Source organism: Gopherus flavomarginatus, chromosome 12 (assembly GCF_025201925.1).
Source record: "Gopherus flavomarginatus isolate rGopFla2 chromosome 12, rGopFla2.mat.asm, whole genome shotgun sequence".
Classification (NCBI taxonomy): domain Eukaryota; kingdom Metazoa; phylum Chordata; order Testudines; family Testudinidae; genus Gopherus; species Gopherus flavomarginatus.
The window spans coordinates 3,377,462-3,447,623 of record NC_066628.1 but is presented as its reverse complement, the minus strand read 5'-3'; the positions used below and the strand labels follow the sequence as shown (position 1 = coordinate 3,447,623).

The 70,162-nt window shown below is 50.5% G+C and overlaps 3 protein-coding genes across 3 annotated transcripts; 1 reads left to right on the top strand and 2 right to left on the bottom strand.

Annotated features, from left to right (window-relative positions):
• The first annotated feature begins 30,944 nt into the window (after nucleotides 1–30,944).
• Nucleotides 30,945–45,532, top strand: LOC127033105 (killer cell lectin-like receptor subfamily B member 1B allele B). Its single transcript, XM_050920909.1, has 7 exons — nucleotides 30,945–31,089; nucleotides 32,978–33,073; nucleotides 38,983–39,129; nucleotides 40,030–40,184; nucleotides 40,806–40,918; nucleotides 41,542–41,670; nucleotides 42,079–45,532. The coding sequence occupies exons 1-7, from the start codon at nucleotides 30,945–30,947 to the stop codon at nucleotides 42,089–42,091; spliced, it is 798 nt and encodes a 265-aa protein (XP_050776866.1). The 3' UTR covers nucleotides 42,092–45,532.
• Nucleotides 45,441–47,499, bottom strand: LOC127033104 (uncharacterized). Its single transcript, XM_050920908.1, has 2 exons — nucleotides 47,461–47,499; nucleotides 45,441–46,748 (listed from the first exon to the last, which is right to left on the bottom strand). Exons 1-2 carry the CDS (start codon nucleotides 47,497–47,499, stop codon nucleotides 45,591–45,593), a joined length of 1,197 nt encoding a protein of 398 aa, XP_050776865.1. The 3' UTR covers nucleotides 45,441–45,590.
• A 3,091-nt stretch (nucleotides 47,500–50,590) lies between these two features.
• LOC127032724 (C-type lectin domain family 2 member D-like) lies at nucleotides 50,591–61,852 on the bottom strand. Its single transcript, XM_050920169.1, has 6 exons — nucleotides 61,651–61,852; nucleotides 56,886–57,436; nucleotides 56,072–56,176; nucleotides 53,405–53,589; nucleotides 52,475–52,578; nucleotides 50,591–52,222 (listed from the first exon to the last, which is right to left on the bottom strand). The coding sequence occupies exons 2-6, from the start codon at nucleotides 57,070–57,072 to the stop codon at nucleotides 52,093–52,095; spliced, it is 711 nt and encodes a 236-aa protein (XP_050776126.1). The 5' UTR covers nucleotides 57,073–57,436; nucleotides 61,651–61,852; the 3' UTR covers nucleotides 50,591–52,092.
• Nucleotides 61,853–70,162: the final 8,310 nt, after the last annotated feature.

Sequence of the window (70,162 nt, the reverse complement as noted above, 5' to 3'; positions counted from 1 at the left end):
CTGCTCTGCTCCATGAGCTGCTCTGCAAAACTGCTCGGCTCCGCTCACTCTGTGGGCCGCTCCACCCATCCCACAGCTACTCCGCTCTGCTGCCACCAGCTGTCCCGTGATCCGCTCCAGCTGTCCCCGCAACTGCTCCACTCCGCCAGCTGCTCTGTTCCACAGCATATCTTCAGGCTCCCCCACTAGTTAGCACAGTACTCAGTGCTCTCAGCTCAGTCATTTCAGCTCTTTTGTGATTTCAACTCTTAGTGATCTCAGCTCTTAGTAGGGGAGCCCCAGTGCTAGTGCACCATTAGCCCAAAGTGAGTTCAGCTCAGTAACCTGTATTTAGATTCTTGAGGGAATAAAAAAATCAACTCTGACATTCCACAGTGGAGAGAGGAGGGGGTACAACTGGTGCTTCTGGCTCCACAAGGAGACTGCACCACCAGGCACAAATACCTGTCCCCAGCCTCTCTACTTCACTGGGTTTTGGAACCCATGTCCCTTGTCTAGCAAGTACCACCCAACTGAGGGTGAGTCATTTGTCACCAAGCAGTCCCACCGCTCAGCAGTCTGGGATAGGGTAGGCGTGCCTATGCAAATACACTCTCTGACATTCTTTCCACCAGATGTCAGGGTAGAGCTTATCCTGACTCTGCTTACATCCTCCCCCCAGCCAAGAATTTGTCTTCCCGACAAATCACATTCCCTACTATACCAACTTATTGGTCCCCTCCAAAAGGCATTAGATAGCCCACTTTGGCTTTCACAAACCTGTGTGCTAAATGTATAGGCTCATCACTAATCACCCCAGGTGCATCGTAAGTTAACCGTTTCACTGGTCTTATTACCCTGTCTCGCCTATTGAGAATCTCTGTTGCTATGGTAGGGGGGACATGCTCTTGAGTGCCGGATGGGGAGGTTTCCTGTGAGTTCCCCTCGGGTACTGGCATAGGCTCCTGCATTTCTAGTTCTAACAGTGGAGGGTCGCAGGTGCTCTGGACATCCTCCATCTGTATGTCACCATTGTCCAATAGCCTGTGTAAGTCATTACACGGGGGTCCCACCAGTGGCTCAGGGATGTCAGGAATGGGCCTAAATACTTCTGCCATAGGGTTTAGGGCGGAAGAGGATGTGCTCTCTTCTGATTCAGCGGATCGAGACTGAAATCTTGTCTTCATCCCAGGATACACCATGGTTGTGTCTTCCTCCTCAGACTCACTGTCAGATGTGCCGAGTAGGGGTAGGTTAGCTGCAGGAGGCTGGCTGTCCACATTGGAAGGCGGCTTTGGTACAGCACCTTCGTTCTGCCCAGTTGCCCTGTTGTGGCCCATCTCATAAGGGCTGCCTACCAATTCTCCCACAGGGAGCAAAAGGTTTCTATGCACGGTTTTGGTCTGCCCTGGACCCTCTTCAGGTTTTATCTTGTAGACTGGCAGGTCTCCTAGCTTTTCCATCACTAAGTAAGGTATTGCCTTCCATCTGTCAGCTATCTTGTGTTTGCCAGCAATACCCAAATTTCGCAGCAGGACTCTGTCCCCTGGCTGGAGCTCTTGCAGACATACCCTAGCGTCATATCGATGTTTGTTGCGGCCTGCATTCTTCTGAGCTGCAGATGTAGCTAAGTGATAAGCATCCCGCAGCTTTTCTCGTAGACGGGATAGATATTGCTGGTGAGTTTCATAGCTATCTCCATCCTCGGATACACCAAAGCACAGGTCTATGGGTAATCTTGGTTCTCGCCCAAACATTAAAAGATATGGGGTGACTCCCGTAGCGTTGTTCTTTGTGGCGTTGTAGGCGTGCACTAGAAATGCGACATGTTGGCTCCAGGTTGCCTTCTGCTCTGGCCGCAAAGTCCCTAACATATCTAACAGGGTTCGGTTGAACCTCTCTGGCTGAGGGTCACCCTGTGGGTGATAAGGCGTTGTCCTTGACTTTTCAATTCCTGCTATCCTCAGCACCTCCTTCAGAAGGTGACTCTCAAAGTCTCGTCCCTGATCCGAGTGTATCCGGGCTGGGAATCCATAAACTGAGAAATATTTTTCCCACAGTACTCGAGCGACGGTAGTGGCCTTCTGATCACGTGTGGGATACGCCTGCGCATATCGCGTGTAATGGTCGGTCACTACTAGGATGTTCCCAATATTCCTCTTGTCCACTTCTAAAGACAAGAAATCAATGCAAACCAGCTCCAGAGGTTTGTTGCTGGTGATGTTCTTCAGATATGCAGCCCTCGTGGGCAGAGTTTTCCTTTGCACACATCGCGCGCAGGTCTCACATTTCCTGCGAACATCTTCAGCCATCCGAGGCCAATAGAATCTACTGCGGATAAGTTCCAGGGTCCTCTCCATCCCTAAATGTCCAAAGTCATCATGCAGGGCCCTCATGGCCAGGGCTCTGTACTCTTTTGGCAGCACTAGTTGATTCCGTTGCTTTTGTAGAGGGTCTGTGGTCATGCGGTGTAGCACTCCCTGAATCAGTTTTAGTTTGGTCCATTCTCTCAATAGTAGTTTGCCCTCTGGGGTAGGTGGGACAACCTCAGCTGGGCCTCGCCCCTCTCTTTTGGCAAGTAGTGTATCACGAATGTCAGCATCTTGTAGTTGGGCCTCTTGCCAGTCAGCCGTATTGAGCATGGGCAAGGGAGATTGGTCCAAAGCAATATAGTTCACTGAAGCAGAAGGCACGCATTCAGAGGGTAGGCCCAAAGCTTCAGCAACACATCCATGAAGGCTCTCAGGGGCCTCCGGCTCTCGGCAACTCACACTGCAGATAGCTCTCACGCCATCCGTGGGTATCACAGCAACGTCAGGTGCCTGCGGACGTCTGGACAAGGCATCTGCATCTACATTGCTCCTCCCTGATCGGTATTGAATGCTGAACTCATAGCTAGCCAAGGCGGCCACCCATCTCTGGCCTGTAGCATCCAATTTAGCACTTGTTAACACATAGGTCAGTGGGTTGTTGTCTGTCCACACCTGGAACTGAGCACCGTACAAGTAGTCTCGGAATTTCTCAGTGATGGCCCATTTCAAGGCCAAGAACTTCAGCTTGTGGATGGGGTAGCGAGTTTCACTGTCATACAGTCCTCGGCTGGCAAAGGCTACCGGTTTGCGTTTGCCTTCCACTTCCTGATACAGTACTGCTCCCAGACCCTCCAAACTGGCATCAGTATGCAGGATAAACGGTTTGCTTGGGTCAGCAAAGACTAGCACGGGAGCATGAGTTAAGCGAGTAATGATTTCCCGAAAAGCTCTCTCACATCTTTCATCCCACCGCGGCCCAAATGGTTCGAAGGGGCCATAGTGTCTCTGCAAAGGCGGCTTTGGAGGCCTCCGCTTATTCTGGGTCTTAGATTTGTTCTTGTTGGACTGGTATCCCCTGGTAAGGTCATTCAGAGGTTTTACAATCGTAGCATAGTTCTTCACAAATCTGCGGTAGTAGCCACTAAATCCAAGAAACGTCTTGAGTTCTCTATAGTTACTGGGACGTGGCCAGGTAGTGAGTGCTTCTATTTTATCGGGGTCAGTACTCACACCCTCTTGGGACACGATGTGACCTACATACTTCACTGAGGTTTGGCAGAACTGGCATTTATCAATTGAAAGCTTCAAACCATATGCCTCCAACCTGTCGAGCACTTTAAGAAGTCTTTCTTCATGTTCCTCCAGGGTTCTTCCAAACACAATCAGGTCATCCAAGTAAACTAACACCTGCAGTAAATTCATGTCTCCCACGACTTTTTCCATAAGACGTTGAAATGTGGCAGGTGCTCCAGAAATCCCTTGGGGCATGCGTTCGAACTGATAAAACCCTAATGGGCAGATGAAGGCTGTCTTCTCCTTATCTTCTTCACCCAGAGGGATCTGGTAGTATCCACTCCGAAGATCCAGCACAGAGAACCACTGACTACCCAGCAAACAGTCCAAGGCATCTTGTACTCGAGGCATGGTGTACTGATCAACTATAGTGCGCCTGTTTAGGGTGCGGTAGTCAATACACATCCGGATTTTTCCACTCTTCTTACGAACGACCACAATGGGTGAGGCATAGGGGCTTCGTGACTCTGTGATGATACCATTTGCGATCAGCTCTTGAAGATGATGGCGCACGTCTTCCATCTCAGAGAGGGCAATCCTCCTAGACCTCTCCCTGAAGGGTCGGGGATCTTGTAGCCTGATATGGTGTTCCACTCCCTTTGCACATCCCACGTCCCACTCATGTAGTGAGAACACCTTGGATCGCTAGCAAAGCTTCTTCCTCAGGCGATCCTTCCACTCCTCAGACAGCGGTGAGTCCCCGAAGTTAAACTTCGCAGGATCTATCATTGGAACTTCAGCTTCACACTGGGGTCTCACAACGCTTTCAGGCTCAAAAATGTCTGCAATCTTCTGCCCTGGTTTTACAAACACATCACGGCGTGTTTCATTAGCAACCAGTATCGTCACCTCCTCCTGGGCTTCAGCAGGTAGGGTTATGACTCCGCTGAGAACCAGCACTCCTTCTGGGAGCCCTCCCTTGGTTGGCTGCTCTACCACAGCTAATGTTCCCTTACTGCCTTTTAGGCAGGTACTTCTGACAATCACCTCCTTTTCTGACATGGCAGGCACCACTAAAGGGACTGGGCCTGCATACCTCAGTGCTCCGACTGGCAAATCAGGCATCACTTTTCTCGTGTCCTCAATTTTTCTGTAAGCCTCGGCACAGTGTGTGTGTATCACCAAGGTATTCAGATATTGATCTCCTGCTTGCTGTCTGCAGTAATTGGCCAGTATCCTAAAGAGGCTGGAGTTGGTCCCTATTAGCACAGACACATCAGAGGCTCCTTTGGGGTCAGGGCATATTAAAGCAGCAGTGTCCACCTCCTGTCTTACCCCAGCAATCTCTTCGGGGAATTCCAGCTGTACTATGCCATAGCCCTGATAAGGGTATTCATCCATGCTGAGGCCACACAGACCAATGCCAGTCAGTGGCTGTATGGGCAGGTGCCTAAGCATCTGTTGGTAGAATGACTGAAATATAATAGTCACTTGAGATCCAGTGTCAAGCACGGCTTTACACTCCGCCCCTTCAATCCTCACCATGACCTCTGCTCGAGGCCCTATCAGTCCTGCAGGGATCCCAGCTGGTTGGTCTCTTCTGGGGGAATCTTCAAATCCTCTAGGCCTAGGTGGTCTCCGTCCCCGGACCTTCTGGCAGCTACTGGATCTCTCCCAACTGATCCTCAGCTTTTCATACACTAGGGAGGGGTTCTCTTCCTTATGGCAGTTAGCAGCACTGTGCCCATCCTGACCACACCGGTAGCAAAAGAATTGTCCTTTCCCCATTCGGCGAGGTGGGACGGTGACTCTAGATACTGACTTCTCTATCGTCACAATCTGAGGGTCCTTATTCCTGGAAGTCTTAGCTCGGTCAATGATGCTCTGCAGCTCAGCTATCCGTTCTGTCAGGACCTGCATTTGTTGGGCAAGTTCCTCTGTGGTGCTCACCATCAGTACACTGGCCACTGGCTGTGGCGTCGTACTGGCTGGTTCCAATGTTTGGGCTTCCCAACACTCGCTGGCTGCCTGCCTTTCTTCTTCTTCCCTGACCTCCTTTATCAGCTGGGAGTAACTTGGGGGATGTTCCTGCCGTTCTCTTAGTCGGAGATGAAGTAGGATTGGGTTCCGATACTGAGTCCCTCTTACAACTTGAGCCAGTCTGGTCTGATCCATCTGCTCAGCAGTCACTGCTCCCCTCATAACAGCTCTCTGAAGTAGTCTCTCTAGCCTCTGTATATAGGCTGAAATTTTCTCACCCCTTTGCTGTCGGGAATTAATGAATTTACAGTAACTGTCCTCAGGGCCCTCTACGCTCCCAAAGGTATTATCAAGGGCCTCTAGGCAGTCCTTCACACTGACCTCAGGGTCAATGAGCTTCAGGGTGCGAATTACATCTAATGCTGGGCCACTAAGGCTCTCTATTAGACATCGTCGCTTTTCTACATCGGGTATGGCCCACTCCCGCAGCATTTCAGTAGTATGCTCCGACCAAAGTTCAAACTCCTCTTCCCCATCAAATAACCTTAACTTACGACAAGAGTTTGACGTAGCATAGGCCAACACAATCTTTTCCAATATATGCCCCAGTGCTTTTGCCCAATCATAGGCTGAGTCTGCCGCCCCTGAGCTAGAGGCTGCAGGACTGGGGCCCAACAAACCCGACATATTAGCCATTATACAAACAGTAGTTTCCTCAAAATATAAACATAATTATTTCCCAATACAGTGGAACACTCAACAAGTGCTTGCGAGGGGTACTGACCCAGGGATCCCGGACGAGCCCCCAAAAATGTAACCCTTCTGCCCCTCTAGTTGGCAGCAACAAGGGCCGGGTTCAGTATCCAGGGGTTCCGTTTCAGTAACACAATGCATAACCGGCTCGAGCCCCCACCCAGTGACCTGGGACACTCACATACCACACCCCCCTGGGCGCCTCTAGGAGGCAATACTTCCCCTCTCGCAAGCACGGAGTCTGAGTGTAGCAAAATCTTTTTTAATAAAGGAAGGAATCAATGCGGCATCCCATTGGAGAAACACCACAAACAGGGTTATAACACAAACCATAAACAAAAACCCACCTCCAAGTACGTTTGGCACTGTCCTTTTTTCCTCTTAGGGTTTTAAGTCCAATCACCCCAAAGTCCAACAACCCAAAAGTCTCTGGTCAATGCCACCCCAGAGTTCGAGAGTCTATCTGTAGAGGTCCCTCCCCCCAGCATGGATAGAAAGGGGCAACTTACGTGGTCCGGGGCCAACTGCCCTGCCTCTCCGTGGGTTCTGCTTCCGCCTTCTCCACGAACTGCTCCGCTTTACCAGCCGCTCCACTCTGCGCCTCCAGCCGTCCTCAGGAACTGCTCCGCTCCACCAGCTGCTCTGCTCCATGAGCTGCTCTGCAAAACTGCTCGGCTCCGCTCACTCTGTGTGCCGCTCCACCCGTCCCACAGCTACTCCGCTCTGCCAGCCGCTCTGCTGCCACCAGCTGTCCCGTGATCCGCTCCAGCTGTCCCCGCAACTGCTCCACTCCGCCCGCTGCTCTGTTCCACAGCATATCTTCAGGCTCCCCCACTAGCTAGCACAATGCTCAGTGCTCTCAGCTCAGTCATTTCAGCTCTTTTGTGATTTCAACTCTTAGTGATTCCAGCTCATAGTAGGGGAGCCCCAGCACTAGTGCACTATTAGCCCAAAGTGAGTTCAGCTCAGGAACCTGTATTTAGATTCTTGAGGGAATAAAAAAATCAACTCTGACATTGCACAGTGGAGAGAGGAGGGGGTGGAACTGGTGCTTCTGGCTCCACAAGGAGCCTGCACCACCAGGCACAGATACCTGTCCCCAGCCTCTCTCAATTCACTGGGTTTTGGAACCCATGTCCCTTGTCTAGCAAGTACCACCCAACTGAGGGTGAGTCATTTGTCACCAAGCAGTCCCACCGCTCAGCAGTCTGGGATAGGGTAGGCGTGTCTATGCAAATAAACTCTCTGACATTCTTTCCACCAGATCTCAGGGTAGAGCTTATCCTGACTCTGCTTACATAAATAATGTAAAAATGTGAGAGCTGTGGGGTGGGTCTGGTGATGAGGGGTTTTGGGTGTGCGAGGGGCTTAGGGCTGGGGCAGAGGGTTAAGGTGCAGGGGGTGATGGGTCTGGCTGGGGGTGTGGGCTCTGGGAGGGGGCAGGGCCGGGGCTGAGGAGTGTGAAGTGGAGGCAGGCTGCGCCAGGATTGGGGCCAGAGAGGAGGACTCCCCCCCGAGCCCTCTCCCCAGCAGCACACTCACCTCGCACCACTGTCACTGCACATGCTCCTAGGGCCCCTCTCAGATCCAGGAAGCCCCCGCGCCTCCCCTGTGGTGGGTGCTGGGGGGGCTGCCATGACATGTGCCCCTCACTGTAGCCTCACTGGGGGTGGGGAGTGGGGCTGCCCCTTGCCCAGCACAGGGCATGAGCAGTGACCGTGGGCAGGGGGCCCCCATGTGCTGGTGGAGGGTCCCGTTGGAAGAGGGAAGGGTCTGAGGCACGGCAGGGTCAGCTGGCCCTGGCACTAGTGGTGGGGGACACTAGGACGCTGGGGTGGCAGTTGATGCTGGGAGCCGGCAGAGTGGTGTGCAGCCCAGAGCTGCAGGAGGCAGCCACTGGCTCGAGGCAGGGACATGCCTGGTCCCAGGGCAGGTGCACGGGGGCACCAAGTGGGGGCTGAGGGACACTCAGGGGAGGCGCGCAAGGGTGGTAGGTGGGGCCAGGAGAGAGACTCGACCCCAAACATCGGTGGAGCCGGGCCCCCAGGCCCTTAATATTGCTGGAGCCCGGGCACCAGGTCCCATATAACTCACCCCTAGTCCCTTTCCACCCCCAAGTCCCCACTCCTGCCCCGCCTCCTCTGCTTCATGCGCCACATCCGCCCCCTCCTCCTGGAAAGTCCTAAGCACCACTAAGCAGCTGTTTGGCGGCGGGAAGCACTGGGAGGTTGGCGGAGGATCTGGGATGTGGCGTGCTCGGGGGGTGGGAGGTGAGGTGGGACGGGGGGTTTGGGGAGCTTAACTGCCAGTGGTGCAGAGCACCCACTAATTTTTCGCTGTGGGTGCTTGTTTAAGCAAATTGTTTGACAGATAAAATCAGCATGTTTTGCATAGTCAGTTACAGTCTCAGCTTCCTCCAGCCCTGCCCTCACCAGTTGGCCACAGTCTGTGGATGTTAGAGCAGAGCTGAATTGAAAGGATGGCATTGTAGGGACTTTCTGGGTTTTTGCTGGGGACTTTTTTATACCTTGATGAGGGGGGAGCCTGGGTATCAAGGGCAGAGAAATGGCCATGTCCCTGGTTTGATAAAATTGCCGGTCTGCTAGGAAGTGAGGGGCTAAAGGGTGATGAACTGTGACAGGGACTAAGCAGAAAATTGCTTTGCCAGCCTTCAGTCACTCCAGCTCCAATGAAGGGGGGTGAATGGAGCTGGGTAAACCTCCTGGCCCTGATTGGGGAAGTTTGAACAGCTGCTGCCTTCTCAGGCTGGCTGGATAAGAGCCCAGGAGAAGGAAGCCAGGGGGAAGCTGGAAAGAGGAAAGCTGCAGTAGAAGAAGGGCAGTGAGGGGAGGCAGAGAGATAACTTGCCCCCTCTCTCCTGCTGGGGGACTGTGAGAAGGGGACGACGTGTATGGTGAAAGGTGGTGGGAGCACAGCCTGTAGGTAAAAGCACCAGGTGGGCTCTGCACCTAAAGGTCTCTGGGTGACTTTCTCAGCCCAGTGGGGGCAGGAGCCAGGAGGGCCCTGCAATGAGGCTGTTACACAAACCGTAAAGGCATCGAGGCTTGTGTCTAATGCTGTGGAGGAGTGTGCGAGACCAGTGAGGCATCTAAGTTGGCAGGGTAACAAACTCTAAGGGTAACATCACTGGAGGTTTTTAAGAGCAGGTTAGACAAATGCCTGTCAGCCTGGTTTAGGTTTACTTGCGCCTGCCACAGCGGAAGGGGATGGACTTGAGCTCGTGAAGTCCTGTCCAGCCCGACATCGCTGTGACTCTCCTGTTCTCTGCAGCCACGTTGTGAATGACATGAAGGGGGGAGCTCTGTTGTGTGTGTCCGTGTGTGAGAGCGGAGGGAGGGAGTGGGGTCAGTGGAGGAGGGAGAGAGAATTCCTTTTCTTTACCTTAAAGCGAGTATAGAGAAAATTGGCATCAATATGAAAGACGCTTTATGCTGCCCGAGTAAACATTTATATTTAGTACCCAGACCAGTGTGTGCACTAAAAACAAAACGCTCCCCAGCGCGCCCTTTCTGTTCTCCTTCAGGGACGGGATGAGAGGGAACGAATCCCGGGTCACCGACAGGTGCTCATGTCATGCAGCAATGAGGAGAATAGAATGTATATGGCAGCGGCTGGAGACTTGTTGGGATCAGAGCCCCTTTGCCCTGGGAGTTTTACAGACCGAGTTAAGTCCCTTCCCCAAGGAGCTTGCAGTCTGAATAGACATGAAACAGACCAGCAGCTGGGGCTGTGGCAAGAACATGCAAGTGAAAATAGTGAAGAATGGAAGAGGCTTTTAGTGATGTGGTTGGTTGAGATTGGCTGCAGTCTCACACCTGTGTGTTATTTGTCTGTAAGCAGAGTCAGGATAAGCTCTACCCTGACATCTGGTGGAAAGAATGTCAGAGAGTTTATTTGCATAGACACGCCTACCCTATCCCAGACTGCTGAGCGGTGGGACTGCTTGGTGACAAATGACTCACCCTCAGTTGGGTGGTACTTGCTAGACAAGGGACATGGGTTCCAAAACCCAGTGAATTGAGAGAGGCTGGGGACAGGTATTTGTGCCTGGTGGTGCAGTCGCCTTGTGGAGCCAGAAGCACCAGTTCCACCCCCTCCTCTCTCCACTGTGGAATGTCAGAGTTGATTTTTTTATTCTCTCAAGAATCTAGATACAGGTGACTGAGCTGAACTCACTTTGGGCTAATGGTGCACTAGCACTGGGGCTCCCCTACTATGAGCTGGAATCACTAAGAGCTGAAATCACAAAAGAGCTGAAATGACTGAGCTGAGAGCACTGAGCATTGTGCTAGCTAGTGGGGGAGCCTGAAGATATGCTGTGGAACAGAGCAGCTGGCGGAGTGGAGCAGTTGCGGGGACGGCTGGAGCGGATCACGGGACAGCTGGTGGCAGCAGAGCGGCTGGCAGAGCGGAGTAGCTGTGGGACGGGTGGAGCGGCCCACAGAGCGAGCGGAGCCGAGCAGTTTTGCAGAGCAGCTCATGGAGCAGAGCAGCTGGTGGAGCGGAGCAGTTTCTGAGGACGGCTGGAGGAGCAGCGTGGAGCGGCTGGTAAAGCGGAGCAGTTCGTGGAGAAGGCGGAAGCAGAACCCACGGAGAGGCAGGGCAGTTGGCCCCAGACCATGTAAGGTGCCCCTTTCTATCCAGGCTGGGGGGAGGGACCTCTACAGATAGACTCTCGAACTCTGGGGTGGCATTGACCAGAGACTTTTGTGTTGTTGGACTTTGGGGTGATTGGACTTAAAACCCTAAGCGGAAAAAGGACAGTGCCAAACGTACTTGGAGGTGGGTTTTTGTTTATGGTTTGTGTTATAACCCTGTTTGTGGTGTTTCTCCAATGGGATGCCGCATTGATTCCTTCCTTTATTAAAAAAGATTTTGCTACACTCAGACTCCGTGCTTGCGAGAGGGGAAGTATTGCCTCCTAGAGGCGCCCAGGGGGGTGTGGTATGTGAGTGTCCCAGGTCACTGGGTGGGGGCTCGAGCCGGTTATGCATTGTGTTACTGAAACGGAACCCCTGGATACTGAACCCGGCCCTTGTTGCTGCCAACTAGAGGGGCAGAAGGGTTACATGTCTAATTAAGTTTAATGCCGCAGCTGCTCTCTGGTCTGTTTCTGGACTGAAAACGAAAGGGCTTATGACTCTGAAAATTGGGTTTCAATCCCTGTCTCAGCCCCCTCCCTGCTGCGTGACCTTGGGCCCATCTCTTCCCCTCCCCCTGTCTTGTCTATTTGGATAATAAACTCCCCTGGGCAGGGACTATGCTGTGTCTTTTGCTCTTTGCACAACAAAATAGTGTGTAGCATCCACACAGGCACAGGGGAGTTCCCAGTCACTGTGTTTACTGACTACACACCCACACGCCAGGCTCAGTTACACACACGGTACCTCTCCGGCTGCCTCTGGCTCAGGACAAAGCCCTGAGCACCCATTAACTGGGTCAGTCCAAGCCCTGGCTTTTTAGGTCACAGAAAAACCCACCCTCAAAAGGTAACAAAAGTTTCTCCCCTGCTCAATAGTTTTTATACCAGCCCTGCACAGAGATCACTGTCCCACAGCTCCCTCAGCTGGCAGAGTCTGAGAGCAGCTGATTTACAGCTTCCTATCCCAGAGCAGCTGTATGTCCCTCAGCCATGATTTAAATCATTCCCTCTCCACAGGTCACTGAGAGCCACAGGACAACAAACACCAGATCCTGTCTGGGATGGAGGTGTGGCCACCCACTTGGAGATCTGGCCCCATTGACTCCAAGTGGGTGGCCACACCTCCATCCCAGACAGGGCCGGCTTCAGGGTTTTTGCTGCCCCAAGCGATAGGGGGAAAAGAAAAAGCAATTGGCGGCACTTCGGCGGCAGCTCCACTGCGCCGCTTTCTTCTTCGGTGACTCTTTGGCGACAGGCTCTTCCTTCTGAGAGGGACCGAGGGACTCACTGCCGAATTGCTGCCGAAGAGCTGGACGTGTCGCCCCTTCCCCTTGGCCACCCCAAACACCTGCTTTGTTCGCTGGTGCCTGGAGCTGGCCCTGATCCCAGACACCCAGCTGGTCTGAAGGAGAACTTAACCAGTTTTCCTCTGTCCAGGCTAGATTACGTGACTGCAGTGCATCTAGGCTGAGTTACTTGTAATTTTACATAATTAGACTGTGGAACTCATTGCCACAGGAAGATGTCAGGGCTAAGAACTTTGCAACTTCAAAAAGGATTGGACCCTTTTATGGATAAAAAGAGCCCCCTGAGTTACAACAGTTAATGCTAACAAATTGTGGCAGGGAACCTCCAGGTTCAGGGCGTACATAGCTCAGTCTAACTATTAGAGACCAAGGTATGCCCTATTATGGGGGGCAGATTAACCCACATCTCCTGTTGCACTTACATTTGCCTTTGAAGCATCCGTTACTGGCCAGAGGCAAGGCCCTGGGTTAGATGGATCTTGAATCTGATCTGATCCAGTCCAGCAATTCCTATAGGAACTGCCCCAAGTATAACGGGTGCTGTGACTGCTGTCTGAGTCTGCAGACAGCCTGAAACAATCGCTCTGAGATATGAACTATTCTCCACTAAGTGAGATGATGCCTTAAATGCTAACGTTGTGAGTTATGTCACTGCTCGTTAATGCCTGGGAACAAGGAGAGGGACAATTAATGTTATGAAAATCCACACTGGCAATTCTTCTAGTGAGGAATGATGGACTAGCTGGAGGAGGGACAGGCACAGAGCGTGTCTCAATTAAGATGCGGAGGCTTTTAACGCCACTTGCTTTGGTTACAAAAGGGAAACAATTCGTTTCATTTCCCTGACTGGGAACACGGGGAGTCGGGCTGGGTTTTGAACCTTTAAAAATGCACCTTTTGTGAAACCAGTACAACCTGATCCCAGAACAAAGCCAAAGTCTCTGGATGTGTTGAGCAGTTTTGGCAGGGGCAGCCATGTTGTGAAGAAGGCTGACTCGGCACTCGAGCCGTTGCCACGGTACCTGGAAAATTTAGATTTAATTCCTGACTCCACCACACACTCCTGGTGTGACCTTGGCCAAGTCATAAAGTCTCTACAGCTCAGGTCACCTGATTCTACAGGGCAGGGAGAATTGTCTCTTCCTGTGTCTGTGCTGCACCCAGAAAAACGTGGCCCTGATCTCAGTTGTGGTCTCTCTCCAGGTGCTACAGCTGTTAGTAACTGTTCACCCCAGCAAGGTGTGCCTCGTGGGGAGCTCAGTACAGCACAGGGCCAGCTCCCAGCAGTGCAGAGACGTCCCCAGCTCCAGCCCTGGGGGGTCTCCATGAACCCCACCCATTCCCAGTAAGTGATGGATGAATCCATACTGTGGCTGGCAGAGATGGGGGGAGCCAATGCTCTGAGCACCCGGACAGCAGCTTATAACAAATCATCAGCGCAGCCGTTGCTAACCCAGCCCCCCAAGGCAAGCGGTTTGAGGGGAAAAAGGAACTGTTCCCATGGGCATCTCTGTCCCAGTGCCATGTCCCTCCAGGGTCCCTTCTCCCAGGGACAATCCAGCAGCGCCTGGCCGATCTGCCAGACAGAGCTCTGATTTGCATCTGTGGTCTCACTAGGGCCTTTCTGTACCGTCCTCCTTCCACCCCACATGCATTTGCCTCACTCTGCCCACACCATGTCACTGCCCCCCCCCACACCCATCCACAGCGTTCCCCATCTCCTTGTGCAGCTAAATCCTGTCCCTCCAGCTCGGAGGTGTCAAATCCATTCAGAGGAGAGGGCTGGGTTCACAGAACCATAGGGTCAGGGCCGTCCTTAGGATTTATGGGGCCCTACGCAGTATTATCAAACTGGTGCCCCTATGCCGGATGGCAGCCCAAGCTCACAGCCTGGTGGGGGAGGGGGAGGAGGGACTTGACAGCAAAGGATAATGAGATGCCCAGCCTGCCTCACGGTGGCGGAGAGTCACTGTTCCCTGCAGAGACTTCCATGCACTCTCCCTCATGCAGAATGGACATGAAGAAAGTACCTAATTAAAAGCACTAAAATTTGGGAATAAAAAATGTCAAGTCACAGGTTTTTTGATATGCCCTGAAGTTTGTCAGAGATTTATTTGCAAAAACTTCGTAGTAAGGGTGAGTCAGCTGTCCTGCTGAACACAACATTACATATAATGGAATACATGATGCAGCTCTTCTCTGTTTTACACTTTCTTCATCAGTATTTCTAAGCTGAATTTATATTTTAAATGTACTCAAATCTTAAGCCAGCATTCCAGATTACTACATATTTAACTCACTGAAACAAAGACATTCTTTTAAATTAATCAGAGAGGTTTAGTGTGTTCATAACAATGTTCGTTGCTTTTAGAAAAAGGGAACAGTAATTTACTTTGTGTGATCTCCATAACAAGAGACATGGTTATGAAATTTCACCAACTTTAAAAAAATATGTTTCCAAAGATTTTAGGTATAACAAGGATTTTGTCTTACTAAGGTACTGATTTTGCTGGAGGGTTCTTTTAAAACTAGTTTGTCGGATAGTCAGAAGTAAAGAAAGGGAACTCTTTGTCCAGCTATCTGGAAGGGAAGGACTGTTGTCCCTTTAAGGGCTCTCTTCAATGGGGAGTGGGGGGAGAGGTGGTGAAGGGATGGACAGAAAGGACAGGAAGACTTGGAAGCACTTTTTTTTTTAACTATAGTAATTAAAATGTGTATTTTAGATAAGGGAGGTCTTTTGAAGGATTTATTTAGAAAACTATGTCTGAAGATCCACACATTTAAGGCTAAAGATGATTGTGCATCTAAAACTCTATGCAAGCATTTTTTAGAAATGGGATTTCATAATCTTCACCAGCTCACTAATGAAATATTTTTAAAGCAAATTTTAAACTAAGGTCCTGTAGACTGACATGTTCTGTGTAAATATTACATTAATGCACAACTGTTTTTGTCAGTAAAGTCAGAAACTGACAGTATAAAAATTTATTTGGGCATAAGCTTTCGTGGACATCTGATGAAATGGGTTCTAGTCCACAAAAGCTTATGCCCAAATAATTTGTTAGTCTTTGAGGTGACACAAGGACTCGTCCTTGTTTTTGCTGATACAGACTAACAGGACTACCACTCTGAAACCTGTCAGTATATACCTTGGGGTTGGCAAATGCCTGTTAAATGGCTTTATTACCCCTTGAATGTCTCTTTAACAGTTTCAATGTTGTGCTAATAGGTCTGGTAGGCTGGAGGTTTTTTCACTTTTAACTACTAGATTCCCTCCCAAGGAAGACTCACCAGGCTAGAGCAGCCATCTGTGGGAGCCTGCAGGAAGGGTCAGAACAGGGATAGGAAAACAAGCGGTGGACACTAAGACCCAGTGGTGCCCCAAATTTTCAGGTGCCCTACGCAGCTGCCTATGTTGCCTATGCCTAAGGACGGCCCTGCATAGGGTTAGACAGGACCACAAGGGTCACCCACTCTAACCCTCTGCCAAGATGCAGGATTTGTTATGTCTAAACCATCCAGGACAGATGGCTCCAGCCTCCTTTCGAAAACCTCCAGCGAAGGAGCTTCCACCACCTCCCGAGGTGTCTGTTCCACTGCCCTGCTGTTCTTCCAGTTAGGTAGTTTTTCCTGAGATTTAAACTAGACCTGCCGTGCTGCTGTTTGAACCCATTGCCTCTTGTTCTGCCTCTGTGGCAAGACAGAGCAACTTTTCTCTGTCTGTTATGTCAAAGGCTCCCTTCTATCTTCTTTTCCAAACTAAACATACCCAGTTCCGTCAGCCTTTGCTCACAGGGTTTGTGTTCCATCCCTTGGGTCATCTTTGTCCCTTGCCTGTGGATCCCTTCCAATTTCTCTACATCCTTTCTACACATTGGTGACCAAAAACTGGACACAGTTCTCTGGCTGCCACTTCGCTGTCTTGGCCTGACCCCTTTTCCCCACCCCTCTTCTAACGGGACTTCCCACTGTGTGGACCTACGCTCCGACACCCCTGAGCATGGCCCTGAAGACACACACAGAGATTCTCTTACCTCAGTGCCCACTGAATCTTCCTCCCGGGCATCCCATCAGTGGGAGGCTTTTAAAACCTGATCTCAACCTCTGACACTTCCCAAAGGCCTTTGGCCTCTGAGCCCATCACTCTCTGTCCTGCTTCCACTGGTGACACTGCAAATCATTCTAGCAATCGGCTGAGACTCCATCCTGCAATCTTCCTCCCACAGGAAATGAATAGAATGCACTGAGTCAGGGAGGTAGCTAATTGCACCGAGATGAATGTAGGGACAGCCCCGTTCAATGCACATGTTCTATAGGATCCAGTTGGGTCCCTGATACATGCAGCTCCTCCTCTTTTCTGCTCAGACCTCCTGCTCCTCCCCAGACAAACACCTCATACAGACTGTTGTTTGCCCACAATGAGCTGCTGTAGCTGGGAAGTAACTGAGGTTGAAGAGGGAGCTGCTACAGCATAGAATCATAGGGTTGGAAAGGACCTCAAGAGGTCATCTAGTCCAACCCCCTGCTCAAAGCAGGACCAATCCCTAGATTTTTACCCTGGTTCCCCAAACGGCCCCCTCAAGGATTGAACTCACAACCTGGGGCTTAGCAAACCAATGCTCAAACCACTGAGCTATCCCTCCCCCCAGTATAGATGGGGTGGAATCATTTCCCTGCTAATTAACTTGCTTTCCCCAGCTCAGCCTGGCAGGATGTCCTGCAATCTGCTCACTGCAGCCCTAGGGCAGGTGGCCTTCTTACCACTAGAATTTTCTGATGGAAATTTAGATTTTCAGTGAAACGAAGGATGTTTTTTAATGGAAATTTTCTGGTTTCCCTGAAAAGTTTTGACTTTTCACTGAAGAGCAAATTTGGGCCAAAATCTGAACATGCTTCAGATTTCAGCTGATATTTTTTCATTTGGTTTACAGCAGTTTTTCAAGGGGGAAAAAATCAATATCAGATAAAAATCAGTTTTCTGTTGCCGACCCGAAAACAAAACATGGTGGTTTTTTCCTTTTTTTCAAAAAACATCAATTTTGTTCCCCTTGAAAAATTTGACAAAAATTATTTTTCCCTCCCTCAGGAGAGGAAAGATTTCCGGCTAGCCCTAGCTGCAAGACAAAGTTTTGTGTGTGTAAGAATTAAATCATTGTCAGTGTTGCCAACTCTCACAATTCTATCACAAGCTTCACAATATTTGGCGCTTTTCTTAAAGCACCAGCTCCCGGACTCATGTGATTACATAAGAATCTAAGCATTTGTTTTATAACGCAAATTTGTTGCCTGTTTGGTTGAAAACATGATCAGAGTGAGCCCTAAATGCTCAGAAATCATAAGTCAAATAAAAATACCCTCTAAATTTTATTTTTTTAAAACCTTCAAAATTTTGAAGCCAATTTCATTATTTGGGGACCCGATCCATGACTTTTAAACACTTGGGGTTGACAATACTGATTACGGGCTGCATCAATATGTGGTCTGGTTACCTTCAATCTGTACTATAGCAGTGCAATCAATCTGAGCATGAAGCCAGCTCCCACAGGACAATATAACGAGATTTTAAAGCCCGACATCATGTTTCCTTAGCAAAAGGGATTCCCATCCTCCGCTCTCTGCACTGGCTCCCTAGCGAATATGACATCAAGCCTAAGATCTCCCAACGCACTTCACAAATTGGGCTCAGGGCAGCGAAAAGCTCAACTCCACATCTCTGCCACAATAGAACCATCTGAAACACAGGTTCCATAGATACAGCTGGGTGAAATTTTTCACACAAACCATTTTTCCCCTGAGGTAAATGCAGATCCAGTGACACCAGAATATTTGGCAAATTCATCTCAGTTTTGCCAAGTTATCTCAGTACAAATAACAAATCAAAACTAACTCCAAAAAAGCCAAAATGTTTCATTTTTTGACCTTTTTTCAACAAAATGTTTGGATTCTTTTGGTTCAAAGTGACTTGTAGTTTCAAAAACTTCCTTTCGTTTTAATGAGCAAATGCTTAAAATGCTCAGAAGAAAAAACACCATGGTTCATTTTGGATCCAACAAAATGTTTAATTCGACCCCAAATTATTATTTTTTTCAATGTTTTGATTCATTAAAACTTTCAAAGAGTTTCATTTCTCCATGCATCCGAAGGAGTGAGCTGTAGCTCACGAAAGCTTACGCTGAAATAAATTTGTTAGTCTCTAAGGTGCCATCAGTTCTCCTGTTCTTTTTTCATTTTTCAGTTCAACCCAAAATAAATGTTGTTTTCAGAATGCACAGACATGGTTCAGACTGTACCAAAACAAATCCATTATTTGCCCAGCTTTATCTGCATCTCACTGTGCAGAAGACAGAGGTTTCTTGGGATACATCTGCAGTGCAAAAAACCCCGCAAAACCTGCAGCCATGAGCTCTCCCAATTTTATAGGGACAGTCTCAATTTTGGTCTTTTTCTTACATAGACTCCTATTACACCCCACCTCTGTCCCAATTTTTCACACTCGCTGTCTGGTCACCCTTCACAAGTCTCAAACCCTGGGTCTACAGACTCAGGTTTGTGGGCCTTGTGCAACAGGGCTAAAAAATAGCCACATAGATATTCCCGCTCAAGCTCTGAAACCCAGCTCGGGGCAGCTCTCAGACCCTGAGCTCCAGCCCAAGCAGGAATGTCTGCACAGCTATTTTTAGCCCTGTAGTGTGAGCTGGAAACTTGCTACCGCACATTTGGGTTTTTGCAGTGTAGACGCACCCTTGGGGGCTGGACAGGCTGTGGAATGAAGTCCAGCAGGCTCTACGAGCTGCCTCAGGCCACGTCTACACTACAGCATAAAATTGAAATTATTAAAACCGGTTTTATAAAATCGATTTTACGCGTCCACACTAGGGCACATTAATTCGGTGGTGTGCGTCCATTGTCCTAGGCTACCATCGATTTCCGGAGCGGTGCACTCTGGGTAGCTCAGTAAAAGAATGAGACCAATAACTTCGATTTCCGTCCACACTAACCCTAAATCGATATAGTAATATCGATTTTAGGGTTACTCCTCTCGTTGGGGAGGAGTACAGAAATCGATTTTAAGAGCCCTTAAAATCGATTTAAAGTGCCTTCTAGTGTGGACGGGTACAGCGTTAAATCGATTTAACGCTGTTTAAATCGATTTAACGCTGTAGTGTGGACCAGGCCTCAGACTCAGCACTGGGAGGGACTTCGACTTGCCTTCACTAATGCAAACGGAAGCCCGGCTGGTAGAAATCAACCTGGAAAGTTCCCCTCTCCCGTCAGTAGGGGGCAGCGTGCGTCCATGCGGTGCCCGTTCACACCCCTAAAAGCGATGCAGAGGGTGCTGAGCGTTGGCAATAGCTGGACTCTCTTAACTCCCTGACGTGCCCCACGAGCTCAGAGAGAACTTTCCCCAAAGGCAGATGATCCGATAGCTGCAGGGTTACGGCCCCTTCCTCGGAAGCAGCTGGCGCTGGCCACCAACAGATACAGGATACCAGGGCTGCCCAGAGGATTCAGGGGGCCTGGGGCAAAGTGGGTGAACTGCGGCACTTGTACTCACCCGGCAGCGGTCCGGGTCTTTGACGGCATTTCGGCAGTGGGGGTCCCTTCAGTTGCTCCACCCCTTCGACAGCACTGAAGAGCACCCCAATGTCACCGAGCCAGGGCTCATGGGGCCCCAGGCAAATTGCCCCACTTGCCCCCCGGGTGGCCCTGCAGGATACTGGACCAGGAGACGACAGAGCCTGGCAGTCCCTGGGAACAGGGCCGCCCAAGGGTGCGGGGGGAGCAAGTGAGGCAATTTGCCCCAGGCCCCCACAAGAATATAGTATTCTATAGTATTGTGACTTTTTTTTATGGAAGGGGCCCCTCCGAAACTGCTTTGCCCCAGGCCCCCTGAATCCTCTGGGCAGCCCTGCCTGGAAAGCCAGAGGTTACCTGCCACTAAGTGATTTGTGTTCTCTGGCTGAATCTCCTCTGCCTCGACCCCCACTCCCAGCCCCCCAACGGCAAGAGTTACAGGCTGTGCTGGAGTGAGTGAGAAGCTGAGACACAGGGTCATTCTACAGGGCCTGGGGGATTTCCCGTGTCTGAACGAGCTCTCCCCTGACATCCAGCAATGAGCTGGGGGGAGAAGATCTCAGCATCGGACGGTATTTGCATAGACACACCCACTAGCGCAGGTTGTCAGCAGACACAGTTGGGTCGCTAAAGTGATCGATTCCCGCTGGTGCTGGGTTACAAACCCCTTTAGTCTGTTCTTTGACCCATCAACCTTTTATCCCAAATAGAGAATACTGCAGATTATGTATTCCTTATGCCACCCAATCTGAAACCAAACTTTGCACCCTCGATAATCTGTACATTATTCCCTGATAACCAGAAACTTCTATGCTTAAACTCTGTATCGTTCAGGTTTTTTTTTTAACATCATCTTAATAAAATATTTAAACTTGAGTGCAGGGATAATGAAAGTGGTTTTCCTGCTTGTGTGAGTAAAGGGCAGCAGAACTGCACTTAGCCTGCCTCGAGCGAGGTCACCCTCAGCTAGACTTTACTCACTAAACCAGGGATAGGAACGGTAAACCCTTGTGAAAAAAAAGAGGGGGGGGGATGAGTGCTTCTAATTGGCAGTGTGGGGTTTGCTTGATGGGCTTGTGTTTACACATAGTGGTGCAGCGGTAACGCTTTAATGAAAATGCTCCTATGCTAATGGGAGGAGAGAGTTCTCAAATCAGTGTTAACTTAACTGTTCCAGAGGAGGCACCTATGTTGGAAGAGATAAATTCTCCTTTTGACCTAGCACTGCCTACTCGGACAGGGGGAGTATGTCAGAATTACTATGTTGCTTGCAGAGAAGAATTTTTTTTTTTACACCCCTTAGGCCTGGTCTACACTGGGGGCCGGGGGTCGACGTAAGCACACAACTTCAGCTACGGGAATAGCATAGCTGAAGTCGATGTATCTTATTTTGACTTACCTCCCGTCCTCACGGTGCAGGATCAACGGCTGCAGCTCCCCCCGTCGACTCCACTACCACCGCTCGCACTGGTGAAGTACCAGAGTCGACGGGAGCATGTTCGGGGATCGATATGTCGCAATATATCGATCCCAGATAAATCGATCACTACCCACCGATCTGGCAGGTAGTCTCGACGTACCCTGATATACACAGGCACCAGCTCCTAATTTTTCCCAGGGGGGCTCAACTCCTGTTCAGCCCCAAGCCCTGCCCCCTCCCCACCCGCAACACCCACCCCCACTCCACCCCTTCTCCTAAGGCTCCATCTTTGCCCCTCCCCAAGAGTGCCCCATCCCTGCTCCTCCCCTCCCTCCTCGTGGGGCCTTCACACCAGAACAGCTGTTCTGTGGCATGCAGGAGGCGTGGGGAGGGAGGGGGAGAAGTTGACAGGCGGGCAAGAGTGTGGAGTGCAGGGAGAGAGGGGAGCTTGGCTGTCGGTGGGTGCTAATCACCTGCTGATTTTTCCCCATGGTTCTCCCTGGCTGAAGCACCCATGGAGCTGGCGCCTGTGCCGATGTAGGTCTGCAGTGTAGACCTGGCCTAAAAGTCCTTGATGTCCTTTGACCTGCCCACTCTCCACCGTGTAAGGACAGCGCGGGTAAGAGTCAATGGAGTCTTTAGTTGCGTTCAATGCTCCCTCGACTGAAATCACCAATAACCAGGTCGAGGTGCTACGCTTTAGACCCGCTGTGGGGCCGTGAAAGGCATGACCCAGCTGGCACAATGGTGAGGTGCCCGGCTAACCGCTGAGATCACCGAGAGCCAGGTGAAGCAGTGGGACCTCAGGACATAGCATCACAGAGAGAGCCGTAGAGCGGCGGGCGGCAGCAGAGAAAGCCACAGCCCCGGGGTCAATGATGTCACAGCGGCCAGGGGCGGCGGAGTGAACAGCGGACTGGCAGCGGGCAGCTAATGCAGAGTGAACAGGGCAACTGTGAGCCCGGTTGCAGCGGCGGGGGGTGGGAGAGGGAGGTGGCCCCGTCTGAACTCTGGGCCTTCCCTGGCCAAGGCCAGTGACTGTGAGCGGGATGTAATGGAGGGAGAGGGGGGCGACGCGTTAAAGGATCCTCTGTGAGTCAGGCTCTCACACTGCCCGGTGAGCCACTGAGGCGAAGGCCACTGCCCAGCGTCCTTTGGAGTGGGCGGTTTGCTTATGGTGGCAGGGCTTGGCATGCGGCTGCCCTAAACTAACACTCGGTTCCCTTTTCATAAACGTTCTCATTTCGTATACGCAGGCTCTGAGCTTGCGAAAGAGGAAATTCTGCCTTGTAGAGATGCCTGGGGGCGTGGAACGTTTTCGCAGAATACTGGGTGGGGGCTGGAGCTGGTTCTGTTTTGTAGGGTTACGAGGAACCGCTAGATATTGAGCCCAGCCCTTGTTGCTGCGAACTTCCCCAGGCAGAAGGGTGACACTGGTAGATCCTCACACACGACAGGGTGTTGAGACCTCACTCCTTCCTTGCAGGAGAAAACACACCAGGCAGCTCTGCGTGTCCAACCCTGCCGAGCTCCATCCATCCACCCAGCCTGACCCCACATGGATCCATCCACCCAGCTCCACAGATGTCTCTGTTTCCGTCCTTCCATTCAGCCACCATCGCAGAAGTCTTTCTAGTCACCCCTGTGGGATCTTTCTCTCCATCCCTTTATTCTCCCATCCCTGAAGATATTCTCTCCCTCTATCTCCACAGATTTCTGCTTCCATCCAGTCATCTCTGCAGATTTAAAATTTCCTTCTTTGACAGGGTCTACCCTAAGAAGTTTATCTGGCAAAGCTTTCCTTCTGTTGGCCCAGCCTGTGTCCACACTTAATTTTGTGTTCTGCCAAAGAAAACCTTCCACTTTTGTCCACTTAAATAATCCCCTTCACCAAGCAACACCTGGAATAACAGCATCATGGAACAAAAAACAGTAGATTACGAGCTAGACAAGGTGCGGGAGGTATTATATTTTACTGGACCAACTTCTGCAGGTGAAAGAGACAAGCTTTCAAGCTCCACAGAGCTCTTCTTCGATTATGGGATGGAACCAAGGGAGTTGTGAGAATTTCAGCCCAAATCCTCACAATTCCCTGAGAGGAAGAAGAGTATCCCACAACGCACAGCAGCCAACCCACAATACACAGCAAAAACGTCCCACAAGGTGATGCGCTGAACGGAGGTGCCAAGGACTCTGGGATGCCTACCCAGAGTTCAACACATCTTCTGCCAACACAGCCCAATGCCACGTGGACACAATGCACCAGTGAAGGCAGCCAAGTGTGAACATGCTTGGCCAAGAGAGCTTTGTCAGAAGCAAAACTCTGTGCGTATAGAACTTTGCAACACACAGGGCTTAGATTGCCACCTGTTGAGAGCTGCCTGAGTAACAGGTGTTTTGGTTCACTGGCAATTAAAAAAAAATCATTTCCAGCCAAACTAAAAATGAATTTTTTCTAAATTTTCTGCAGATACAGAAGTAAAAAAAAGTCATTTGTGGGCAAACAAAATGGTTTGATGTTGACCATTTCTCAGATGTTTTAAAAATCAAATTAAAGGAAATTTTCAAACAAAAATCATTTTGAACATTGTGCCAGGCGCTGCACAAACACACAGCAAGAGACAGTCCCTGCCCCTGCTGAGATGAGGGCCCCGTTGTGCCAGGCACTGCACAGACACACAGGGAGAGACAGTCCCAGCCCCAGCTGAGGTCAGAGCCCCGTTGTGCAGTGCGCTACACTCACACACACAGCCTTAGACCCCCAGTAGGGCAGTGAAAGGCACGGCCCAGCTGACACAAATGGTGAGGTGCCTGGCTAACCGCTGAGATCACCGAGAGCCAGGTGAAGCAGTGGAACCTCAGGACATGGCATCGCACAGTGCCGTAGAGCGGCAGGCGGCAGCAGAGAAAGCCACGGCCCCGGGGTCGATGATGTCATAGCAGCCAGGGGTGGCGGAGTGAACAGTGGCCTGGCAGCGGGCAGTTAATGCAGAGTGAACAGGGCAACTGTGAGCCCGGTTGCAGCAGCGGGGGGTGGGAGAGGGAGGTGGGCCCGTCTGAACTCTGGGCCTTCCCTGGCCAAGGCCAGCGACTGTGAGCGGGATGTAATGGAGGGAGAGGGGGGTGACGCATTAAAGGATCATCTGTGAGTCGGGCTCTCACACTGCCCGGTGAGCCACTGAGGCGAAGGCCACTGCCTAGCGTACTCTGGGGTGGGCGGTTTGCTTATGGTGGCAGGGCTTGGCATGCGGCTGCCCTAAACTAACACTCAGTTCCCTTTTCATAAACGTTCTCATTTCGTATACGCAGGCTCTGGGCTTGCGAAAGGGAAAATTCTGCCTTGTAGAGACACCTGGGGGTGTGGAACATTTTTGCAGAATACTGGGTGGGGGCTGGAGCTGGTTCTGTTTTGCAGGGTTACGAGGAACCGCTAGATATTGAGCCCAGCCCTTGTTGCTACCAACTTCCCCAGGCAGAAGGCTGACACTGGTAGATCCTCACACACGACAGGGTGTTGAGACCTCACTCCTTCCTTGTAGGAGAAAACACACCACGCAGCTCTGCATGTCCAACCCTGCCGAGCTCCATCCATCCACCCAGCCTGACCCCACATGGATCCATCCAACCCATCTCTGCAGATGTACTTGTTTCCGTCCTTCCATTCAGCCACCTTCGCAGACGTCTTTCTAATCACCCCTGTGGGATTTTTCTCTCCGTCCCTTTATTCTCCTGTCCCTGCAGATATTCTCTTCCTCTGTCTCTGCAGATTTTTGCTTCCATCCAGTCATCTCTGCAGATTAAAATTTCCTTCTTTGACATGGTCTACCCTAAAAAGTTTATCTGGCAAAGCTTTCCTTCTATTGGCACAGCCTGTGTCAACACTTAATTTTGTGTCCAGCCAAAGAAAACCTTCCACTTTTGTCTACTTAAATAATTCCCTTCACACATAGTGAGAGACAATCCCTGCCCCAGCTGGGATCAGGGCCCCGTTGTGCCGGGCGCTGCACAGACACACAGCGGGAGACAGTCCCTGCCCCAGCTGAGATCATGGCCCCATTGTGCCGGGTGCTGCACAGACACACAGGGAGAGACAGTCACTGTTCCAGGTGAGATCAGAGCCTTGTTGTGCCGGGTGCTGCACAGACACACAGGGAGAGACAGTCGCTGTTCCAAGTGAGATCAGGGCCTTGTTGTGCCGGGTGGTGCAGACACACAGGGAGAGACAGTCCCTGTCCCAGCTGAGATCAGGGCCCCGTTGTGCCAGGCGCTGCAGAAGCAGAGTCCAGACTCACCCAGCTATAAATGCAGCCATGGTGCTGAGATGGGACTCCATTGTGTACAAATGACCACTTGCAAGTCTCCTTCTTTCATCAAGAGTCAAAATGGGAGGCTTTAGCCTTCTTACAGCCCAGACACGCTTAGATGTTATGACACTCAGCACTGCAGTGCCAAAGTCCCTCTGTGAACCAGGGCTCTGCGTGGTTTGAAAATGCCACTAGGGGCCCTATCTGCAGTTGTGGGTGCTTAAATAGCTTTAAAAATCTGGCCCTTCATTTCGGTCTTTGTTCCCCAGCTATAAAACGGGAAGAATAGCACTTCCCTGCCTCTCAGTGGTGTTGCGAGGGTAAGTGCGGCACAGGCTAGAAGTGACATTACAGTAACGTGAGTCAACAAAAGGGTACAACACGCTGAGTGTCATTAGAGGGTTCACAAACTATTTAAAGAGATACTAACTCATTCCTAAACACGACACACACCTGTAGTTAGCATCAATGGGCCACTGATATCTGACTGTCTCACCCTTAAAGGGCTCTACATCACCCAGTGGCCTTCCCATTAAATTGTGTCCTCCCACCGCAGAGCCTCTGCCTGGGTTATTTCTCGCCTCGCTGAGTTTTCCGCTGCGTCGATTCGTGTCTCCGAGGGATCGAAGGGCTAGATGGAGAACGGACTGTTCAAATCTGCACACCCCTTTTCCTGTCCCCTCACACCCCCTTTATACCACACACACCAAAGGGTGGCGTGAAACCATGAGAAAGAGTCATGTCAAGTAAGAGGACATGCTTCCCTCAGGGATGTGGTTAGCAGCAGGTAGCAACCAAGTCTTCTCTGAAGTGTCACAGGCCAAACCCTCAGCTAGTGGAATCCAGCAAGCCCTGGGGAGCTCAGATACACAGTGGGGGTCTGGCCCCATTGGCTTCAATGGAGCTACAGCCAATTTACATAGGAAATGCCATATTGGGTCAGACCAATGGTCCATCTAGCTGAGTATCCTGTCTCCGACACCGGCCAGCACCAGAGCTTCAGAAGGAGTGTTCCAAATACGACAGTTTTGGAGAGAGTCACCCTACCCGCATCTCCTGGCTTCTGGCAGTCAGACGTTCAGGGTCACTTCAAGCATGGGGTTGCATCCCTGACAACTTTGGCTAATAGCCATTGATCGACCTGTCCTCCAGGGACTTACCCAGTTCTTTTTTGGAACCCAGTTACACTTTTGGCCGTCGCAATATCCCCTGGCAATGAGTTCTGCAGGTTCACTGTGAGCTGCATGAAAAAGTATTTCCTCTTGTTTGTATTAAAACTGCAGCCTATTAATTTCACCAGGTGAGCCATGGTTTGTGTGTGGTAGGAGAGGGTAAATAACACTTCTCTATTCATTTTTTCCACATCATCCATGGTTTTAGAGACCTCAGTCATATCCTCCCTCTCTTTTCTAAGCCAAGCAGCCCTAATCTTTTTAGTCTCTCTTGTACAGAAGCTGGTCCATGCCCTTGATCATCTTTGATGCCCTTCTCTGAACAGTTTCCAGTTCCACTATCTTCTTCTTGAGATGGGGCGATCAGAACTTCACACAGCATTCAAGGTGTGGGCGCTCCACGGATGTATACAGGGGCATTATGATATTTTCTGTCTTATTTTCTATCCCTTTCCTAACATACTGTTACCCTTTCATGGCTGCTGCACATTGAGTGGACGTTTTCCGAGAACAAGCCATGGTGACTCCAAGTTCTCCTGCTTGGGTGGCAACAGGCAATTTAGACTCCATCACTGTGTCAGCGTAGTTGAGATTAGTTTTCCCAATGCGCGTGACTTTGCACATTGTAAAAAATGACTTTGCACTGGCGGGGGCTCTCTGGCCCTGTTGACTCCAACGGAAATAGGGTGAATTCACAGCAGGCGGGGATCCGGCCTGAGAGCCCTGCTAATACTTGTTAACCACTGTCAGCTGTCTCGGCTGGCTGGTTGTGGTATGAGAGTAATATTTTCCGATGCGTGCTCTGGCCACACTTGCAAAATACATCGGCCAAGATGTCAGTCAGTCAATGACTAGTCTGACTAGTTTGTACTTCCATTAGACCCTCTGCTGAATGCTTTCAACCATGCTAGTGATATTGATCCATTCTAAAGCTACATCACAGAAAACCTTTCACCAGCACAATGCCAGGCACACCAGCGGCACTGGGTAAATCATTCCCAGGCTGAACCAATGTCCTCACGTGGTGTTAAAAGAGAAGTGAAGATGTCTCCTGGTTAATGCACTGGACTGGGACCCAGGAGATCTGGGTTACAAAGTTCTGCCACTAACTCAGTGTGTAACCTTGAAAGGTCACTTAGGAGCAGACCTTCAGAGGTATTTAAGCACCTAGTTTCAATGGGAGTTGATCCCCAGCTGAGATCAGGGGCCCGCTGTGCCGGGCACTGCACAGACAGACAGGGAGTCCATGCTGCAAAGAGTTCACAATCGAAATAAAAAGCAGGAGGGGAAACTGAAGCACAGGGGGAAAGAATTGACCTGTGCACATTCCCACAGCAGGTCAGAAGCCAGGAGTTTAATTTCCAGCCCAATGTGCCTGGACCCTACAACAGCTATGGTGTATCCGAAATCCCTGGCCCCAAGACTGCGCCAGTCTCTACATTTCAAGGCCAGTTGCATTGGTTTAAGGCTGCAGGACCTACTCAGCCCTGGCTGTGACAGGACCCTTCGCAGTCACACGTGAGAGGAGTGGAATTCAGCTTTCAGAGGCGGCACTTCCTGACGTTGGATTGAGGTCAATTTCATGCATATACCGAGCACATCAGGCTGCCCCAAACACAGCCAGGTGCTCTTATCAGCTGCTCGCATCATGGCTGGGGAGACAGTCTATGCCGATCTGAACCTCTCCCCTGCCTTTCCTGGCTCCAGGACACCCCTTTCAGCTCAGCCCCTCAGTAAGTGACTTTTATTTCCCCCGAAGGGTGGGGTGGTCATTGTAAACCCACAGATGGATTTTGCTGGGGAGCCCCTTGCTTTCAGTGACTGCCCCAGAGCAGGTCTGTGCCAGGGGGATTTTTGGCTTTTGGGGAGCTGGCTGCAACACTTTTGATCAGCTCTCTGTAGCAGCTCACTTCTGTGTGCAGGGCTCTCGGTGCAGAAGCCTGGGGTGGAAAGGGGAAGTCCATGCACCCACTCGCCAGTCCGGATGCTGCATCAGACGGCACTTCTCCAATTACGACCCACCAAGCTCTAGCTGGGGGCTCGTGGTTCTCTATATGGTTGCATGATGGACTCAGGCTACCAGAGCATTGGCAAGAATAATCTGAACTGCTCAGACACCTCCCTGGAGTGGGGATGAGGTGTAGGCACGACATTAACTCTACGTGCTACATGCTTCTGCAGCCCCCAGCGCAAGGGGGCCCTGATCTCACACAGCATCTTAGGGTGCTACTGTAATTGACTCTTCCTTCCGAGGAAAGCCGGTACACGCAGCGGTAATGCTGCAGCCGGGCATCCTCTGTAATGGTCCACGGAGCTGCTACTCTAAAGCTGGCCAGCACTGGCTGGGAGGGGAAGGCTGGTGTTCGGGGTAAGCCTCTGCGCTGGGAATCTGGACATGGTGGGTCCTTATTTAGGTCAAGTGCTCAGCCCCCCACAGTAGGAGCCAGTTTTCGGTACACACCTCAGGACTCAGCCTGCCTCGGCCCCTATACTCTCCACTGTCAGCAAACGGGGGCAGGATTTTGCTGCAAGTGGCCAGAGGAGAATTTCACGCAATGCAGGTACAGCACAGAGCAGCCATAAGCTACACTGCCTCCCCCCTGCCCTGACTCCCCCTCCAAAAAACCCTAGTGCAGGATGGTTTCCAGCATGGGTGGGTCTGGGAGCAGTAAGGAGAATTTCTGCTGCTCCAGATAATCTGAGTTGCTCTGGACTGTCCATAAGTTAGAGCAATCCCAGGGCTGCTGTAATTGACACCAGAGGCTGTTTTGGAGAAGCCCAGAATCACAAGCCCCGGGGTTGCACTTCCCCTGCTGCACAGAATCTCTGCAATGCACGGCATTAACATGCTTCTTAATAAACCCTTCAAGCCTATGGTTCTAACCTCACTCTGGGCAGCCCTGACTTCACAGCCACTACATTTAAGCTATTGTTTCCTCTCCCTGCCTCCCAACCTCTGTGGGGGAAATTCACAACTCTGCAGAGGGCTCAGCACAAAGGCCAATACCCTTTGGCAGTCTGCAAAATAGGACTAGAGTGGTGTCTAGCTTTGTGTTCATTCTTTACATAGGGGTGAATTTCATCCCGTGAACCCAGCGTCTTCAGGGTAGGGCATGTCTCTTGCTAGGTATCTGTGATTCAAACACGTTGCATGTCTGTAAGTATCGTTCTGATCGTCAAGTCTGACCCCCTGCATAACCCAGGCCAGAGAGTTTCACCTACAGACGCCGGCTTTGATTAGAATGATTTTTCCTTACGATGTAAGGCCTCCATTCAGCAAAGAACTTAACACACGTGCCTCTCTTTAACCACTTCCTTGAGCCCCATTACGGTCGATGGGACCGGAGCACACTCTTAAAGTTAAACCCACGTCCAAGTTCTTTGCTGGATAAGGATGTTTTGCTGAAATGGGCCCTAATGGACATGATTGAGTCCATCAGGAACAAAGCATGCAGGCCACACTTACAGGATGGGGCACTCTGTCCTGGGAAGCAGGGACTCTGAAAGAGATTCGAGTGTTATGGGGGATAATCAGCTGTACATGAGCTCCCGGAGCGACGTTGTGGCCTGACGGGCTAATGCGACCCTGGGATGTATAAACAGGGGAATCTCGAGTAGGAGCCGAGAGGTTATTTTAGCTCTGGATTTGGCCCTGGTGTGACCACTGCTGGAAACCCATGTCCAGTTCTGGTGTCCAGAATTCAGGAAGGATGTTGCTAAATTGCAGAGGGGGTTAGAGAAGAGCCACAGGATGATTAAAGGATCAGAAAAGCTGCCTTGTAGTGATAGATGGAGCTCTTGGAGTCTATTTAACAAACAGAGGGTTAAGGGGTGACTTGATGAGTCTATAAGTATCTACGTGAGGAAGGAATATTGAATAACAAGCTCTTCAACCGAGCAGAGAGGTTCTAACATGATCCAACGACTGAAAGTTGCAGCCAGACAAATTCGGACTCAAAATAAGCTGTAAATTTTTTAACAGTGAGAGTAATTACTCACTGGAACAATTTACCAAGGGTCATGGTGGATTCACCATCACTGACAAGATTTAAATCAACCCTGGGTGTTTTTCTATAAGATCTGCTCTCGGAATTATTGTGAGGAAGCTCTCTGGCCTGTGTAATACAGGAGGTCAGGCAAAACGACCAGAATGGTGCCTTCCAGCCTTGGAATCTCTGAGTAGCTCAAAAAACATCAAAAATGTTTTGATTTCAAGACAGAAATGTTTCAAAGAGGTTTAGAAAACATGACGGATGAGGAGAGGTTGAAAGAACTGGACATGTTCAGTCTAGAGGAGAGATGGCTGATGGGGGACATGAGACCAGTCTTCCAGTATGAAAAAGGTTGTTATAAAGAGGGTGTTGATCAGTTGCTCTCCACGGCCACTGAAGGTACGATAATCAGCGATCAGCTTAATTTGCAGCAGGGGAGATTTAGGTTAGATTTTAGGAAAAACTTTTTAACTCTAAGAGTAGTTAAGCACTGAACCAGGTTAGTTAGGGACAGGGGCGGCTCCAGGCACCAGTGCAGCAAGTGCGTGCGTGGGGCAGCAAGCCGCAGCGGGTGACCTGCCAGCTGCTGTGGGGGTGGCAGTCAGGGAGCCTTCAGCAGCATGCCTGCAGGAGGTCCGCCGGCCTCGCGGCTCTGGCGGGAATTCGGTGGCAGGTACACCAAAGCTGCAGGACCGACAGACCTCCCGCAGGTATGCCACCAAAAGCCGCCTGTTGTGGAAACTCAGGCATTGGAGGTTTTTAAGAATAGGTTAAACAAACACCAGAAAAGGATGGTCTAGAGGTAAATACGGTCTTAGCTCAGTGTGGGGTGAGGGAGGGGGGAGGTGAACTACATGACCCCTTGAGGTCCCTTCCAGCCCTACAGTTCTGTGATTCTGTGTCTTCAAGATTGAAAGATGTTCAGTCTGAAACAATAACGTCACGTGACCGAGCTGACCAATGAAGCTCAGCCATGGGACATAGTAATTAAACCTTGAAAGTGGAAAGGGAAAGCACCGAACCAAAGATTTCAGAGCGGTCGCCGTGTTAGTCTGTATCAGCAAAAACAATGAGGAGTCCTTGTGCCACCTTAGAGACTAACTTTGTTCGAACCAAAGATGTTTACAAATGGGAAAAAGTTTCAAGCCAAAAATGTTGCAAATGGGAACCTTTGAGAAAATCAAATCTGGGAAAGCAAAATAATAATAGTGATGCTGAATTCTGCCCGGGCCATTGTAGGTTGCTCAGGGCACGAGCCAGGCTCCACCATCCCTGGCTATCCTGGGCTGCTCTTTGCACGTCTTCTGTTCTGTTATGTTCTGTAAGTTCTCTCTCTCTGGGGACTGCTCGATGGAGGGAGTCTTTGCTAGGCCTTTTTGCATGTTCTTCCAGCTGCCCAGTGGCCGATGCTCCACTTCATTCTTAACATAAGAACGGCCACAAAGGGTCAGACCAATGGTCTGTCTAGCCTGGTACCCTGTCTTCCAACAGTGGCCAAAGAAAACGCATCCCAGATCTTTCCAACTTCCGTTCTGGATAACTTTAGAGATCAGGGGTTGTTGGACTCTCTGATGGGATCTTGGCATTTGTAATTAATTCATTCCATTTAATGTCTAGTAATGTTCTAAGACATTTGTCTTCCAAGGTATTTAGACATCTGGCTATGCCTTTGGTGGATTTCCAGATTTCACATCAATACATTAGGGTGGAAATAACAGTTGAGTTGAACATTCATAGTTTGGTCTTTAAACTGTAGATTTGCAATGACCAAATCTTGTTTGAGCTGGTCCCTGCGGCTGCTGCCTTGCCAATTTGTGACAGTATTTTCTCCCGGACTTTCTATTGTTACAGCCAAGGTATGGAAATTGACAACATACATAATGAACACAATAGACAATTAAGAACAATGCAATCAAACAGAAAAAGTACCCAAAAAACAACAAACCAATATGGTGAAGAATTTAAAAAAAAGGGGGGGGTTCATTTAAAAATGTAGGAAATGTAAAATATTGAGAAAATATCGATATTTTCATAAAAATTTCCATTTTCAAGAAAATGGCCAAAATTTCACCCCACTGCCTTTACATAAAAAGTCAGGCAGCTCTCAAGTCATCCCAGACTGGCCTACAGCAGAAAACAAGTGAGTGTATAGGCCCCAATCCTGTAATAAACTCCATGCGGGCATAGGATTCTACCCACACTGTAAGATCGGGAATGTATTTTTCTTTGAAACGGTCTTCCATACACCAGATTCCGACTGTTTTTCACCAGACGTTGGCTCTTACAGGTCCCCAGAGTCCCCGGTGGCATCGGACAGCGCTGTGGGTCGGATGGATTGGGAATATTGTCCTGGTGATTGCTGTGATAGTGCTGGGGATTTGGGGTAAGTAGCTGACAGCTCTGTGTTTATTCGCGCTGGTCCATCAGTGTATAGCATGGATTGTCCCGTCCCTCCAGAATTCCATTGTGGGTCCCTCCCACTAGCTGGTAAATTTCTTTGATGCTCCAAAGAGCCTGACTGTAAAGAGAGAAAATTAAACAGATAGGGAGATGGGTGTGCATGGGGATGGATGGATAACTAGATAGATCCAGGCATACACTAGAACTGGTTAAAAATAAGGGGAAAATTTTACTGATATATTTTTAAAAAAAACTTCTCGCTCTTTTCAAAATTCAGAAGACCCCCTAAATTTTGAAAGTTGAAAATTTGAAAAGCTCTGCAAGTTGGCTTAAAAATGGGAGAGTGTGTGGAAAATTATGTGACAGTTTCATCAACACTTTTCCTCATTTTTTGTTTCAAATTTCAAAATTACATCGACATTTTAAAATTAGAACAAAATTTCAGCCAACTCTGATACTAGCACTGACTGAGAATTTCTCATCCAAATGTGTTTTTTAAAAAGGAAAATTAGGATTTTGCTATATATGTAGCACTCCAATCCCCCCAGTTACCTTCTTTAGCACCAATCCCCTGATGGGTTTGAGGGACGAACCTGGGTTCTTCTGGATCCTGCTTTCCGCTCCCCAGGGTATAACATTTTTATTTTCTTCCCATATGAATTTATTTGCTGGTGCCTCCAACCTCCCTTGCTCCTTTCTGGTAGGGCCACCAGGGCAGCTTGGCAGGAAAATTCTAACCACAGGGTAAACCCCCAGCTTACTTGCCAGATAGCTGGAGACTCCCAAGAAATAACCCAGACACATACAATATATTCCACACAGTAATTATATTAAACAGGAGATACATATAACAAAACAGGATAAAACACTATCCAAGGGTCACCTGTGCCCATGCTGATAATACTCATGAATTTCTCCAGTTATGTGACCTGATCTAGCAAAGATAAAATTAGTGTCCCATTGGTGCACGTATTCGTGGAGGCCCTTGATGATCTGTGACCACGATATCATCTGTGCCTCAGTTAGCAGCTCGGCTGACTGGGCTCAGTGAGCCCAAAGGACTCACGCGTGGGATGAGGCCGTCAGTCCTGCCACAGCTTTAATAGGTAGCAGGTTATAAAATCCCCAAGCCCAGACCCACTGGCTTGAGGGTCCCGTTCCAGGAGTAGGGGGGTGTCTCCCGAACCATCTGCCTGACTAGCTAAGGGAAGGATGGTGACTCACAACTCCACGCCGGATCCTCACGTTCAGAGATGGCGCTGGACAGCAGAAAGGCTGTTGATCACTGCTGGCAGGTGTCCTCGTCATGCAGGGTCAGGCTGCTGCTGTTCCTAGGATTTCTCCTCCCCACCAAGGGGTGTAGGGCTCAGGGGGCAGGTTACTAAACTAACCTATGTCAAAGTTAGAATCAAGACTCACAATTTGTCAGACCACTCTGTTCATTAGCGCAGCGCTTCGCCAATAACATTCAGAATATGTGAGTGGCCATGCAAGGCCAAAACAGTCTTATTTATACAGATAAAAGAGCGGGAATTAGACAAAGGAACAAAGAAAGCAAAACTGTAAAATTCACCTGGGGCACAGCATGCATATCCTACTTCCTTACTAACTTTTTATGGATCTGAGGCTAATACTTTACCAATTGCCCTTAAATGGTGCAATTGTTTTATGTGAATGTCTGTATTCCTGACACCTGGATTGCAGCATTCCAACAGTTTTTTTTAAAGGTACAGACAGCATTTTTTTAATCCTTTTTATTTTTACAATATAATTTATTTTACTTTTACGCCTATAAATCCTAAGTTTAGTCTCCCACCCCAGCACCCAAACACACTCCGAGCAGGCAGCAGCCCTGGGCTAGCAGCCTGAGCAGTAACGCCCTGGGATGGCTGATTTTCCCTAGGGAGATGGGGGCGGGGGTAAATTCAGCCAGGTTGTAGGGGGAGTTTTCCCAACAAAGGTCTCTAACCTGGGAGTCACCCAGGACAGCGCTTCTCCCTGGGCTACCAGCACACAAAGCCCCTAGGGAAGCACCTTGGGGGTTGCACACACATATATATATCTGCTCTGGCAGTGTCATGGCAGTGCATCTTGGGAGTCCCGAGTCTGTGGTGCATCATGGGAGATGTAGTCCAGCCAGGGAGCCTAGCCTATAAGAAGGAATCGCAGCATGAGAAACCAAACTACAACTCCCAGCAGCTCAGACATGTCAGTATTGAACCCGCCTTAAGTGAAACATTTCATCCTTCCAAATCAGGTTGATTCTGAATTTTTCCTCCCACAAACAAGTTTTTGATACTTTGACTTTTCGTCCCAATTCAGGGCAAAAACGAATGCTGAAATATTAGAATTGCCCGTGGCACCTAAATTTGGATTTTTTTTACCTATGCTATCTAATACATACACACCCCAAGAGATAGTCGCAGCAATGGAGATACAGTGAGAGAACCAGACCTGTCAGACGAGGATATTGTCTTTAACCGATGTGGGTTCTATTCCCCCATCTGCTGGGTGACCTTGCACAAGGCACTTTGCCTTTGTTTTTCTCTTCCCTCCCCAGCCTGTGATTTGCCTTGTCTATTTATTGGGAGATTTTCAGAAGCCCGTAAGGAATTTAGGGCACCAACTTCATACTGACATTAAATATCCTCCATTTGGTTGCAAGCCACACTCAGCTCTATCATCAATTCCTGGCTCTACCATAGACTCCCTGTGTGACTGTGGGAAAACCTGTCATATGAAAGGAGACTCAAAGAGCTTGGCTTGTTTAGTCTAGCCAAAAGAAGGCTGAGGGGGGATATGATTGCTCTTTATAAATATATCAGAGGGATTAATATTAGGGAGGGAGAGGAATTATTTAAGATTAGTACCAATGTAGACACAAGAACAAATGGGTATAAACTGGACACTAGAAAGTTTAGCCTAGAAATTAGACGAAGGTTTCTAACCATTAGAGGAGTGAAGTTCTGGAACAGCCTTCCAAGGGGAGTAGTTGGGGCAAAAGACATATCTGGCTTTAAGACTAAGCTTGATAACTTTATGGAGGGGATGGTATGATGGGATAGCTTAATTTTGACAATTGATCTTTGATTATCAGCAGATAAGTATGCCAAGTGGTCAGTGATGGGATGTTGGATGGGATGGGATCTGAATTACTACACAGAATTCTTTCCTGAGTGCTGGCTGGTGAGTCTTGCCCACATGCTCAGGGTTTAGCTGATCGCCATATTTGGGGTCAGGAAGGAATTTTCCTCCAGGGCAGATTGGCAGAGGCCCTGGAGGTTTTTCGCCTTCCCCTGCAGCGTGGGGCACGGGCCACTTGCCGGTGGATTCTCTGCAGCTTGAGGTCCTCAACCACAATTTGAGGACTTCAATAACTCGGACATAGGTTAGGGGTTTGTTATAGAAGTGGATGGGTAGGGTTCTGTGGCCTGCTCTGTGCAGGAGGTCAGACTAGATGATCACATTGGTCCCTTCTGACCTTAAAGTCTATGAGTCTATGAATCTCAGGCCTCAGTTTCCCCATCTATAAAATGGAGATCGTGCCTCCCTTGTCTAAATAGATTGCAAGTGCTTTGAGGCAGGGACTGTCTCTCGTTGTGTGTCTGTGCAGCGCCCGGCACAACGGGCCCTGATCTCAGCTGGGGCAGGGACTGTCTTTCACTGTGTGTCTGTGCAGCACTCGGCACAACAGGGCCCCAATCTCAGCTGGGGCAGGGACTGTCTCTTGCTGTGTGTCTGTGCAGCGCCTGGCACAATGGGGCCTGATCTCAGCTGGGGCAGGGACTGTCTCTCATTGTGCGTCTGGGCACAGCTGGACCTCTAGGCTCCACAGCACTAGATATAATAACAATAACAGAGGCTGGTCCAAGGGCCATGGCCCACGTGCAGCCTGGAATGTGTCTGTGCTGGGCTGTAAGGAGCCAGCTGGGCTCTGGACAGAAGATGCCATTTGCTGCCCTGTCCCTGTTTGTAACCTTGTTTACGTGTGCGGCCGGGAAGACACAGATGGTTTCTCTTTGTGGTGTAGGAGGGGAAATGAAATGAGGACAGGAGCTGTGTCTGGGCAGCGAGGGGGCGATTCAACTTCAAAGGGCAGCTAAGTCAATGGAAAGTTTTATTAACCCTGCACTAGTAGCTAGATGCCCATCTGAGATCAGGACCCCTTCGGTCTGGGCTCTGCACAGACACACAGGGAGAGACAGGCCCTATCCCAGCTGAGATCAGGGCCCCGTTGTGCCGGGCGCTGCACAGACACACAGAGACAGGCCCTGCCCCTCCATGAGCTCAGAAGCTCAGTAGACAAGACAGTCAAAGGAAATGAGTTGAAATTACTTGGCCAAGGTCAGACAGCAGAGCTGAGTCTTGAATCCCGATTTCCTCCTCACGACGCCTTTCCACTAATCACGCTGGGCACTAGCCAGTACCACCGGCTGGGGAGTTGCAAAGGGATTGTTGTAATTTCAAAATCTGAAATATTTCCACTTGAGAATCTGGGGCGGGGGAAATGTCCTAGTGTCCCCCCAGCTTTTCATCTGCCTTGAGGGTTTAAGTACAACTGTCCTCTACACGAAATAGAGAGGAAATGTAGCTGGTGGATAAATGGAGAAAGGACGTCCCCAAAACATGGCTGGAATGTTCCCCCCGAATGGGGAGTTCCCATCGCTGGGCTGACATGCCAGACAGAGCTGGCTGTTCGCAGCGGGATGGTGGGACTGGGTGGGACCTCACAGGCATCCTGAGAGGAAATCTGGCCCACTGGTTTTGGTGCTAATCTGGGACTCTGGGACCAGTTCCTGGTTCTGCCACTGATTCCCCATGTGACCCTGGGCTGGTCCCTTAAGCTGGGATTCCACAGGGGTTTAGGTACCTAACAATGCATCTAGGCACCTAAAACCAACACACTACGTGACTAATGCCTATCGAAGTCAATGGGAACTGGGCTCCTAGGGCCCAGGTTCTCAAATGTATTTAGGTGCCCAGCACCCAAAGGAGTTAGGTACTTAAATCCTGTTGAGGATCTTGGCCTAGGTGCTTCTGAGAACCCCACTTGGAGCCTGTCTGCTGCTTTAGGTGCCTAAATCCCTTGAATAATCTGTCCCCATGACCCTCCCCTGCGTCACAGGGAATGTGGGTGAGAGACAGAGACAGCAAGTGACGGGGGCCAGATAAACTTCACAACAGACAGTCTGTGCCCCTCAGGGTGGCTGCATTGGTGAGGGAGGCACCTAGGAGCCCTGTTTTGACTGAGCCAACGTCCACAGCAGCAGAAAGCCCCTGAGACCGGATGCTGTGACCACCACCCTGACGCCACACGGCTGCAGCCCAGCATCTCAGCTTCCTGTGCGATCTCATATCTCCGCCCACGCAGCTCCCAGCCCCTCCTCTCGCCAGGACAGGATGTACAGCAACGGGGGCTACACTGTATTGAACTTGATACCCCAGAGGGGCAGCTCAGGTGGCCTGTCCTGGCCCAGAACCCAGGCTAGTCCTCGCCTCCATGAGGAGCTCTGTGTCTCAGTTTCCCCACCTGTACAATGGGGATGACATCCCTGTGCCCAGCCTCACAGAGTGGGGTTGGGAGGCGAAATCTAGCAAAGATTCTGAGCTGTTCTGATACTGCTTTGATGGGGGCTGGATAACTTTGATGCAAAGATGAGCTGGGTTTGCAAAGAGGCCCAAGGGTTTTAGGCACCCAGCTCCCACTGATTTTCAATCCCAAACTGCTCTTTTGGACTGTGGCCCTTTACGGCTCTTCTGAAGCCCATGGGAGTCAGTGGAGATGGGCTGAATGGGCTTTGGGCCAGGCCCTCTGTCTCTGCCGGTGCTTTTACCCAGCAACTCCCCATCACATTAACCTGTCACCTCACTCCCACCGTCGCTGCTTTGCAGTTTCCCACTTGCTGTCCGAGAAGGGACAGACCCTGGCAGCCTCTAAGACCGCAGACCCCAGCACAGCAGAATGCAGCGCCCGCCTGGAGCATTTCCGATCCCAGCTGACCCAAAAACTGTGCCACCCGGCCCAGCCCAGCCCAGCAGGTAACCCCAGCGCGTGTGTCTCTGAGCCGCCCTCCGCCCCGGGCACGGCCAGTGGGAACCCAGCTGCCGTCCCAGCCCCTGGGGATCCTGCAGGGCAGGGACACGCCGCCCCTTGCTGGCTGCACCGATCTGCCACCAGCCCCGCTCGATGCCAGACCATGAATGTACCTGCCTCAGATGGAACCGGGTGTGGGGGCTCTGCTGAGACTGTGGGGGAGGGGGGAGCAACATCTAGTGGCCATGCATGATACTGCTCAAGGGGGGGTCTTAAAATAATCTAATACCAGGTTGGCCAAATGTTTTCAGATCAGGGATGGATCCCAGCAGAGAGATGGTCTCATGGATTTACCCCCCGCTGGTTCCCAGCCAGCCCTGGGGTCCCACCTCCTCTCCCGTTCTCCCCTGTTACCATTTCCCCTCCCATATCCTATTAGATTTCCACTAACCAGCCCCCAACACATCTTCAGCTGTCCTAAGCCCCTTCTAGGCCACTCTGGCAGAATAATGTAGCCTTAAAATGGATGCAAATAGCCCCATGAGATCCCCTCTGCCCTGGAGACCTCCCTACCTAGTGTGGAGCTGGAGTAAGGGCTCCTCACCACCCTGTTCCCAACCCCCAAAGTAGGGAGCAGATTGGTAGTGTGGCTAGAGTGCAGTGCGCTATGGGTGTTCTCTGCTGCCCAGGGCCCATATGGGAGTGCTGGATAAGGCAGAGCAGCCCCGAGGCTGCTCTAACTGATGCCAGGAGCCAGGCAGGGCCCGGCCCAGCCCCAGATTTCAGGGAGCACAAAGGAGACTCAGTCCCATTTGAACCCCGTTCCTGCCCCAGTCACAGGAAGGGAGTAGCCAGGAATGAGGCCCAGAGGGCCCAGAGCATTAATGACACCTGTCTGTCTGCAGGGGGCTCCGGGTGCAAACTCTGCCCCACGGACTGGCATCTGCGCGGGGACAAGTGCTACTGGGTTGGCAGAGGAAGTAAAACGTGGAGCGAGAGCTATGCCGACTGCTCAGCGAGGGGCTCTCAGCTGCTGGTGATCCGGGACCGGAAGGAGCTGGTAAAGGGGTGATAACTTCCTGCTGGAGCTGCCCCTGCAGGGCTGGGCCCTGGGTGCAGAGTCTGAGGACTCGTATAGGCTACATGGTAGGTCTAGGATTGTCAATGCTGCCTAAAGGACTTGGACACCCCATTCCCATTAATGGTTAATAACAGAGTGTCCAAATCCCCTAGGCAGCTGACAAATCCCAGCGTAAATCACTAGCCCTGAGATCAGGGACACACAATGGTGCTTAAAGCTACCAGTACCCTCCCCCTTCTGGGATGTGCCCAGCACAATTCAGCTGGAAAGAGGGGCTGTGTGTGTGTGTGTGTGTGTGTGTGTGTGTGTCTGTGTGTGTGTGTGTGTGTGTGTGTGTGTGTGTGTGTGACAGAGAGAGAGTTATGAGGACTGAGGGCTACAGAGAGGGGGAGTAGGTGTGGGGATGGGTGGACAGAAGATCATCCATGGGGAATAGTTGGAGAGATAGACAGGTATGCGTTGGGATGGATAGGTGTATATAGAGATATCTGGACAGCCGGCCAGTAGTTCTGCTGCTAAAGTTGTTGAGAACTTGGATTTGCAAGAAAAGAACCGACAGCAGGTTCTGGTCCCCAGCTGCCTGTCCCACACTCCCTGCAGGAGTCCCTACAGGACCTGACAGGAGGCACGTCTCAGTTCTGGGTTGGACTGTCCCTCCACTCCCCGGAGAAGGCCTGGACCTGGCTGAACAGCTCCCGGCTGGATCAGACCCAGTGAGTGATTCCTTGAGTCGAATCCTTTCCCTCCTCTCTCTGGGCAGCAGGGGCCAGTGACAGAGATGGGGGGAGGGGATATTTGGGGGAAGGTCGGGGGCTTTGGGGAATCATTTTCAGTGTAAGGTGATGACAAAGACACCCTCTCCTCCCCGCCCCTCCCCTGCCCAGAGGAGGTGAAGCTGGAGCCCTGGGGGTGGGGGAGGTGGCTCAGAGACGGGATGTGGAGGGTGAAGAGCAAAGGGGCCAGGCCAGAGCCCTGGGGATCCCCCAGGCAATGGGGCAGGGGGGAGGGGGAGACACAGAGCAGCCAGAGACCGGAGGGGAACAGGAGGGGGCAGCGTCGGCCCAGCCCGGTGGGGAGGAGACGCGGAGCAGGGGAGGGAGCTGGACAGGGTCTAGCCCGGCAGGGCGGAGGAGGCTGGAGCAGGTCCCTGGGGTCTGGGCAGGGAGAGGCTGTTCGAGACCCTGGCCAGGGCCCTGACCGTGGGGAGAGGGGGCAGCTCCCAGGGCAGAGCTGGAGGAGACGACGGCTGCGGATCCTGTTGGAACGTTGAACAGGGAACTGACTGCGTGTGATGGACCCACACGCACTGACAGGGCCCCTCTCCTTCGTCCCGCAGGTTTCCGGTGTCAGGCCCGGCTGAGGGGAACAGCTGTGGCGCGCTGGCAGGGAAACAGCTTAATTCTGACACCTGCAGCTCTGCATTTCAGTGGATTTGCCAGCGAGACGCCGTCCCGCTCCAAACAGGGTACGGGGGAGACCTCAGAGCACGGCTCCATATCCCACATCTCACACATGGGGAAACCAACACACAGACACTGAGGCCTGGTCTACACTACACGTTTAAACCGAATTTAGCAGAGTTAAACCGATTTAACCCTGCACTCGTCCATACAACGAGGCCCTTTATGTCCATATAAAGGGCTCTTTAAAAAGGTTTCTGTACTCCTCCCCGACGAGAGGAGTAGCACTGAAATCGGTATTGCCATGTTGGATTAGGGTTAGTGTGGCCGCAAATCGATGGTATTGGCCTCCAGGCGGTATCCCACAGTGCACCATTGTGGCCGCTCTGAAAAGCAATCTGAACTTGGATGCACTGGCCTGGTAAACAGGAGAAGCCCCGCGAATTTTTGAATTTCATTTTCTGTTTTCCCAGCATGGAGCTCTGATCAGCACGGGTGGCGATGCAGTCCCAAATCCAGAAAGAGCTCCAGCATGGGCCGTACGGGAGATACTGGATCTGATCGCTGATGGGGAGACAAATCTCTTCTATCAGAGCTCCGTTACAGAAGACGAAATGACAAAGCATTTGAAAAAATCTCCAGGCTATGATAGACAGAGGCCACAGCACAGTGCTGTGTGACAAGCGTAACGGAAAGCCAAAGAATCAAATGGGCGCTCATGGAGGGAGGGAGGGAGGACTGAGGACTCCAACTATCCCACAGTCCCCAGCAGTCTCCAAAAAGCATTTGCATTCTTGGCTGAGCTCCCAATGCCTGTAGGGTCAAACACGTTGTCCGGGGTGGTTCAGGGTATATCTCGTCAATTTACCCTCCCTCCCCCTCCGTGAAAGAAAAGGGAAAAAAAAATCATTTCTTGACTTTTTTCAATGTCACTGTATGTCTACTGCATGCTGCTGGTAGACGCGGTGCTGCGGCAATGAACAGCAGCATCCTCTCCTTTCCTCTCCTCTCCGGTGGTACAGTGCAAAAGGACTGATAGCCATCCTTGTCATCATCCCATGAGTGCTCCTGGCTGGCCTCAGGTGAGGTCGGCTGGGGTTGCCTGGGTAAAAACAGGAATGACTCCCGGGTCATTCCCAGCAGATGGTACAGAACGGCTGGTAACCATCTTCATCATAGCAACTGGGGGCTGAGCTCCATCAGCCCCTGTCCCCCCTTTCATGTTTAAAGAAAAGATTCTGTACAGCCTGGACTATCATAGCAGCGGGATGCTGGGCTCCTCTCCCCCCCCACCGTTGAATGTCCTGCCTGGACTATCATAGCAGCTGGAGGCTGCCTCCCCCTCATTTTATCTCACTAAAAAGTCAGTGTTTCTTATTCCTGCATTCTTTATTACTTCATCACACAAATGGGGGAACACTGCAATGGTAGCCCAGGAGGGTTAGGGGAGGAGGGAAGCAATGGGTGGGGTTGTTGCAGGGGCACCCCCTAGAATAGCATGCAACTCATCATTTATGTGGGATCTGACATGGAGCAGCTGTGCTCTCTGGTTCTCTAGTACACTTGCCCCATATTCTAGGCAGGACTGACTCTATTTTTAGATAAAACATAAAGGAGGGAATGACCCGGGGAGTTATTCCCATTTTGGTCTTTGCGCCCCCGGCCGACCTCAGCGAGGCCAGCCAGGAGCACCCATGACAGCAGCAGATGGTACAGAACGACTGATAACCGTCATCTCATTGCCAACTTACAATGGCATGGCAGACGGTGTAATAGGGCTGGTAACCATCTCTGCTACCTTTCAAAGGCAAATGAACGCTGCTGTGTAGCACTGCAGTACTGCGTCTGTCAGCAGCATCCAGTACACATACGGTGACGGTGACAAAAGGCAAAACGGGCTCCATGGTTGCGGTGCTATGGCGTCTGCCAGGGCAATCCAGGGGAAAAGAGCGCGAAATGATTGTCTGCCATTGCTTTCATGGAGGAAGGCTTGACTGACGACATTTACCCAGAATCACCCGTGACACTGTTCTTGCACCACCATGCGTTGGGATCTCAACCCAGAATTCCAATAGGTGGAGGAGACTGCGGGAACTATGGGATAGCTACGGGATAGCTACACACAGTGCAATGCTCTGGAAATCAACGCTAGCCTCAGTACATGGACGCACACCGCCGAATTAATGTGCTTAGTGTGGCCGCGTGCACTCGACTTTATACAATCTGTTTTAAAAAACTGGTTTCTGTAAAATCGGAATAACCCCGTAGTGTAGACATACCCTGACCTGCCCACATTACACCGAGAATTGGAGGCAATGGCAAAATGGGAAATGGAACCCAGCAGTCCTGACTCCCAATGGTACCTCAGTCTAGAGATGAGCGATTCCAAGCTCTGGCTTCACATATTCCAGCAGGGGCTGGAGAGCGCTGCAGGGGCCGGGCTTGGGCTGTAGGTATCAGGCTCTGCACAGCCCTGGGGCAATTTATCCCTCACTCCGGCAGGACTGGGAGTAAAGAGTCTGCCCCAGGTCACGTAAATCAGCACAGATTTGGTGTCTAATGGAGCAGAACTGATTGACGCCAGGTGGGGATCTGGGCTTTCCCCTGTATTTCACCCCTGATTAATTTCCTTTCACCTCTCTGACAGATTCCGCTCTCAGCCCCCTTCCCCGGCTTGTCCACTGCTCCTGTCCAGTCCAGCCTGTGACCTGACATACCTCTGCCCATCCTGCCCTAACAGATCGTTGACTCCTGTCACTAATGATGGGGTCTCAGGTTCAGAGGTGTCTGTGCAGATGTGCTGTCCACCTGCTACCTCCTTAGAGCACCTTTAAGGAGATCAGTGCCCCCGACCCCTACCCCAAAGGGAACCTTTCCCTGTGCATTATTCGACACTCTCTGGTGTCACTGTCTCTGTCGGAGAAGCCGGGTTGGGGTGCTCCGTGGCAGTGATGGGGGCACTATGGAGAGGGCTGGGGGCTAGCGAATGCCCTATTACCCTGTGACCCGGCAGCCCAGGAGGAGATGGACTGGCAAAGCTGGAGGGCAGGCGGCTGGCCAGGCTGAAAGGTGACCTTCCAAACAGACCCAAGTGTCTTTAGGAGCAGCCCCCAAGACAACTGGGCTTGTGAATGCAACAGGACAGAGCATGTTCTATCTGCGGGAGAGTCAGGGCTGGCGAGCGCTGGCCTGCTCATGGGTTTGGTCATGGGGCTGGACGAATGTAACATGCTGAAGGTGCTGTCACAAGGGGGACCTCAACCAGAGCCCCAGCATCTACACCACAGTGAAACAGCTCCTTGGCTCGAGCCTCAGTTAGGTGGCATAAGCCAGGCACAGGTGTCTAACTGCAGTGTAAACATAGCCTTTGTGCATCACTTTCCCCATCTGTGAAATGAGGATGTAGATATAGACTTTCCTGTCATAGGCGCCAACTTTCTCCGGCGCCGGTGGGTGCCCGCGCCCTCCACCTCAGCCCCACCCCAACTCCACCCTGTCATAAACAGATAGCTAAGAGTTAATGTCTCTTTCACCTGAAGCACCTGACCAGAGGACCAATCAGGAAACCGGATTTTTTTTTTTTCACAGAAAGATTGGAAGTTTCTCTTAAAAAATACAGCTCTGGAGAGAGATTGTTGCATATCACATCTAAGAGGGGAAATGGCGCACAGGAGGAGCTGGCTTCTTATTCCCTCTGCCCATGGGGCTGCTCTGATTGCCTCCTTTCGTTTGGTTACAGTGCAATGGCTGCGGGCTTCCGGGAGAACAATATACACTCATGTCCAGTCCCAGCCAGGCAGTGGCTGAGGCAGCAAAGTACAATGCTTGGCTCTAAAGGTCACAGTGAAAAGAAGAAGTTATAAATTAAGATTTAGAAGTTTAAAGTATTTTCTTTTTCTTTAAAAAAAATAGAAGAGTTTTAATTCACTTCCTTCCACCCCTACGTCATTCATTGGTTGTCGGCCGTGCGAGGGAGGTGCTCTTCTCACAAGGATCCCTCGAGCTCAGCAGCTTTCTTCTTCTTCTCCTTGCTGCCAGCTGCTCTCTCCCCTTTGCTTTTCTTCTTTTTGGGAGTCTCGAGGCCACTTTTCAGCTTCTCCGGCTTGGGCTCCGCGGGGCTGGCATCCCCTGCCGCCAGCTTCCTTTTCACGGAGGATTTCTGCTTCTTGTTCTCTTTGTCCCCAAGCTTTGGTGCTTTCGTTGCTTTCAGAGCCTTGGCTGATGCTGAGGGGGTGTTCTTTCCCCCCTCCAGCTCCCCTGGCGCTTGCCCGCCCGGAGCCTTGGCAGCAGTGGTAACCCTGTCTTCGCTGTCGCTCGCGGAGCTCTCCCTCTCCGACTGAGCGATGGACAGCAGAGCATATGGCGACGGCGTCCCTGGAGAGCCCTTAGGACCACCAGCATTCTGAGTCACCACCAGGGCTTTCTTTGCCCGTGAGGCTTTGAGACTGGCGCCTCTTTCGCCCGCTTTCCCTGCTGCAGTCTCTTGGCTAGAGGCCACTTTTGTGGTGACCGCTACCTCCCCAGAAGAGGACGACTTGCTCTCTGCCGTCTGTTTGGCTGACGTCTTCTCAGCATCCGTATCGGAGTCACTGCTGTCACTCTCCGAGACGTCAGGCAGGGCTGCTTTCCCGGGTTTGGTGAGGGTGCTGGCAGCAGCTGCTGCTTTTCTACGTCCTGGTTTGGGTGAGGTCAGGGAAGCAGCTGTTTGCACTTGGGGTGCTGCTGGAGCTTTAGAAAGACCTAGATAACCTATTAGAAGGGACTGCGAAAGCTGCTGCTCTTCCTTGTTGGACTCCGATGAGGTGCTGTCAGCCTCCTTCGTCGCTCCCTGTTTCTGGGGTGGCCCTGCAGGCCTCGAGGACTGCTTGGCCATGTCCTCCTCCTCGCTATCGGAGGAACTGCTGCTGTCCGGGCTCTCCTGCCCTTTGCCAGGTGCTGGGGGCACAGCCTGGCTCTGGGTGGCTCTGCCTGCAGCACGAAGTCCTGCTTTTCCCGCGGCTGCGACGGGACCTTTGCCCTTGGCAGAAGGGCTCAGCAACACAGGGGCATTTGCTTGCGCACCCTCCCCTGCAGGGGCGACGGCTTTACCTGAGGCAGCCCGGTTCTTCAAGCAGGATGGAGGACACACACCCTTTCCCTGCCTCTGGCTCCACCCTCATTCCAACCCCGTCCCCAAAGTGCCCACCCCCAACTCTGCCCCCTCCCTGCCCCTATTGGATCCCTTCCCCGACCCCGCCTCTTCTCCCAGCGTGCCGCTTTCACCCTCCTTCCCCTCCCTCCCTGCCCTGCAAATCAGTTGTTTCGCAGTGCAAGAGCTGAGAGGGAGGAGAAGCAGGACGCGGTGGTGCACTCGTGGAGGAGGCAGAGGTAAGCTGGAGTGGGGGGGGGCGGGGAGCTGCCAGTGGGTGCTGAGCACCCACCAATTTTTTTCCATGCTGGAGCACCCCCAGAGTCAGCACCTATGCTCCCTGTATGAAGCACTGCGAGATCTACAGATGCAAAGCTCGAGGTCGGAACTAGGGATCATCACGATCATAGGGACGTTAACGGTTTCTGTTAAACCATGTGAAAGCTGAGTGTCTTTCTTGATAGGTCACAGAGCGGATAGCAGGGCTGGCTCCAGGCACCGGTGCAGGGAGCAGGTGCTTAAGGCTGCCAATGGAAAGGGGCGGCACGTTTGGGTCTTCAGTGGCAATTCGACAGTGGGTCCCTCAGTCCCTCTCGGAGGGAAGGACCTGACGCCAAATTGCCACCAAATCATGAAGCGGTGCGGCAGAGCTGCCACCGAAGTGCTGCTGATCGCGGATTTACCTTTTTTTTTTTTTGTGGCTTTGCTGCTTGAGGCAGCAAAATACCTGGGGCCGGCCTTGGTGGATAGACTCTGGCTTTGACATGTTATGTGACTTTAGACAGGTTACTTGCCCAATCTGTGCCTCAGTTTCCTCTCCCACCTTTTGTCTGTCCTGTCTGTTCAGATAGTGAAGGGACAACAATATAGTCCTGATCTCAGCTGGGACAGGGACTGTCTCTAGCTGTGTGTCTGTGCAGCGCCCGGCACAACAGGGTCCTGATCTCAGCTGGGACAGGGACTGTCTCTCGCTGTGTGTCTGTGCAGAGCCCAGCACAACGGGGCCCTGATCTCAGCTGGGGCAGGGACTGTCTCTCCCTGTGTGTCTCTGCAGCGCCCGGCACAATGGGGCCCTGATCTCAGTTGGAGCCTCTAACCGCTGATGTCATACCTGATGCTTAGCATGGTGGGGAGGGTACGTGTGTAACTGTTTCAAGTTTGTGTATCCGTAATCAAGGCTGTCTTCAGCATTTATGGGTCCCTAAGCAGTAGTATTAAACTGGTGCCCCTATGCCCGACGGCAGCCCAGGGACGCAGGGAGGGACGAGGTAGCAAAGGATAGTGAGATGCCCGGCCCGTCTCATGGTGGCACAGAATCACAGTTCCCTGCAGAGACCCCTATACACTCTCCCTCATGCAGAATGGACATGCAGAAGGTACCTAATTAAAAGCACTAAACTTGGGAATAAAAAATGTCAGTCACAGGTTTTTGATCTGCCCTGAAGTTTTACAGAGATTTATTTGCAAAAACTTTGTAGTAAAGGTGAGTCAGCTGTCTTGCTGAATACAACATTAAATATTATTTAATACATGATGCAGCTCTTCTCTGTTTTACATTTTCTTAATCAGTGTTTCTAAGCTGATTTTATATTTTAAATGTACTCTTAAGCCTTCATAAAGTAATCATTCCAGATTACTACATATTTAACTCACTGAAACAAAGACATTATTTTAATTTAATCAGTCACAGAGGTTTAGTGTGTTCATAAAAATGTTCATTGCTTTTAGAAAAAGGGAACACTAATTTATTTTGTGTGAACTCCAGAACAACAGAAATGTTTATGAAATTTTACCAACTTTAAAAATATGTTTCCAAAGATTTTAGGCATAACAAAGGATTTTATATCTTACTGCGTACTGATTTTGCTGGAGTGTTCTCTTAAAACTAGTTCATCAGACAGTCAGAAGTAAAGAAATTGAAACTCTTTATCCAGCTATCTGGAAAGAAAGGGGTCTTGTCCCTTTAAGGCAGTGGTTCCCAAACTGGGGTTGGGTTCAGGAAATGTTACAGGGGATTCTCAGGGGAAAATTCCCTAATAGCGCACAGAGCTGTCCCTAGGAACCCTGGGCCACACAGGCCAGCAGCCTGGAGCCCCTGGACTTCCAAGAGCTAAGCAGATCACAGCGAGCAGATCTATCACACTGAGGAGATTGAAACTTCAAGACTCCTTATAAGAAATGGAAAGGGAGGTGGGTATTTTTTGCTCGTTTTAAAATTAAATACCTTCCTGCTGTTTCCCATCTGATACTCCTTGATGAAACATAGGAGCCTTGTCTTAGAACAGGCTTAGTCAAAGTGATACAAGCTATGAAAGTGAGATCTGGGAAGAGTGTTGCTGTTTTCATAATGTAATAAAAATACCGTAATAATAAATAATAATTAATAATAAATAATGTGCAATAAGAATGTCATAAAACCAAATTTTATATTTCCCAGATCACTGCTTTTATAATTTATGCTCAGGTAAAGGAGAAAATCCCTGGAAATATTCATTTTTAGGAGGGGATTTGTGAGACTTGACATTTTAGTGAAAGGGGTTCGCAGGTTGTTAAAGTTTGGGAACCACTGCTTTAAAGGCTCTCCTCAATGGCGGGGGGGAAGGTTTGAAGGGAGAAGGATGGACAGAAAGGACAGGATGACTAGAAAGCAAGATTTTTTTTTACTATTGTAATTAAATTAAAATGTGTATTTTAGATAAGGGGCTTTTTTTTTGAAGGATGTATTTAAAAAACTATGTCTGAAGATCCAAACATTTAAGGCTAAAGATGATTGTGCATCTAAAAGTCTATGCAAGGATTTTTTAGAGATGTGTTTTTATAATCTTCACCAGCACACCAATGAAATATTTTTAAAGCAAATTTTAAACTAAGGTACTGTAGACTGACATGTTCTGAGTAAAAGGCAGAAGATTTATAATGCACAGCTGTTTCTGTCAGTAAATTCAGAAACTGACAGTCGATACCTGGGGGTTGGCAAGTGCCTGTTAAATGGCTTCATTACCCCTTGCAAGGCTCTTTAACAATTACCGTGTTGTGCTAATAGGTCTGGCAGGCTGGAGGGTTTTTCACTTTTAAGTTACTAGATCCCCTCCCAAGGAAGACTCACCAGGCTGCAGCAGCCAGCTGTGGTGGGAGTCTGCAGGAAGGGTCAGAACAGGGATAGGAAATCTGGGTGGGTGGACACTACGACCCAGCAGTGACCCAAATTTTCAGGTGCCCTATGTAGCCCTATATTCTGCATATACCTAAGCAGGGCCGGCTCCAGGCACAAGCATTCCAAGCAGGTGCTTGGGGCAGCAATCTGCAAGGGGCGGCAGTCCAGGTGTTTTTTCCTCCAAGCAGTGCGCAAAATTGCAACCGCGGCGAGCAGGATCAGTCCGTGCGCCTTTAGGGCGGCATGCGTGTTTCCGCGGCGGTGGTAATTCGGTGGCAGCTTCTCTGTTCAGCTGTGCGCAGTGGTGCAGCTTCTGTCTTCCAGCTGAAGACAGAAGCTGCCGCAGAATTGCCGCTGCCGTGGCACCTAAGGGCACATGAACTGAACCCGCCATCCGCAGCGGCAATTCGGTGCGCTGCTTGGGGCGGCAAAAACAGTAGAGCCGGCCCTGTGCCTAAGCACGGCCCTATCGGTAATGGTTCCTGGGGACTGTGCATGGCCAGACAGAGACCAGTTCAGCTCTTTGAACTCTCTCTCACACACACACATTCCACTGTGCTCTTCTTTCCATGGGAAGAGACACCAGGCTGAGCCCTGCCCTTTATCGGAAGAGACTAGGGAAAAGCCCTTCCCCTCGTGCAGTTGTTCTCTAACTTTTGTACTGGTGACCCCTTTCAAACAGCAAGCCTCTGAATGCGACCCATTCTTATAAATTCAAAACACTTTTTATATTTTTAACACCATTATAAATGCTGGAGGCAAAGTGGGGTTGGGGTGGAGGCTGACATCTCACAACCCCCCATGTAATAACCTCGCAACCCCCTGAGGGGTCCCGACCCCCAGTTTGAGAACCCCTAGACTAGTGAGTCGAGAGACTTTCCCCTACAGCACATCACCCCTTGGCAGGCAGAGGGAAAGATGAGGAGGATCGGGCAGAAAAAGGAGAGAGAGACACACATACGGGTGTCAATTCATTAATCCTTGGTGGGAGGGGAGCTTACAGCCCTGTTGACAGGATGCAGCTGCTGCCTCGGTTTCCCTGCTGGGGTGGGAGAAGCCATTCACAGGAGGATTTAAGGTTTACAATAAAATAAAGAAAATAAAAATTTCCCTTCTTGGAGCTGGTTTATTATTATAAAAATTTTGTATGTGTGCGCATGCACACACATACACACATTCTCTCTCAGTCTATCCTAGCACATTCCAGCATCCTCCCTTGTCCACAGAGCCTCTTCACGCTCCCGAAGCCCTCGCAGCAGGGCCTGCAAAGCAGCCCTTCTCGCCTTATAGCAGGAGTTCGAGTCCTTCCCCTAGGTTGCAGGGGTCACCCCGGTCCCTTCACTCCATGGCTGCAAGGGCCATAGCATCTCCAGAGCATCAGTCTCCGGCAGATCAGTCTAGCCCCAGCTCTTCTCTGGTTCCTGCCTAGGGCCTCTGACAGGAGGGACGCTGCAAGTTTGGCTGCTCCCCTTCCAGTTTCCAAGTCAAAAGATTCCTTCTCTGTGCCATAGACGGAGCCTGGGCGTTTATACACGTTTCCTCTCCCAGCAGGCCTTGCTGCCAACTTGTCAAACCCTGCTGCTTGTGAAGTACAAACAACTGCCATGTCCTATCTTATGGCTACTGTCCATCTGTCCGATTGTTGGGGTGCTGGCTGTCTGGTTCCGAGGGGTTCACTCAGGCCGGGGGGTAGCTGCATGTTGGCTGGAGAAGCAACATTGATGAGGATGCAGAGGCAAAGTAAGCACAGGCCCATGGATGGATTTTACGTGGCAGGCTCCAAATGTTATTAAACCTGAACACAGGGGCTGCCCTCAGCCTGGGAGGGCCACGGAGTCTCACCCCACCCAGACATGCATCTGACGAAGTGGGTCTTCACCCACGAAAGCTCATGCTCCAAAACGTCTGTTAGTCTATAAGGTGCCACAGGATTCTTTGCTGCTTTCACCCCACCCCGTGAGTCCAACTCCTAATTCAAGTGGGGCTGCTGGAATGTTAATGTGGGGTGCTCCAGGGATTTCTCAAATGGGCCAATGGGTGACAGAGGCTCCAAGGGGAGGAGCTACCTGATGTCCTTCAGCGAGCGTCTCTCTTCCTTGCTGCTGGGGCTGTCCCCCTTCGCCAGCCCCATTCAGTTCCCCACTCGCTGAGGCAGCTTGGGCCAGCCCTATTGACAGGACAAGGCCCGACTGATCCAGGTCACAGTCACTTTGCTCTGCCTGCTGGTTTCTCTGCTGCTTTGCTGCAGATCCAGCGTGCGTTCCTCCAGCAGCCTGAACTGGAAACATCGCCTCTGTTCAGAAAAGCACACAGGCCTCCTCCCGCTATTGGAAACCTGCAACAGAAACAAATAATAAATAATAAAAATAATTAATAATAAAGCCAACAAAACTATGAAAGCAGCTTCAACTAGCAGCCATAATCTGGCTCTAAGCAATTTGCCCAAAGGCCACGCAAACCTGGGGTAAAACCAGGAACTGAGCCAGCTTTGCTAAGTCACAGCCCAGGCCTTAACCACCAGGCCAGTGTCTTGTTTTGCATGTGCGCTGCAACATTTACCGAGTTAACAGAAGCAAAAGGGACCCACCACTTGTTGAATTCGGTGCTGTTGGTCCACATCCAGGTTTGGTTCGGTTCCCTCCCGAGGCCGATCCAGTGGTCAGAGGGTCCTTTATGGTTCATCAGGAAATCCTTTGTTAAAAAAGTAACAGCAAATACACATTGCACATCTCCATGTCTGGGATCTCTACAACCTACATTGGGTTCTCTGGGCTGCTACACAGGGCGCTGGGCAGGTGGTCCAGGCTGGGAATGCTACACCAAGAAATGAATCCCCAACTCAGAGGCAGCACCCGTCCTCTCCATGAGCTATGGGTTGGTCAGCCCATGCAGGGACATGGTGCTAAGACTAGTCCCGTGTATTTTGTGGAGCTGGCTGAAGATTTTCCATCACAATGTTTCTGTGATAGAAAATGTGTTTCCTGCAAAGATGAATTTTTCCTAAGTTTAATTTTGATTTCATGGAAAAGTTTCTATTTTCCATTGAGCAATGATTTTGTTTGGGGTCAGTTCGACATTAATCTGTATCCGGCTGAGTTACCGAGGTGCCTCACGGGAGTTATCGTTTATGCCTCATACCTATCGTTTATGCCTCGTTCCCCCAGACTACATCTCCTATAATGCACCATAGTTTCCCTATTGGCTGAGCCACTGCTGGGCATCATGGAAGATGTAGTCCAACACAGGATCTCAGCACACAGAAGGGGGCAGAAGGCCCCCAAACTACAACTCCCCTGGAGAAGAGGGTCAGCACATTAGCCCCACATGGTCTGACTCAATCCCCAGTGAACGGGGAGGATGGCGAGTGGGTGGAGCTCTCTGTACTCTGGCTATTCTGGGATGTGAAAAGTTGCCCTAAATTCAAGCAGCATCCAGGCCCGTGGCAGCCCCAGGGCAAACCCAGCATAAAGCCACCTTTGCCACCCCCACCCTGTGCAGCCCAGAATCTGGGTCTCACCATTTCCTGCTGGGTGTCAATCCCAGCCAGGGAGGCATTGAGTGCAGAGCACTGGCTCTGGCTGTAGGTCCAGTTCCCTTCAGCCTCTGAGAAATAGTAACACTTCCCCAGGTACCCGATCCAGCTGTCTGGGCAGGCAGTCACTAGGCAGGCAGCACAAGCTGGACACGACTCAGGTTTCTTTGCTGGAGATGAGAAAGTAACAGGGTGAGAGATCTGCCCGTCACCCTCTGTAGCCGCGGCAACAAGCCCCAGTGACACCACCCCATGGAACCCCACACCCCCTCCACACCATGGGAAGCTGAGCTTGTGACTGGGCACGTTCCCCTTTAGAACAGAGAGAGGCCAGCACCGCCCACCCACTCCCCACAGCGACGCAAGCTGTGAATTTGGGGCCACGTTTCCAGCCCTGGGCTCCTTTGCTGGGGTCCCCATTTTGGCCCCTGCAAGCACAGACGGTGACGCTGTGTGGAATATGTGGAACCCTTAGTGATGGTATTGATACCAATATTAGCAAATTGCAAAGGAGCTGGCCAGATAGGCCGTGTGAGGGAGCTGTGAAAATGTTATGATTTGCCAAGTACGATAACCTTGTTTATATGTTTTATCACTTTTGTGTTATGAGTTATAGATGTGTAGGGTATGTCTGTGCTTTGTTTCTGGGTGACACCCCCAGACAGGTTGGCATCGGCACTGCCCAGTCTGCTCAGTGGCTCATCCAGGGTCATCAGCTGTACAATGAACCCGTGGAAAGGAGACAGGGGCTACACCTGGAGTCAGCAAGACGTGTAGGGGCAGGCCGGTGGACAGAGAACTCTACAGCTTTTCCATGCCATGTGCTGTGAAGCTTGTGTTTGGGACTCAAGAAGTGCTAGACACATGGCAAAAGACTATAAAAAGCAGCTGCATCATCTCCATTTTGTTTTCAGTCCTGCTTTTTACCTCTGAAGCAACTTTTCTACAAATGAAGCTCTGAACAAAGGACTGAATGACCCATCCAAGCTGGGGATGTTCCAGAGAGACTTTCAAGCCAGCAAACTCACCAATGTGGCTAAGAACCTGATATATGGACTTTGAAGTCTTATGTATGTATCTGACTGCTTGGTCATTTAATAATTCTCTTTTTCTTTCTTCTATAATAGACCTTTAGTTTTAGATGCTAAAGGACTGGCTGGCAGCGTGGTATTTTGGGTAAGATCCAACCTAATATTGGCCTGGTAATGTGGCTGGTCTTTTGGGGTCAGAAGAACATTTTGTATCGTGAGCAGAGCTTTTAAATAACTTCTCACTGTACTGGACAAAGGTGCTGATTGGGAGCCAGAGAACTGGAATGCAATAGAGGGGGCTGGGTGACTTCTTTTTTAACTTCTTGATAACCAGTGTGGGGGATCAGAAGCACAGTTTGTGACTGGCTGGGGCGTCTAACTTCAGTGTTACCCACCAGTCTTGGGAGTATCTGCTCTCCCTTTTGCAGCCTGCCTTGACTTTGGGTATTTTCAGTGAGGGCTGCCATGTACCCTATGCCAGACAGACACAGTCATTGAGATACCTGATTGCACCTGCATATCAGGTGCACTGACATCTGAATGGCCAGGCTCTGTGCGGGGGGAGCAATACCAGGGCAATGTACTGTGGGCACAAAACTGGGCTCTCAAAAAGGCCAGGGGGTGAGGCCACTTACGACCAACCACTAAGCTCATTATAAACAACCACTAGATGGCGCTGTCACCCCCATGCACCTGCAGATGAGAGGCCAGGTACGGAATAGGAACACCTACGGTGATGCAACTAGCCAGCAGGTGGTGCTGTTCTCTCTCTGTTTGAAGATACCAGAGGAGGGGGAAAGACCCTCTGGATCCATTCACTGGGGAGGAGCAGGGGGGCTTTCAGGACCGCTTGGATGCTGGTTTCTGTGAAGCCAGCCAGCTCTGCAAGAGACTGGACTTGCGGGGGAAGCAGCTTTATTAGACAGAAATGATGAGTGTAGACCCAGGTTCACATTTTATTACTTGGGTTTGTGTTGTTACCATTTCTTTCCCTCCCACGCTCTAATTTCTAATTAAATCTTTATTCTTTCCTGAACAAACCTCCTCTTGTTTATTAGCCGTGCTCACAAGAGCTGGGTGAGATACAGGAGCGGCGGTTTATGGTAAAACTGGTAAATGGGGCACACTGTCCCTTTAGGGGCAGCAGATCTGGGATTTCTGTGAGGACCCAGTGTCAGGCCTGGAGGTCACAGGGGAGCACTGCAAAGGGATACAGGGACTGGGGTGCAGCTATTGTTATGTGCAGGGCAAAGCCAGGGCTGGCCTAGCCCAGAGGAGAGGGCTTGCGAGGCTGACAGGCCGGTGGGATCAGGGAGCCGACAGCCAGCCAGGTACAGGTACAGATCCCTCCCGCAGGAGGCAGGGGGTGACACAGTGACTCACAGCCCTGGGTAACCAGGTGTGTTTGGGTGACAGGGCAGAGTAAACCAATAGCTGGTGGGAGCTGAACACTGGGGGTCGGGGAGACCCCACAGAAATGCCATGGGCTCAGCAGAGTCTGAAGTGACTGCTGAAGCGGGGTGGGCTGTGTGGGGGGAGGGAAGAGAAGTTGGGGGGATTGTGATGTTTCCACATTGAGTGGAAGATGCAGAGACGGGGTCAGTGCGGGCTCCACACTCACCTGACACGGCGATGAGGGCGATGATGATGATGAACTGTATGAAATTGAGAGCCAGGATTGAAACTGCCCAGCGATGCGCCCTTAGTTTCAACCCAGACAGCAAACCTGTAATAGGAAAAGCCATTAATCCTTGCATTGCTGCCAGAGCAGGGAGGGCTGGGCCCTTCACTGATTAACTGCATCAGCTGGAGCTCGGGCTATTTTGCAAATAGAGAAATATACAGAGCAGGAAGTGAAAATTTTCATTCCAAATTGGGGGGAGGGGAAAGTCCTTTCAACCCAAAAAAAAAAAATCAGAAAAACTTGGTTTTCAACTGGATGTATTCAGGGTTTTCCCCTGTACCTTCAAAGTGTTCCCAGTGAAAGTGTTTATCCAAAAGGGGAGAGGTGCGGGGGGGCACACCACAACATTTTAAATAAAAACTGGATTCTTTTCCTACTTCAAACACAATCCCCCCGCCCCCCCGAACAAAAACCTGCTCATTAGAAATGAAGATTGTCATTGTTTCCATTTGAAACTCGGAAAACTTCTGAGCAAAGAGAGCTGTGGGGGAAAATCTGCCTTGTTCAAAAAAGCATTTTCCACCCAGAAGACGCTGATGGAAATTTGACCAGCCTGTCTAGCACTGATGGAGGAAGTGGGGTGACTATGCCCGGACTGAAGCAGGGCAGAGATCTGGTGCAGTACATTGAAGGCCGTGGCTGACTTGTGTCTTTTACACGGACCAGTCACTAGAGGGAGATAAAAGCCCTCATGAGTTAATGCAGGTGGGACAGGAGAAGGGTAAGAAAGATCTCAAAGAGGCAGCTGTACCTGTAAGGCAAATTTTGCTGCTCTTTCCACCCTGGGGGGGGATGGGCACATGAGTTGTTCCGTTTTCATTCATTTGAGTTTCCTGAGAGGCAAGGAGTGGCTCTGGCTTCATCTTCTCAGCATGATACGACCCATTGCACATCTGTTCTGTCTCCGAAGGAATTGCAGACTCCAAACCAGGGGACATGTTCACCTTTCTGCAGCCAGCGGTAACTACGGCCTGTTCGCACTGGGTCTGGCAATGCCGGCAAAGCCCTTCGTAAGGACAGATTCAAAGCAGCTCACTCGATTACAACTCAGATGCAGTTTGGCTACGTGGGGTGATCAGGAAAAACTCCTTTCAAATATAATTTGATGGTGAGTTTTGTCCGAATACCCTGACCAGCCAGGCTGGGTCTGAGCTGTGTTCGAATTAACTGTTTCAAAGGTATCCTTGGCACTGCTTTTATCCCCAGGGTCAACTAGGCCTTAGCAGGCACTGCCCAAAACGACTCCAGGTCGCTCAATCATCCTTGTTCTGTTTCCTGTGGGGTCTGGGTTCGAGGGTTTGCCTGTGGAGAGAATCGTCGGGTTACTCTGGCTGGCTTGTGTAGGTGTTTATCTGCCCAGCCACAGCCCTGCACAACAGGGTCAGTTAGAGCTGGCAGTGCTAGGACTGCCCTGGTTTCTCTACAGCAATTGTCACTGAAAGGATCCCAAAGCACCTGGATGCAGGTACTGGACTGGGGTCCGTTCCATGCAGAGAGAGTGGGGCCAGATCCCGGGCTAGTGTGAATTGGGGCAGCTCCACTGAAATCACAGACCCCAGATCCCCAGCTGGCGAAATGAGCCATCGCTCTACCGCAGTCAATGGGGCCAGATCCCCAGCTCTGATTGGTTATGTCTGTGTATACAGTTGTTACAGCCACACCTGTATTGGCGGGAATGATCACTGCCCCTTATGCAAATAGTTTACAAGAAGTCATTATGGTTTAATTGGAGAGCCTGGAATTTTCCATGTGGGGGAGCAGTTCCTGCTTTCTGCCCTTGGGGAAGCCCCATGAAGTCCCTGCACCCCTGGCAGGACAGAGACGGGGAGAGCAGCAGGCACAGATCCCAGCTGAGCCCTGTGACAGCAGCAGAGCTGCCAGCTGAGCAGATCTGAAGGGAGCGACTCCAACAGCAGCCAGCACCTGCTGCTTCAGCGGGAGGGGCAGGACACCCCTGTACTGGACAGTGATGGAATAACTTGCTCCAGGAACAGATTCCTCATTCACCCCCCTTGGATAGAAGCTGGGGCTTGTGCCTTGCCACAGGAGGGTTTAGAGTCCTTCCCACTCCAGGTTACTGTGTAATATTGATGTTTATAACTCTGGATGGTCCCATTATCCCTATAAATGCCAAGAACTTGGCAGGAGTCAGAAAGGAAGATTGACCAAGGAGATCTTATGGCAGCAAGTTCCACAGGCCAGCTGCACCTTGTGTGAAAATGTATTTCAAAAGATTTGAATTTGCCGCCTTTTCAAGTCAGGGGTGTGGTCAATGGGTGGTTCTGATAGGGCCTTTGGGAGACTTGCTACAAAATGACATCAGCCTGCTAGTGGAAATGACAGGGCATTGCAATCAGACAATAAACAGCAACAGTCAATCAATACAAGGCAGCTAAACAAACAGCCCCCTCCTCTAACAGCTCCTCTCCGGTATTAGCAGAGCCGTGGGGTAATGGGGAAGGGGGGGTAACGGCTACCTCAGCCAGCTGGGAATTGCCCGATAGTCTCATTGTGTTTCATAAAATGCGACTATGGCAGGAATGCGGGAGACAGAAAATGCAGCAGTTTCCCTGGTAAGAGTCTCCTGTGCTCATACAGAGATTCGGATTCTCCCCTGCCTGGCACCTTGTAACATCTCGGCCACCTGCCCAGTGAGGTGTCAAAAGCCACCGGATTAGAATCACCTCTCACTGGTATCCACTGGCCTCATCACCAACCCATTGGTAACTACACCTGGCCTGGGATGTTGCCAGCGAATCAGTAGGGGTCTGTCTACACTGCATTGTAAATCCAGTTCTGTGGGACCCGGGTTTGTGGACACTTGTGTCTGAACCCATGCATGAGCGTTTACACTGCACAGCAAACCTGGGTTTACAATTGCTGCCCTGGGTCTCTCAGCCTTGCTAATGGTCGATACCGCACCGTGCCGATCTTCTGACCGGTTTGGAGCTTACGCTGCATCCACATGGCAAAATGACAGGGCTCGGACCGGAGTCACACCAAGACGCAGGCTCAGACTCGCCCCAGCAGGATGCTAGGACCTGACATGACCTGAGTCAGACTGATCTGTGTGTGGACAAAAAGGGGTTTGGTCTCAAACCTGAGTCTGAGCTGGGCTCACTGTGCTTTGATTTTAGTCTCTGCCACTGCAGAGCTTCTGTCTAGAGCTGACCCCGACCCCTTGTGTGTCACTTCCCCATGCACAATGAAAGGAGCAGCCCACCCCTCCTCACAGCTCCCATCTGCCCCCGGGGGCATTTGTCCCTGGCTGCTCCCAGGATCCAGGCTATACAGGAGGGCTGGCAGATTGCATGATATATGATATCCATACAGACTAACATAGCAAACAGACATACACACACCCGCCACTCATGCACAAACACACACACACAAGCTGGGGCAGCAATTTAATCATAGGTGTGACTCCCTGGGTGCTCAGAGCTGGAGTGTGGAAGGTGAGGAGTTCTGTGCCGCTAACAGCTTCTGCCCTTGGGGCAGGGAGTGTGTTTATAAAAAGCTGCAGAGTGACTGAGATAACAAAAGTCTTGTCATTAAATTAAATTAAGGTTAGATGATCCTGAAAGCATTGCCAGGCGCTCCAGTTAAAAGGTAGGAAACAAAGGGCAGGAATAATGGTCCATTTTTCAGACTGAAGAGGAGTAAATAGAGGTGTCCCCAGAGGGGCTTGTACTGGGACCAGTGCTGTGCAATATTCATCAATCATCTGGAAAAAGAGGTAAGCAGTGAGGTGCCAACGTTTGAAGCTGATACAAACAGAGAGGGGACACAATAGCCATTTTCAAGTACATAAAAGGTTGTTACAAGGAGGAGGGAGAAAAATGGTTCTTAACCTCTGAGGACAGGACAAGAAACAATGGGCTTAAATTGCAGCAAGGGAGGTTTAGTTTGGATATTAGGAAAAACTTCCCGTCAGGGTGATTAAGCACCAGAATAAATTGCCTAGGAAGGCTGTGGGATCTCCCTCATTGGAGGTTTTTAAGAGCAGGTCAGACAAACCCCTGTGAGAGATGGTCTAGATGGTGCTGGTCCTGCCATGAGTGCAGGGGACTGGACTTGATGACCTCTTGAGGTCCCTTCCAGTTCTATTATTCTATGATTATACTCAAGATAGTTAAATCCCAGGTGGACTGCAAAGAGCTGCAAAAGGATCTCTCAAAACTAGGTGACTGGGCAACAAAATGGCAGATGAAATTCAATGTTAAATGCAAAGTAATGCAAAATCAGTTGAGGCTGGTCCTGCCCATGAGCAGGGAGTTGGACAGAATGGCCTCCTGAGGTCTCTCCCAACCCTAATCTTCTATGATTCTATGACATGACAAAATAGAAACCCAACTATACATACAAAATAATGGGGTCTAAATTAGCTGTTACCCATCAAGAAAGAGACCTTGGAATCGTTTACTGGACTCTGGAAGCGCTGTCCTTCCAGATTACTGCAAATGATCCATCTCACTGTGCCTATATCATCCCAAACTCATTCTCCAGCTTCAGAAGACTTAAAAATTCTCTCCAGTCATCAATGGGACAGACGCAACTGGATAATGCCGCTGTCCTGAACGTGCATCAAGACCATCCCAGGGAACTAGATGTAGGTAAGATTGCTGGCTGTAGTTTGATCCAGAAAGCTACAGTGAGACATAATCTCTTTAAACTGGGACATTAGTGAACACAGGCTTGCAAGTGACTGCAATGATTTTAATACACTGTAATTCATGAGAATGTAATTAGGTAGTTCATAACAACTGACTTGTTATTAAAATAGTAAAGATGCCAACGATTGACACATTCAGTAACTAGAATATGACAGAAATGTATACCTATGCTGAAAATAGCCTCCCCCAAACTAGCAGAATGCTCCCCCCCCATAACACACACACACCTCTTCAAAAGCACCCGCCAGCAAAAAGAAAATTCAGTGCCTCTGACTTTAATAATCGGTAACTGGAGTCCAGCCAATGCAACTGACAACCACTCTCCAGTGTCTTTGTGTATCTGCTCTGGCAGGGAGAGAAGCAGCAGCTGCTGTTCCCCAGGGTGTTTGTAGGAGGGTCCCTAGCTGCAGGGACAGACAGCTCAACAGAGCAGGATCTCAGAAAGGGTGAACCCAGGAGCTCCGGGCCTCAGGGGGCCCCAGCAAAGGCATCAAACGGAGCCGGCACCAGGGTCTGACCCCAGGGCAAACCCCGCGAGCTCTGCAGTGGGGGGCAGAGATCAGACCTCACCTGGATTTGCAGGGCAGACACATCCCAGGCTGGTCACTATGGGTTGCCCAGGGGCATTGCATCTCCCCCACGCTCACCCTGCCCCATAGGAGCCCCCCACAACCAGCCCCTCACAGACCCGCGGGGCAATGAGCTGGGAGCTAAACTGGATTGTTGAGGAGAAAGCCGGGGTGAGACAGAATGGAGGCAGCCCAACCCCTCCCCCAGGAGAGCTCCCCATGCAGATATCTCCCCCGTTTCCCCCCAGCCCTGCACTTGCAGCTCTCTGCTCACCTGAGCAGCAGCCAGCCAGCTCCCCGCAGGAGGACCAACAGCGGCAAAAGGTTAATTCCGATCAGGGAGAGTTGGCTGGGCTGTGAGACTGAATATACAGTCCTGTGTCAGTCCCTCGCTGGAGCAGGCGGGTTATTCACTGGCCCCACAGCTCCTCCCTCCTCTGAGCAGCCAGTTGTATAATGTTGCGGGAGATTGAAAACAGAAAACGTTTTAAACTGATTCAAATCAAATCGCTCCCTGCCACGTCCTTCAGAAACACGCCCCGTGGCAGGGAGCCGACTTCCCCCAGGGAGCGGAGCCAAGCGCTCTGTGGTCCAGTGAGCACTGCAGGGTAACTGAGGCAGGCAGGTCAGGCTGGGCTAAAGGACGCTGGTGACTGAATCTAGTCTCCCAGTGCAACACAGTTCAGGGGCAGATTTTCTCTCGGGCTGAAACCTGCAGCCACCCTGGACTTGGGGCCTGTCTGCACTACAAGGGCCTGCAGCCCTAACCATCCTGGTCAGCTTCCCAGTGTGCATGGGGCCCGGGCCGTCCTTAGGCATAGGCAACCTAGGCAGCTGCGTAGGGCACCTGAAAATTTGGGGCACCACTGGGTCTTAGTGTCCACCCTCTTGTTCTCCTATCCCTGTTCTGACCCTTCCTGCAGGCTCCCACAGATGGCTGCTCTAGCCTGGTGAGTCTTCCTTGGGAGGGAATCTAGTAGTTAAAAGTGAAAAAACCTCCAGCCTGCCAGACCTATTAGCACAACACTGAAACTGTTAAAGAGACATTCAAGGGGTAATAAAGCCATTTAACAGGCATTTGCCAACCCCAAGGTATATACTGACAGGTTTCAGAGTGGTAGTCCTGTTAGTCTGTATCAGCAAAAACAAGGACGAGTCCTTGTGTCACCTCAAAGACTAACAAATTATTTGGGCCTAAGCTTTTGTGGACTAGAACCCATTTCATCAGATGTCCACGAAAGCTTATGCCCAAATAAATTTTTATACTGTCAGTTTCTGACTTTACTGACAAAAACAGTTGTGCATTAATGTAATATTTACACAGAACATGTCAGTCTACAGGACCTTAGTTTAAAATTTGCTTTAAAAATATTTCATTAGTGAGCTGGTGAAGATTATAAAATCCCATTTCTAAAAAATGCTTGCATAGAGTTTTAGATGCACAATCATCTTTAGCCTTAAATGTGTGGATCTTCACACATAGTTTTTTAAATAAATCCTTCAAAAGACCTCCCTTATCTAAAATACACATTTTAATTACTATAGTTAAAAAAAAAGTGCTTCCAAGTCTTCCTGTCCTTTCTGTCCATCCCTTCACCACCTCTCCCCTCACTCCCCACTGAAGAGAGCCCTTAAAGGGACAACAGTCCTTCCCTTCCAGATAGTGGGACAAAGAGTTCCCTTTCTTTACTTCTGACTATTCGACAAACTAGTTTTAAAAGAACCCTCCAGCAAAATCAGTACCTTAGTAAGACAAAATCCTTGTTATACCTAAAATCTTTGGAAACATTTTTCAAGCTGGTGAAATTTCATAACCATGTCTCTTGTTATGGAGATCACACAAAGTAAATTACTGTTCCCTTTTTCTAAAAGCAATGAACATTGTTATGAACACACTAAACCTCTCTGATTAATTTAAAAGAATGTCTTTGTTTCAGTGAGTTAAATATGTAGTAATCTGGAATGCTGGCTTAAGATTTGAGTACATTTAAAATATAAATTCAACTTAGAAATACTGATGAAGAAAATGTAAAACAGAGAAGAACTGCATCATGTATTCCATTATATGTAATGTTGTATTCAGCAGGACAGCTGACTCACCCTTACTATGAAGTTTTTGCAAATAAATCTCTGACAAAGTTCAGGGCATATCAAAAAACCTGTGACTGACATTTTTTATTCCCAAATTTTAGTGCTTTTAATTAGGTACTTTCTTCATTGTCCATTCTGCATGAGGGAGAGGGCATGGAAGTCTCTGCGGGGAACTGTGACTCTCCGCCACCATGAGACAGGTCGGGCATCTCATTATCCTTTGCTGTCAAGTCCCTCCTCCCCCTCCCCCACCAGGCTGTGAGCTTGGGCTGCCATCCGGCATAGGGGCACCAGTTTAATAATACTGCATAGGGCCCCATAAATCCTAAGGACAGCCCTGCATGGGGCTGTACTGGGATAAAGGGGCTCAGGTTGGTACTGAGATCCCCAGGCAGAGAGGGAATATGCTGTAGAGGTGCAGGGAATCTTTATACAGAGGCAGATCACTGGGCCCTGGAACAGAGCAGATGGAGGCCTCTCCAACCCCCCTCTGGTGCCCCTGCCAGGGAGCAGGGCAAGGCAGGGGGGCTTCCCCCCCCTGCACCTGGCACTCCTGCCAGGGAGTGGGGGCTGCTGCACCCCAACTCTGCTCCCTGGCAGGAGCACCAGGCAGAGCAGCTCAGGGCATATTTCTGGGGGGCCCCCAATTGGCCAGAGCCCTGTTGGCCCAGTTGCTAATCCACCATTAGCAGTATAACCCGTTGTCCACACCAAGGGCTGCACCAGTGTAATTACTGTGCTAAAAAATATTTCCCAGCCCCAGCCAAGGTATTTAGAGCGGGATAACTCTTCTAGTGCAGAGTAGCTCTCCAGTCACAGCGACTCCCTCCCTGTGGGGGACAGGGGTCGGGGAGAGGAGGGGCAGTTCAAGTGATTTTAAATGTAAGGCACCTTTACACTCCCTGAGTGAAATCCATGGAAGTCCGTAAGAGTGACTTCCGTGAAGTGGGATTTCACACCCCCCACCCTGTCTTGTGATGAGCCTGGAACTGGGACATCAGGGGTGTCCAGGGGGAGGAGGTGAGCGAGGTTGTATGATTTAAAAGGAACATATGGACCAAAAGGATTAACATATCCCAGGCACTGCCCAGCTCTGGACAGTTTCAAACAAGGTCTGAGGTTTGGTACATAGAGACTTCAGGCTGCTCAGCCCCATGGCAACCCCCACTCCAAACCCTCCTCCTAACCGTTTATTAAAGACAAAGAAGGAAAAACCATCCCAGCCTTTGAAATGTAAAATATCAACTCTAGTAAGTCTTTGTGGTAACAACTCCACTTCCCTTTCCCTGGAGAGAGTTTTAATAAGGGAGCCCATCCCCCTGGTCTGACAGCCCCTTGGATGGTAACACAGACGGCGATAACTGTCCTTTTGGGGAAGAGAGAAATTAGTTGAGATGGGCTGGAGCTGCTCTTGTTGCTGTTAAAGTCGGATCCCATTTCATCCCTGGTGGTGTTTGGCATTCACCGACATTATCCGGGTCCCTCTCTCTGGCCTGGTCTGGTCAAGGCAGGACGTCTCAGAAGTAGGGCACAGAAGGTCGGGGGTCCCAGGAGACGATGGGGCAGTCAGGGCAGTTGCCACGGTGACGGTCACTCCAGGAGCCAATTTTTCTTCTCAAAGTCACTTTCATTAAGGCCCTCACAGGGGCGTGGTGGGCGGAGTGGGTTTTTGGTCACCAGTTAGGCCTAGTTTCCAACACACCAACGTTGGGTCACACTTTGTGTGGCCCAGGCATGATTTTAACCCAGTCCTTGAATTGTATCTGCAGATCTTTTTCTTTGGACTAATTCAGTCTGTCTCCCTTGTACCTTTCCCCGTCCATATGTAACCCAGGCCAGCTTGGGGTGGCGCTCTGCCCCCTCCAGTGGCAGCTAGACCAGCTAGCGATTGATGAGCCTGCGACAGTGTTAGCCAAGAGAGATGCATCTTTTAGCTCATGGAGTAGAGGCTCATGCATTCAGCTCTAGAAGTCCCAGGTTTGTTCCCATGGTGGGGGATGATGGTGCTGGGGGTCTGTCGGCATTGCAAATGGTGCACTGGCTGGCTGACGCTATGGTGGGACAGTGTGCCATACCAAGCAGGTGTGTGTGTGTTACAAATCTATCATTCTAGGTGATTGAGACATCATATGAACTAACACTCCTTGTTCAAGGATGAACTCTCACTTAGGATAAAACCCACAGGGGAAATTATCATCAGAGAGACCGCGATGTGTAAAGAGCCAGCCAGCGCTGAATGCAGCCAGAACGCCTACACAGCGACACCAGGGGTTGTGTTATAAACTGCTTCGCAGCACAGTTTCCAAGCCAGTGCTTGATTGGTAGTGAAAGAGGTGCCAGGACTCTTTTTTTGGCTTTTGTTTTGTTTTTAACTTTCATAACAGATGCAGCAAGCCCAGAGGTGCTGGGGCTATGAACTGCCAAGTCGAGAGGTGCTGGGGGTCAGCCCTGGCACAAATTAAGCGCTGTTCCTAGCCCTGGACCAGGGGCTGGAAAAAGGTGTGGGGTACCAAACTGTGACAGGCCAGCAACACTAACAGCCAGATGTCAGTATTTGCAGTTTGTCACCTTATATGTGCCACCTCTGAGCTGGCAACAGACAGCTCCAACCAACACAACACAAGAAAAACCTTTCCTCCTCCCATGGGTCTCTCTACCCCCCCGCCCCCACATCCCGACTTCCACAGCTGATGCAGAGGATTGGTTGCTGCCCTCCCGTGTGATAGTTAAATAGACACAGTAAATACAACAAACCCTCCCAAGGTCTCAGCAAGGTTTGGGAACAACAGACTTTGCAGCTTGGATGCGTCAGTAACAACTCCTTAGAGACAGCTGGGCTGATACCGGCAGCGAAAGCAGGGTGAAAACCGCTCAGGATCGCACGTTACTGATTCAGGTGCTGTCTGCGAATGTATCACCCTTTTAGCCTGATTCGCCAATGTGCTCAGGGCACACAGATTGACTAGAACTGAGCCAACTCCAAATCAATGGATTGGCTTAAAAAAGCAAGAGATTTAAAGCGAGGATGAAGTCTGGGTTCTGTTTCTTTGCCATCTGGTGTAGTTGGTGGTCAGCGGAGGGCGTGTTCTCAGTGTGTGCTGTCCCAGCTTCACGCGGGCACGCAGCAGACATCGATCGAACGGCTCAAAAAGACACAGACTCGGTTCCAAAACGAAGGCTCCCAGCTGGGTTTACTGCCAACGAAGCCCCATCATAGCACCCGGCTGACTTTATGGAGATACTGAGACATGGATGCCCATGACAATGGACTCGGCTCAATGAATGGCGGGATTTTACATTTCCTCCTTGGCCGGACGAAGACACCCTCTTCTGAAACCCTTCTTTATACCTGAATACAAACAAGTTACGTATTGCCCCACTTACATGGCTAGTTACCACTCTCTGACATGGTCAGTTACTACCTTCACCTTGTGGCACCTTGGAGACTAACAAATTTATTTGGGCATAAAGCTTATGCCCAAATAAATTTGTTAGTCTCCAAGGTGCCACAAGGACTCCTTATTGTTTTTACCTTCACCTTGTACATGTTGGTTTGCTCAAGAGATCTGTATCCAGCACGCTGACCTTATCTTTCTGAGCGAGGTCAGTGTGTTCCCATGTCACCTGCTGGGAGTGTGTTTCCACCATGACCTTGTATTGGGGTGTTCTGGCATGACACTTCTGAATGTGTTTACATGAATACTTAGTACCTAGAAATGCTTGTGTTTGTGCAACACCAGTCCTGTTCTGGCCAGGCTCTGTGAGCTTGCAAGCAGGCATGTTTTCTAGCAAGGCCTGACTTCTGCTCACAGCCTGGTTTTTGCTAACTTTGCTTTATGTCACCTGTGAGCGTGCGACGCTGCAGACATGTGTTGTCAGATGCTGGGTTATGATTTCTGCTAATGACTGAGTGAAGGTAGGGCCTGGCACAGTCTCTTTGTATAATGATGTGCTACAAATGGGGCAAGGAGCACCTAGAGCAAAACATGGGTACCTCCCTTGATGCTACAGGTGTTGAAACTGACTAAACCAGAGAGGAGAGATTTAAATTACCCAATTTAATCATGGGTTCAATCAGCACATGGGGAACCTGCATTTACATCAACTTGACTCCTGTTGTCCTTTTAAATTCTATTCCCTGAGAAAGGTTGGGTCCACTGCTTACTTTGTGCCAGGGCTGAGCCCTGGCTCCTTCAGGCTCGGCAGTTCATAGCCCCAGCACCTCTGAGCTTGCCAGGTCCTTTATGAATGTAAAAAAAATGGCTTGAGCCCCGGCACCTCTACTGGTTGGTTCTCATTGACCGGCATGGCCATTACAATGTCTGTGTGGTTATTTCCAGCTAGGGTGACCAGATGTCCCGATTTTATAGGGACAATCCCGATTTTTGGGTCTTTTTCTTATATAGGCCCCTATTACCCCTACCCTCGTCCTGATTTTTCACATTTGCTGTCTGGTCACCCTATTTCCAGCTCAATGCAGCCTTAATTGCACTCGATTGGATAAGAGTCATTGGAGCAGAGGGATTAGAATGTAGGTCTCCGATCTCACACGTGAGTGCCCTACCACCAGGCTACAGACACATTCTCACGGTCTCTTACTCTCTGCTTCCTCCTCCCATGTGACTCTTTAAGTAATTATACAGCGTGGAACAATTGCAATAGAAGAGACTGAGGGTATGTCTACACTGCAATTAAACCCTTGGGTCTGGTCCAGGTCAGCTGACTTGGGCTTGGGCTGCAAACCTGTGGTGTAGAGGTTTAGGCTTGGACTGGACCCTGGGCTCAAGAACCAGTTTTGAGCCCCATGAGCCTGGCCAGGCACAGCTCTGCCTCACGTCTTTTATTCCCGTGTAGACGTACCCCACGGGAGCCCTACAGAAGAATATTCCATAGCTTGAGTAGCCACCTGAAGGGTAGGAGAGCCCTGTTCCAATCCTTTCTCCCCACTGGGTGGGACTGGATCTAGATCTCCCACATCCCAGGCAAGTGACTTGCCCATGCTGAAAGTTCTGCCTCCTCCTCTGGGCTTTGTGGAGCACGGCAGGCGTCTAACTCATTCTCACACCACTTTGGAACCCAAGGGAGCAGATTTCAGAGGGGGGGTTAAGACACGAGCTGCCATACTGGGTCAGACCTGGCCATAGACATCACTCAGCCGCCCAGATGTAGCTGCCTAAGTGCGTGAGGGGCAGGGCTTAGGACACACCCCTGTGGTCAGCATTGCCCATAGGCTGGTCTACGTAGCTACCCACCTAACACACTGGCTTTTGTTGATCCCATTCCTAGGTGCCCATCTCTCCCCGTGTATCGTACAGGGAGCTGAGGCAGCTAACTCAGGATTGGTGGATGGCCAGGTTGTTCCTGTGTTTTTCTAGGCACCTAAAAGTTAGGCGTTGGGATGCTTGGTGTCACATCGCCTATGTGTCTGTGCAGCTCTGGGCCTGAGGGCTTTTCTCCAAACAGGGGGTGCATTTTGTACCGGCCCCTCTCTGGTTTCTGCAGCGTTGCAGTGAGGCTGACTGGGGATCCTGGGACTGCTTTAATCAAACTGAGACCCAAGCTCTCAATGACCTAAAATGGAAAACACATGGGCCAGTCAGCACAGTGGCCCCAGTATCAGTCATAGGGGAATTTAAAACAGAATTTATTTTAGGCTGCTGCCAGATTATTCACATGCTCCTAGTTAAACCACATGCATATCGCAGCTGTTGTCAGGAATGCTGAAGGCCTGGGAATTGGGGCGGGGGAGGGGACACGGATTGGCCTTTGGAGGAGGCAACATGGGTTGATGGGATGCAGAGTTGGAGGAGGGAGCTTTGATTTGTGTGGGGGGAGGGAGTGATATCTCCATCCTCCAGCCCAGCTGACCAGCCGCAGCATCAGTCATCCTCTTGGCCAAAAAAATCAACATGAGACAAAGATAAGCCAGAACTCACAATGGCTTCAAAGTCATGGGATTCTTTGGGTGTAGGGTGGGGGAGGAAGGACCATTTCTTCTCAACCTCCATTATGAGCACCGTCCCCTTTTCTCTCCTCTCAACCTAGCTCTCCGCCCCGTCATAGACGCCTTGTACTTGGTAGGGCATGGGCTGCTCCTAGCAAGTCAGGCATCAGCTCCGGACAGGCTACAGAGCTTTCTTTAGAGAGAAGTCAGAGATGTGTTTTCCATAGATGCCTTTAATGCCCAGCTGGGTATGGCGGAGGTTAGCGTCAATAACATATGTTATGCACAGTGCCACCTAGTGATAGGACAGTGGAAGAGGATGACATTCCAGGGTGGATTTTACAACCATATAAAGATCTCACATGCCATCACGATGAGTGCAGCAAAAATAACCCGATGGACAGAGCTATTTTTCCTGGTAGACGCATTCTAAGAGAACTACTCAGCATTTGAAGCTTCCCAAGCTAAACTTCAAACTGATGTTCTCTTGTAAACTCCTCTATAAAGTTTTATATGAAAGCTCTAGGGCTTGTTAATGCGATGCTCACACCTGCATTCATTAGCACTTTTTCCATGACTTTAATGAGACTACTCATATGAGAAAGTATTGCCCAATGTAAAGGTTCCACAATCAAGTCCATAATTCTATATCGGTAGCAACTGTATGTTTGCAGTCTTTCCCAAAGAAACTGGTGACTGAGGGAACATGGACCAGTATCAGAACTGTTGTCATGTTTCTCAGCTCATATTA

Coding starts and splice junctions, on each gene's coding strand:
- LOC127033105 (XM_050920909.1), top strand. CDS start 30,945: ATGACGGATGAGGAGAGGTTGAAAGAACTGGACATGTTCAGTCTAGAG. Junction 39,130..40,029: donor GGCCCAGCCCAGCCCAGCAG/GTAACCCCAGCG, acceptor GTCTGTCTGCAG/GGGGCTCCGGGTGCAAACTC. Junction 40,185..40,805: donor TCCGGGACCGGAAGGAGCTG/GTAAAGGGGTGA, acceptor CACTCCCTGCAG/GAGTCCCTACAGGACCTGAC.
- LOC127033104 (XM_050920908.1), bottom strand. CDS start 47,499: ATGTCAAAGCCAGAGTCTATCCACCAAGGCCGGCCCCAG. Junction 46,749..47,460: donor TCCACCAAGGCCGGCCCCAG/GTATTTTGCTGC, acceptor GGGTGGAGCCAG/AGGCAGGGAAAGGGTGTGTG.
- LOC127032724 (XM_050920169.1), bottom strand. CDS start 57,072: ATGTCCCCTGGTTTGGAGTCTGCAATTCCTTCGGAGACAGAACAGATG. Junction 53,590..56,071: donor CGCCCTCATCGCCGTGTCAG/GTGAGTGTGGAG, acceptor TCTCATCTCCAG/CAAAGAAACCTGAGTCGTGT. Junction 52,579..53,404: donor TTGACACCCAGCAGGAAATG/GTGAGACCCAGA, acceptor TTTTTAACAAAG/GATTTCCTGATGAACCATAA.